The 56,217-nt window shown below is 35.8% G+C and overlaps 5 protein-coding genes across 5 annotated transcripts; 2 read left to right on the forward strand and 3 right to left on the reverse strand.

Annotated features, from left to right (window-relative positions):
- Window positions 1-13,136: 13,136 nt before the first annotated feature.
- On the reverse strand, window positions 13,137-16,532 carry LOC147559275 (uncharacterized). Its single transcript, XM_086661144.1, has 3 exons — window positions 16,033-16,532; window positions 15,782-15,857; window positions 13,137-15,617 (listed from the first exon to the last, which is right to left on the reverse strand). Exons 1-3 carry the CDS (start codon window positions 16,060-16,062, stop codon window positions 13,510-13,512), a joined length of 2,214 nt encoding a protein of 737 aa, XP_086517270.1. The 5' UTR covers window positions 16,063-16,532; the 3' UTR covers window positions 13,137-13,509.
- Window positions 16,533-23,779: 7,247 nt separating this feature from the next.
- Window positions 23,780-26,816, reverse strand: LOC147559276 (putative E3 ubiquitin-protein ligase LUL2). Its single transcript, XM_086661145.1, has 3 exons — window positions 26,226-26,816; window positions 24,218-24,722; window positions 23,780-24,103 (listed from the first exon to the last, which is right to left on the reverse strand). Exons 1-3 carry the CDS (start codon window positions 26,690-26,692, stop codon window positions 23,990-23,992), a joined length of 1,086 nt encoding a protein of 361 aa, XP_086517271.1. The 5' UTR covers window positions 26,693-26,816; the 3' UTR covers window positions 23,780-23,989.
- Window positions 26,817-30,593: 3,777 nt separating this feature from the next.
- LOC147559277 (alpha/beta-Hydrolases superfamily protein) lies at window positions 30,594-38,692 on the reverse strand. Its single transcript, XM_086661146.1, has 9 exons — window positions 38,275-38,692; window positions 36,809-36,885; window positions 35,921-36,026; window positions 35,216-35,308; window positions 35,048-35,113; window positions 32,151-32,296; window positions 31,829-31,937; window positions 31,008-31,072; window positions 30,594-30,918 (listed from the first exon to the last, which is right to left on the reverse strand). The coding sequence occupies exons 1-9, from the start codon at window positions 38,443-38,445 to the stop codon at window positions 30,771-30,773; spliced, it is 981 nt and encodes a 326-aa protein (XP_086517272.1). The 5' UTR covers window positions 38,446-38,692; the 3' UTR covers window positions 30,594-30,770.
- Window positions 38,693-44,976: 6,284 nt separating this feature from the next.
- Window positions 44,977-45,459, forward strand: LOC147559278 (uncharacterized). The gene has a single exon (XM_086659157.1). The coding sequence runs from the start codon at window positions 44,977-44,979 to the stop codon at window positions 45,457-45,459; it is 483 nt and encodes a 160-aa protein (XP_086515283.1).
- A 4,126-nt stretch (window positions 45,460-49,585) lies between these two features.
- Window positions 49,586-51,136, forward strand: LOC147559279 (adenylate isopentenyltransferase 3, chloroplastic-like). The gene is made up of 2 exons (XM_086657785.1): window positions 49,586-49,694; window positions 50,033-51,136. The coding sequence occupies exon 2, from the start codon at window positions 50,092-50,094 to the stop codon at window positions 50,965-50,967; it is 876 nt and encodes a 291-aa protein (XP_086513911.1). The 5' UTR covers window positions 49,586-49,694; window positions 50,033-50,091; the 3' UTR covers window positions 50,968-51,136.
- The last annotated feature ends 5,081 nt before the right edge of the window (window positions 51,137-56,217 follow it).

The raw sequence follows: 56,217 nt of genomic DNA on the forward strand, positions 1-56,217 counted from the left end.
TGATTTGATTGGGAACTTAAAATCACTATCATTTAAAGTATCAAATCAAACGATTTTGTGTGAGTCTTCACTCTACAGCAGCTACAAACAATGGCAAACCAATTCTTTTTTTATATGATTATTTTCATCTTGGTCACCTTTTCTAATTCATTGGTCTTTTCGGTCTCTACATCTTCCTCATTTGCATGGAGTTAATTTAAAAAATGCACGAGAGAAACAATCATGGGGACTAGAGGGGTTGTCTGTAGTAAGTAATATACATTTTGGGGGCGCCTTTAGAAAACAGACACTCTTAGTAGAAAAGTTGTAAAATGCTAATGATAGAGCTCAAAACTTGTAACCATTCACAAGTGGATACCTAGTATCAAACTAGTGGAGATGACTCTTTCCATAGTTAGCTTTCAACCTTCTTTCTAATTCGATAAAAAACTGAATAACCTACAAAGAGACAAAGAAAGTGATATATATAACTTTTTTGTTCGTTTATTGATGAGTGATACACTTAAGACGCCAGTTTAATTACTTATACTTATTGTAGGCTTAGTAGTTACTTTCGTTGTACAATTGCTACTGGAGAAGTAACATTAATGATCTAAATGCTAAATCTTCAAAATAGGTAAGGAATTGTCTCATGGCAATGCCCGATTGATTGAGTGGTGTGTTGGATAATGAAGTAACATCCTCGCATGAGGTGCTCTATTTTATGAAATAAACCCCTGCATTTCAAAAAGGGGCATCTATAGGTGACCGTTTTTTAACTAATGCTCACTTTCTCTATTGGCACTCCATAGATTTGGTGAGTTCGAGAACAATTAGAGTAGACCCTACTTCGTGTCGGGTTTGAAAAGTTCGGACAGGCCTGCCCTACTTCGTGTTGGGTTTGAAAAGTTCGGACGGGCCTATGAAGTCCACAAAAAGGGCCAAGAGTGAGGGCAAGCTTGAGTAAAAAAGAGAGCCACCTTTAGAGGTTTCCCTCCAAAAAAAATGGCCAGCGCTTTGGGGAAAGCTAAATAGTTTCCGGGGTGTGAAATTTTAAAGGGAATATGCAAAATTTCGAAAAGTTTCCGGGGAAACATATTTTATGGGGAATATGGCTCAAAATAAAAAATTCTCCCCCTCACCTCCCTCCACCTCACCTCACCTCCCTCCACCTCATCTCACCTCCCTCCACCATCTTCTCTCTCTCTTCTCCGATAGGTCGCCGGCCGGAAAATTTTCCGGCCGGCGACCATGAAAAAAAAAAAAAAAAAAAATTTCTCTCACACCTCTCTCTCTCTCTCTAAACTCCGGCGAAGGGGGTTTCCCTTCGCCGGAGTTCCGGTCTGTTGAAGAACAGACCGGAACTGGTCTGTTCTTCAACAGACCGGATCTGGCCTGTTGAAGAACAGACCAGATCGGTCTGTTCTTCAACAGACCAGTTCGGTCTGTTGAAGAACAGACCGGATCTGTTGAAGAACAGACCGGAACTCCGGCGAAGGGAAACCCCCTTCGCCGGAGTTTAGAGAGAGAGAGATGTGAGAGAAATTTTTTTTTTTTTTTTTTTTTTTTTTTTTTTCATGGTCGCCGGCCGGAAAATTTATCGGAGAAGAGAGAGAAGATGAGGTGGAGAGAGAAGATGAGGTGGAGAGAGAGAAGTGAGGTGGAGAGAGAGAGAGCTGAGGTGGAGAAGCTATTTTGCTTTCCCCCTAAATAAAATTGTCAAACAAAATTGACCAATTTTTGACCAAGTATTCACACCCCGGAAACTATTTAGCTTTCCCCAAAGCGCTGGCCAAAAAAATCTACATGGGTGAGAGTGAGAGTGAGCATGGTCTCTCCTTCAAGTTTGAAACGGCTCACAAGGATGGTTGACCAAACACTTCCCATGCAACCCTAATAACTCTCCCACAAAAAGATTAGAAAGAGTGATAACTTATTAGAGAGATGAAACCGTAGCGACTATAATCAACGCGTCCTCTGGTAGATTAGATGACGTCAATCCATCCTCATTTGTCTTTCAAATCTTTGCCATGAAACTTGATTTCAAATACGTGTACGGTGTAAAACAAAGAAGCATCTTTCTCTATCTATCTAGATTAATACGTCTAAAAACTGAAGCGTGTTTAGACCTTGTTTTTATGGGTCCCACTTTCTCTCTCTAAACAACAGACCATTTATCGAAAAAGAAAAGAAAAAGATTCCGTCAGAGTAAGTTTTTGCCTTCTTTCTTTCTTAAACAGGCTAACGGACAAACAACGCCGTTAATGTGCTTCCGTCATCGTTTATTCTCTCCTTCTAATTTACTGTTTTACCGACTTAGATTTCAATGGCTTAAATAGCTCGGCTAAGTATCAGCTTGGTTTCAATAATCCAATCTATAAGAACTTCTCTCAATTTGATTTTTGTAAAATCTAAGCCCTATATATTATGAATTCATAGTGAAAGATTTGAAAGCTTGAGCATTTATATGGTTTAAACTTTTTGCCTCTAAATAATAATTTATACCACATTAGAAATCTATTTATAAGTTAATTATTATTTAGAAAATTACATGAAAATAAAAAAAATATGAGGTCTTTTAATTATGTGGATCTAAAACGGTCGTTTTTGAACTGTGGAGCCTCAAAATGAAATCGAAATATTCATACATGTTGAAACAATTTACTTTTTCCTCTGTAAAGCACGTGTTATAACGTTTATAAAAGTAAACAATAAAGATTGTACAATAATATTATTAACATCGGTTCAATGTTATACCACTAAGAAAATAAATGATAGCAGGTAATTTACATGTGTGAATTATTTCTAAAAGCAAATGATAAATTATTTAGTTAGAATAAAGTTATTAAAACGTTATTTAAAATAAAATTATTAATAACATTTTAATACTAACATTTTATTTAAATATTAGAAGAGATGAGAAGTGTCAATTGAAGAAAGGAATAAGTGGCGTGGGTAAGCACGTGAGTGCATGTAGAAGTGTAGTTACCGAGTCATGTCCTGAACCCCGACCAAACTCTGTTATTGCTCACTTTATTGTAGTAAAAGTTTCTTTCATTTTTTGGTTTTTTCTTACACTCTTCAAACACCAAAAGTCAACGGTCTATCTCGATTTCTAGGAGGATGTGTGTTGGACTGTTGGTTGGTTCACTAAATACCATAAATTTGTCTATTAAGAATTTGAGTATATAAAGGCAATTTTCTATTAAGGCTAAGGGGGCGCTTGATAGTTGATATGATTTCAATTTAGTGGGTTCCAACTGATTTTGTTGTTGGATTGTATTGTAACTAATAAAGGAGCATATTAACAAAAAAAAAAACTACTAAAGGAGCTTAAATTGGTTGTTCGGTCTGAATTTTGTTATAAATTTCGACTTAAATTCACCGACTAATCCTCTACACCATTGAAGTTGAATTTAGTGAGTTTTAAAATAAAATTTGTAACATAATTCAGTTTAATTTCACTGATTTTATAGCGTTTCTAATCGAAAATAGTTAAACTAAATTTACCTAACTGGAAGGAAGTACAGGAACACTCGTAACATTATCGAGGTGCTGTTAAGACTTCCTACACCCCCAACAACCCCCATGTGGAGCACCTAACATCATACTATGGTAGAAACTCTTGTAAATTGTGTCATTTGAATACTTTAAACTTCACATCATTTATTCACTTCTATATTATTCCTTTTTTGTTTTCTTTGACCTTGGTAATCTAGTCCTAGTTATAGGGTTATTATATAATTGTAGTGTTTAATAACTTCTTTTCCACAACAATAAGACAAAATTACCGTACAATTAGTCGTTGGAATAAATCGATGACCACGTAAATGTACTATTGATTTACAAATTCCAGGAATTGTTTGTTAATCACTAATTCACAGCTGACAGACAAATTAGTCAAATAGTCGGTCGACTTCATATGAGAAATTGAATTTATTTTAACACCAAATTCTTTTGTCGCTGCATGTGTTTTAACGATTACCCATGCAAGTAGAACCTTTTAATAGGGATAAAATTCGAAATTCTCAAGCAGAAGACGGCCCAAATTTTTAGTTGGTCTTTTTTATGAATATTATAATTGCTGGCACAATTGTGAGATGGGATCTTGTTATTCCCAAATTCAAAAGGGAGAGAAGTTCTCTACTAATTATAATGAATCAAAAATTGTTTTTGTCCAAATATCTCATTCAATCAAAACTTGAGGTTTTAAATAGTATTCCTTTTCTTGTATGTGTATGTAGTTCTTGGATCAAAATTTCATACTGAATTTGTAGCTTGGGTCAGGTCTCGGGTGAATATATTTATCGTAATACATAAATAACACGATAAAAGGCTAACACCAATATATTCAACCACACCTGACATTGTCAATAAAGATTTTATTGAAATCATAAACAAATAATATCTTTTACATATTATTAAGTTTCTGCAAATGCAGGTGTATGAGAGTCGAGAGAGAGAGGTGGGGCTTAAAACATTCATGGTACTAATGAATGACTGGGAAGAATGTCACCACTCCAGGCTCCACCCATGTGGTATTATAGGGAGGTGGCCAACCAATATAAATACATAAATATATATTAGTTTTTTTTGTTGAAAATATATTAGTTATATGATTATGACATTCTAAATATTTAGTAAAAGGAAACTTACATGGTATATGTGACATTACCTAGACATCAGAACAGTTTTCAGCTGTCTAGAAATGACAAGGGAATAAATACTTGTACAATTTTTTTTTTTTTGATGAAAGGAAATACTTGTACAATTAGGTTATGGAAATTAAACTCACTCAATTTGCCATGGTAGTTAAGAAGTAGGCCAGAAATATTAATGCTTTTGATGTTATACCCACCAATAAGATCATTTGTTTTATCTTATCACACTAGGATATTCATGCTGCATTCAAACTAACTTAATTGTCAACACTTCGTTATTTACACTAAAACTCTGGAGGTCTCGGCTTCGACTCCTACAAAAGGTGGAACGAATTTAAGTTATTAAATGTATAAATGATGTGATAAGTTAATCGGGTTTTAGACCTCTTTTATGTTTTTTTTAATACTACAATGGTTATAACAAAGACATTGATACATCGATATCCCTCTTATTTGTATTTTGTTGACATTTATTCGAACAAATAAAATTCCTGTAACAATTTCGAAGACCATACCGAAGTTAAAAAGAATTTATGAAGGTTATTGTTTTTTTTATTGATAAGCAGGTTTAAAGGTATGGAGCTCATTAGTTAGGTAAACAATAATCTGTAGGTCTATCGATCTATGTATTACTTGTTTAAAAATTCCAAAAAGACAAAAAAAAGTAGTGGTAAATTGATTTCCAACATTTCAGAAAGAATAAGATAAATGTTATTTCGTTATAACAACTATACCTTAAGAATAATATGTGAAAGATAAACATCATTTTTGTGGAACTATAGGGGTTATGAAATTAATAGACTTCTTTAGTGCATACTATAATTAATATTTTAAAATCAACATGATAGTCATAGATTTTCACGTGATACAACTGGATATGAAAGAATTCTGTTGTATCATGTAAAGGGTTTTTTAGCATATGACCCCCATTTATTTAGTTACATTAGGACTACCCCTAAAATTATTTTCATTTAGGCGTTAACCTTCAAAGTTCATTTTTCTTCAAATAACCGTTATGCGAGGGGTGTGCGAGTTACATGCTTGATCTCTGACCAAAATACCCCCATCATAATTTCACGGTTAGAAACATTTTTAGTATATGACCCCCATTTATTTAGTTATTTTAGGACTACACCACCGACCAAAATACCACTTGGAGCTTTACACCCACCTAAATGGTATTTAGCTATATTAGGCTTCACAACACAGATACTTGGGACTGGGAAAACGATCCGAGAGCCCGAGACCCGCACGGTCAAACCCGAAGCAGAAGAGAACCATGGGTGTCCGAGACCCGGCTCGGGTAAGCCCGACCCAATAATTCGGGCACTCATAGGCGGGGTACGGGTAGGATCTCCCACCAGTCACCCGACCCGAAAATCTCGTACATTAGGAATTCGATTAACCCGCCTGACACAATACTTGATCTAGGTATCAATCCAACGGTTGGGATAATATGCCTCTTTAATCTAATATCCCAGCCGTTGGATAAAATCCTAAATGCCTGTAAGATTCTAAATCTTCTGTAAGCACCCCTAATACCAACCAAAGAAGACTCTTTCAACCCCTCTTTAGTCTCTGCCTTCCTGAACCCTCTTCTCATTTATCCCAATCCCTAATGTTCTTTAGTGTCTCCCTGAGTTTCTATCTTTCAATCTTGTGCAAGTGTTCGTCATCTCTTGGTCGGTGTTCACCATCTTTGAATCTTTAGTTCGAGCATATGTTTGTTACCTTTAAGTTTTTATCGTGAAGTATATTATTTCTTCTATTTCTAAAAACACAAGTGAGATTTTGATATGGTTTTGTGTTGATTTCTCTTATCATTGTTAGATTTTGTGTCGATTTGTTTTGATATAATTTTGTGTTGATGAGTATTGGTTCAGTGAAGAATCAGATTTTCATGGATGGTGGTGGTGAGGTTTCGGTGAAAATGGAGGATCTGGACCCGACGCCCGATTGACCCGATGCCCTATGGGCGGACAGTGTGCACCACTATCTTGTGATAAGCCCAGCCCGATGCACCCGATGTTTGTTGGTGTACACTTAATTTGAGAGCCCGACCGGCCCGACCGGCCCGACCTAGCACTTCGAGTGCCCAAGACCAAACGCTTGTGCCCGATTCCCACCCTTGCAAATACTTGAGAAATAGGTGGTCGTGAAGCTCCAAGTGGTATTTTGGTCGAGGGTGTAGTCCTAATATAGCTAAATAAATGGGGGTCATATACTAAAAATATTTCTAACCGTAGAATTATGACGGGGGTATTTTGGTCCGAGATCAAGCATGTGACTCGCACGCCCTTCACATAACGGTTATTTGATGGAAAAATGGGTTTTGGTGGTTAACGCCTAAACAAAAATGTTTTTAGGGGTGTAGTCCTAATATAGCTAAATAAATGGGGTCATATGCTAAAAAAAACCTCATGTAAAAATATACTATATAATAGCTCGAGCACAGGGACGGATCCATGGGGCGCGAGGGGGTGCGGCCCCTGGATCCTCTCGAAAAATATTATTAGTAGTAGTAATGTTTTATATATATCTTCATATGTATTAAGATGACACTAAGAAGACACTAGCTCAATGGTTAGAGTGTGGGGTAGAGTGCAGCTACGACTGTGTCGTCCCGATTTCAAATCCCTCTACAAGCATAAGTATTTTTTCATATATATGTGTCTACACCTATATATATATATATATATATGTATGTATGTATGTATGTATGTATCTAATCCTGTGGATAATTGACATCAAGCAGACTTTGGTTCAGTGGTTTAGGAGTTGAGTTGTGGGTGATTGGCTGCTTGAGGTTCTCCAATTACTCCACATATCAATTGAGTGTGTAGTAATTGGATAGAGAATTTGTGAGAAAATATACTCCAGTGATATGTCGCCGCAACAGCGCAGGGTTGGGGGAGGGACCAAAATGGAGGGATGGATAGAATTTTTGAAAATTCAATTCATCTACTATAAATCCTATAAATTTTAATTCATCTACCATAATCCCTACAAACTTCAAAAATTTCTATGTCGGTATTGATATGCAACTTCAAGAATTAAATACTCGTTTCACTAAGGAGAATACTGAGTGGCTCCGTTGTATAGCATGTTTGAGTCCATCTAGAGGTTTTGTCATTTTCGACAAAAGTAAGTTAATGCGTCTTGCTGAATTTTATCCGTCAGATTTCAGTAGTCTTGAAACTATACTTAGGGATGTCAACGGGGCGGGTTTGGGACGGTTCATCCTCTTCCCAACTCCGTCCCGTTAGCAAACGGGTTTTACCATTACCGTCCCAATAATTATTCGGGGTGGATATTCAATTACCATACCCGCCCCAATTAAAAATTGCTAAACCATTACCGCCCCGCCCCGCCCCGTTTAATACATTTTGTTTAACAAAAGTTAGTTTAGTTTGAAGTAACATAACAATCGTTAACAAAATTTTATAAGATTTTGAGTATATCAATCATAAACACTACAACAACTTAAATAATATATAACATAACATAGTTAAATTGATAATATAAGACTAAATTTTTTGAAACATAATCTTAAATAAAACATATATTTAATATATTCGTACTAATCGGTTCGGGGCGGAGTTTACTATCTAATACCAAACCCGCCCCGAACCCGATTATTTTTTTTAACTTCATACCAAACCCGAACCGTTTAATAAACGGGTCGGTAAAACCCGTTCCATTAGGGGCGGGTTTGGGAAAATACCCGCCGGTTCGGACCAAATTGCCACCCCTAACTATACTATTTAGTTCTCAGCTTGATAACTACATTTACTATATGAGGCAGTTTTCCCAAATTTAGATGGGATTGAAGCTCTTGTTAGAACGTTGATAGAAACTAATAGAGATAAAACATATCATTTAGTCTGATCACTTTAGCACTAACTTTGTCGGTTGCAACTGCATCCTTTAAGAGTTTTTTCAGCTATAAAGCTAGTTAAACCACGCTTATGAAACAAGATGAGTGATCCGTGGTTGAATGATAGTTTAGTAGTCGTTATTGAAAAAGAAATTTTTAGTGAAACCGACAATGATTCGATTATGCTAACATTTCAAAATATGAACTTTCGTAAAGGTTAATTGCGTTTGTATTTGTTGATGTATTAATATAATTAATGAACATAAATATTTTGTTAATTACTGTGTTTGCAAAATATTGTTAATTACTGTGTTTGCAAAATATATATATATATATTAAGTATATAAATCCGAACCCCTAATTGAAAGATCTGTCCCTGCTCGAGCACATACTATTACATTTTGAGATGTAGTTGATCATGGAAAAGAGACGATAGCAATCCTAAAATAATGGTGCAACATGATGATTAAGCATGAGGATTCCATTCTTCATGGAGTAGTCTTGGTACTTAATTACTGCATTATCTTTTCCTTTTCACATTAGTTCTAATCATTCTTACTTGCATCTTACTTCACACCATGAATGACAATATCAAAAGCCAATCCCTATAAACTAAGTAATTAAGAGATTTAATGGTTAAGCCTTTGCAATCACTTAAGAGCTTAATTGGTCAAATCACTCATCCCATGACAACTTCTTTCCCGTTTTCTTGAAAGACATCCATTTGTACTGTTGATTCTCAACCCTAATTAGCATTCTCCCTTTCTTTTCTCTAATTAGCTTTAAACGTTAAAGAAAATGTCTTTGCCTATTCACACGCGAATATATACTTTTTTTTATGGGTAGTGCAAGTGGGTTTATAGTTGTTCTTAACAATTGTGTGCATATTCCCCTATATGTCTTGAGAATTATTGAACAATTATGTACGAATTAGAAATTAGTGCATTGAGAAGGAGTAATTATTAATAAGTTGCCTTTACTAAATACAATTCTATCTTTCACAAAATAAGAACTAATTAGTATGTTGCGAGACACATATTCTAATTAATGAAATCAAATATGAAAAATTTAACATTTAATATGCGGCTTAGAAGAACGATGCCGCATTATTGGGACATGAATATATTTGGGGAAAACAACATTCTTCTCGAACTAACCCACTACAATTGTTTTACCCTTACAAGTAACTCATTTCACCAAGGAGATACATGCTCATAAAAAGCATGAATGACTTGGAATCATATTGTCCTAAAAAAGAAAAGGTAAAGAATATCAATAATGTAATAATGCACATTCCAGAATAGGTATTGCACTTTGTTATTGGAACTGCATAGTTGTTAGCTTCCGACTTGAATTTGACTATTGTCTTTTTGTTCACATGCAATTTGACTATATACATATATACATCATATATATATATATATATGTCAAAAGTGAAAGGCTCGTGCACAAAGTGAAGGGTCCATGTCTCATCTCCATTAGGGGAATGCAGAGGCTCGCGGATTAACTTTCTCTATGATTTCAATCATTCAAGAAAAGGGAACATATGAGATGTGATATATTTTTTAGTACATGAATATATGTCCGTAAGTCGGCTCCTTTATCACTTTCTAGCTCATTTAGCTTGTCAAGAAAATTACTATTGTTATCATGTCTAATGAATTCTATAGGAATCAACAAACTTTTTATTGGTCAAGTTAATGAAGAAGTAATTAGAGTGGTCTCGGGTAGTATACTATATTGTCTTCAGTATTAACTCTATATATAGAGTTGTCTTGTAAACCGTTAGATATTAATCCAACTATTTTTAAATTTTTTATCTTCGGTATCACGAACTTTTAGTCTCTAACTAGTTGTACCAATTGTTTTATTTTTAAGTTAAAAAACAAAGGTGGTATGTGATTACACACTTGAGGACACATGAACTTCTGAATCGATATATTTCTTTCTTGTTGTATTGATTGGTTATTCCAGATACTACTATGGTTTCCCTTGAATATGAAAAAAACTACGGAGAAAATAATCAGTTAAACGTAAAGAGGTTACCGATTTTCAAGTCGAATATACCTCTTTTCTTAAAATAATTTACATCGCCTATATGGTACGAGTTGTAACGGTGTTTGTCTCTCGGGATAAAATTGATTTACCTTTCGAATAGTAGTTGGTACGTATGGTTATCGAAATTATGACGAACTCTTGTAAGTAATATGAACTTCTAAGAAGCACATATGACTTCTAATGAGCAGATATGATGATCTCTAAGCATCTCTCTTGATCAGGTGCCTTGAACGTCCACCGTTAGATCCTTAATCATATCTATTACATTTGCCGCGTTGAGCTGCTCCCTATCTATCCACTGCTAGAATATCTCAAATCTTAAAACAAAAAATGCAAATTGCAAAGTTCATCTTTATCGGATTAAGCAAGAACTTTAGGTCTAAATTCAAGAACTCGACTAGACGAATCCAACGATCGGTCTTGCTTCTGATTAGGAGTTGGGACCACATTAGATTGCCAAAACCTTGAAAAAACGGCTTCAGCTGAATTCCGATTTCAACATAAACCACTACTAAAAGCTAACTCTAATTTTTGTTACAAATATGCCTAGGCCCTAGTGTATGTTAGTGTAAATTTAATACGAGTATATTTTTTTTACCCTTGAGTAGAGATTGGCCTCACCATGCTTCCACCCTTTCATGTGTCCGCTAAGATTCCGGTTTTGTTTTATTATTGTGCACCACCATGTAGGTAACATAACTCATACCTCCTCCCTTATCAAATCAGTAGACGAAGGTAATGGGTTGGTTCCACAATAAGCAGTTACTTGGGCCGATTGAAAGGACATCACATGATTCATATGAGTAGGATTTAACTGAAAAACCATGTTTGAAATACAATCTCTCAGTTTTATCAACTTTTTGAACAAATTAAAGAACTGCACTCTTCGCATTAGTCTCTCACTGGTACGATCATATTTGTGCAAAAAATTCAGCAACTATCTAATCTTTTCGAAAAAGTTATTTTTACTTGTGTAAATAGAAAGGGCATTGTGTTGGCTCACAATGTAGCTTCAAAATCAAAACTTAAAAGGCATCCATCACCATCCAAATCCAATGGTGTAAATTTTGCTTTTTAATTTACCTTGTATTACTGCCCGCCCACCTGTAACGTTCCCCCACATGCGGGCCTCATGGTATCTTGCTATTCCTGTTATAAGATTTATCCGTGTTTAGGTAACGTCATTATTTTGTGGGATTAAAACGGTCATATTACAAAGTCTGTGGGTCCAGGTCACATGGAACTTCACCGGTCAGAAGAAGGCTTCAGTAAATAGTGTGGACCCGCCTAGACTCCTCTAAAATGAATCCTTTTAGGATTTTGTTTTTGTCTTGTGTAAATACCCTTCTCTAATTCATTTTCTTACAATTTTACCACAAAAGAGTCCATGGCTAGAAGTTATGGATCTTTCTCAAAAAAAAAAAGAAGTTATGGATCTCATATGAAACGATTTGGAAGGGAGGGGCTAAAGGCTCCGGCCAAAATGATGTAAGCTACAGATTACAAATGGGATCTCTCACATTTTGTGGTTAATCTGGGGTTACAGCAATTTAGCCGAGGGCTTTTAGCTGCACCTGATTTAGAACTAATCTAATCAAATCTTTGTTGATCCATGTTGAAACACTTGCTTGTATCAAAGCTGAAAAATCACTATCTTCGATCGAGCAGATAACTACAAAGACAATGGATGTCCATTCAAAAATTAGATATGTGATATTTGTCTCAATATATGAAATTATTCATCTCATGTAGCTAATAAATGGTTGCCAGAAGCAAAATACAGGGGGTTCTATAGAATCACCCTTTTTGTAGGCCTAAGGAGGGTGAAGAAAGGGTACTACTGTGTTGTTGCTAGGCAAAGGACAAGTTTCATCAACTCTCTTTGTCTACCTTATCAGTGAATTGATGTTTTTTGGGTCCCAAAACCAACATTCTGGGGCCCAAGAAAGACAAAAGACTCTGATACCCCATCAAAATCATATCAATTTTGATTAGACATTTACAATGTTTTGTATCATGACCGTCTGATCTTACAGTCAATTGGTTAAGGTATCTATATCAACCAAAACTGTAAATCTATTGTCCAATGTACTCCCATACTTCTCATTTTTATCTATGAAGATTGGACCCACCAAAACTTCATTACCCATTATTATGGGCCCATACTTGATACAAGTTGGCCCATGGATCACATATAGAATTACCTTACTCCAATGTTGAGGTAATTTTTTGATAAAATTGAAGGGTGATGATTCATGGAAGTATAAAAACTAATTTTGTTGTAATAGAAATCAACAAATTGTGGAAGCCCACTAAATTTGAAGGACATTCGGAAGAAACATGACTATAGTAGAAAAACAATCACATTACATGCGAAAGTTATTTTGTTATTCTTCTTCTTTACTTTTCGATTATACAGACAGAAGAATGATTGTATCAGACAAGACATTACGAAAACTAGAAGTTGTTTAAAGAAAAAGAAAAAGAACAAAAGGAATAAATGCAATATATAAAAATATGTAATAAAAAAGCATAAATACAAGTAAAAGAGGAGACACAAGTTTGAATTAAGGCCTCTTTGTTGCCTTATCATATGTTTTTTATTAGATTTCTAACTTATAAACAACATATTTAACACATCTCATAAGAAGCTACAACTCTTTCCTCTCTCTAACATTCTCTCTTTCTATCTCTTGGAATCATCTACTATATAAGAGTCATAAGAGAGCTTCCTCACCTAAATTACTTGATATATAATCTACTATATAAATACTACCCTACATAGATTAGATATAAAATAAACTCTAAAAACAAGAAAATGAAAAGTTAAAAAGGAAAAGCTAAAAACAACACATTTTTCATGTATAATTTGGAATGAGTAAAACCCATCAAAGCCCACCACCAAGCAATGAAGGACAAACACTCTTTTGACATTCACATCAGACTGCAACTACTGGTATTCTCATCACTGAAGAAATGGGTGTATGGATCATTCACAGGAGGTGGCATTGGAGGAAAGTAGTTCACCTCCGGTGGTGGTCGAGCATACATCATTGGATGGAACCGTTCTCCGTTTGGGTTCGCCATTTGAGCCATTTGGGCGTTTTCCATTTGGGCCTTCGCCATTTGAGCTGCTGCGGCTCGTTGTTGTTGTTGTTGCTGCATCATCATAGCAGCCATATACTGCTGTTGCTGCTGTTGTAATTGTTGTTGATGGTAAGGATTTCCGGCCTGGGCTTCTGGCCCTGCTCCTTGGAAGTAACCACCGGGTCCGCCACCGTTCATGGCGGATGTGGGAAAACCCTGGATACCACCCATTTGACCACCACCGCCGCCCATCCCTGTTGGAATACTACCCATCTGACCAGCAACACCACCGCCCATCCCTGTTGGTATACTGCCCATCTGGCCACCACCGCCTCCCATCGGATTATTCCCCTTCTGACCCACATTTCCACCACCACCGCCCTTTGGGTTATTCCCCTTCTGACCCACATTTCCACCACCACCACCACTAGTGACATCAATTTCATGAAACCCATCTCCTTTACCCCCTCCTTTCTTTCCACCATTAGCACCACCACTACAACTGTTAGGAGCTGCTTTGTTATTTCCCCCACCATTTTTACCATTCTTAGCATCCTGTTGATTTCCACCACCATTCTTCCCTTCTTTTTTACCACCACCCTGATTCTTGTTTCCACCACCTTGATTTTGATTTCCACCACCACCACCACCTTTCTTTCCTCCATTACCCTGTTTACCATCATTACTTCCACTATTGCCCTTTACTTGCACAGGCACCTCCATAGCACCACCACCACCACCACTTTTCTTACCATTTCCACCACCACCACCGACAATGCCACCAGGAGCACCACCAGCACCCCCAATAGGGCCACTAGCACCACCAACTTTATTATTCATCATCTGTGGTTGTTGACCCTTCATCATTTGGGGATGCTGGCCAGTCATCACCATTTGAGGATGTTGCTGGCCATTCATCACCATTTGAGGATGTTGCTGACCATTCATCATCATTTGAGGATGAGGCTGACCATTCATCATCATCATCCCATTAGGCATCATCATCCCATTAGGAGGCATTCCTCCTTTGGGCATCATCATCCCATTAGGAGGCATTCCTCCTTTTGGCATCATCATCCCATTAGGAGGCATCATCATCCCATTAGGAGGCATCCCTCCATTGGCCATCATCATCCCATTGGGAGGCATCCCTCCATTAGCCATCATCATCCCATTGGGAGGCATCCCTCCTTTAGGCATCACCATCCCATTTGGTGGCATCCCTCCTTTGGGCATCATCATACCATTGGCAGGCATCCCTCCTTTGGGTATCATCATCCCATTAGGAGGCATCCCTCCTTTAGGCATCATCATCTGAGGTCCTCCTCCTTGACCACCATTACCACCCATGACAGGCTTAACATTCATATTCTTATTAATGTGACTTTTAGGATCATCAAAATCATCATCAAACTCATCATCCTCATCGTCATCAAAATCTTCATCGTCAAAATCATCATCATCGAAATCGTCTTCATCGTCATATTCTTCATCAAATTTCACTGCTTTCTGATCCTTCCCCATCAAATTTGGGGGTAACTTCTGCCCACTCATTAGATCTTTGAACCCTTTCATCTGTGCTAGTTGTTGAACCTGTTGTTGGTTTAGCTGTTGTTGCTTTTGCTGCATCTGTTGTTGTTGCTTTTGTTGCATCTGTTGTTGTTGTTGTTGTGGTTGTGGTTGCTGCTGCTGCTTCTGGCCACCATTAGGTTGATCTTTTCCTACTTTCTGAGACTTATTATCTTTCCCACCTTTACCATTATCAATTTTCATGTTCTTCGTCTGGTTATTGAGTTGATTTTGATTTTGATTGTTGTTGTTAGAGGGCTTTTGAGATCCCCAAAGTTCTGCATGTTTCCCAGATTTGCAAAGTTTCTTAATCATAATATCTGGATCAACATTACCTGAAACAGTAACCTTCCCCTGTTCTGAATCTATACTAGTAGTATACACTCCTATAAACCCAAAAAAAAACACAATCAGTCAAACAAAAAAGAAATCTCATGATAACCCACAAAATTTTTCCAAATACCCATGTCAGATTGATTAAAAAGGAAGCAATTTTTAGTCCAAATGTGAGAAAATGAGTGAAAATGGGGAGGAAATAGTGTAAATATACCATCTATTTTCTGCAACAGTTTCTTCACCTTCTGCTTACATCCATCACAGTGAATGTTCACTTTAAGAACACAAGTCTGCAAGGAAACAAGAGAGAGAGAGTTAGAGAGAGAGAAGCATATGTGGTGTTTGTGAAACAGAGAGAAGAATTTTAAACAGATAAAGAACAATAAAAGTACAATGAACAAGATCTTATAGTTGAGAATAAGGAAAGAAATGAAAATGGGGAAATAAAATTAAAGGATGGGTTACCTGGATCTTCAAGAACTCTTCTTTACTCATGATGGTAAAAATGGTTAAAAGAGATCTAAACAAGAAGAAAACCCCAAAGAAGATGAATTGAAGAAATCCAAGAAAAGGGTTTTCTTTTTCTGTTTCTTAACCACAGCAAGAAGTAGCTATGAGAGGTTTTTTTCAGGAGAGCCAGAGAGAGAGATTGACACCCAACAACAAGGTGCAGATTTTAATGGAAGAGAGAGAAAGAGAATAGAGAGAGAGTAGATGTGGGTAAGGGAACCTGTAACTTCCCTTTCACCTCTGTTTCCTCTATTTCAGGGTTGTATTTTAGAGAGAGAAAGAAGAGAAAGAAAGCTTGCTCAAGGCATAGAAGTCATAGACAGACAGTACTAGTGGTTTTCTTCACTCTTTTCCCACTTAATTTATTGATTTCTTTCCCACTTTTTTTTTGTTTGAATATTTACCATTTTAATTCATTCTAATAGTTTTCTTGTTTTTTACTAATTAGCCAGCTTGGACTTTAAGCGGCTTGACTTACTTTTATCAGCTCAGCTTAAAGTAAAGGATGAAATGATGAATAACCCACACAGTACAAAATCATATACCAAATCTCATGACCTAAAAATCTTCTCATTTTGTTTTAAAAGTTGGTTAAATTGTTAGCAAGAAGTTGATTTTTCATAAGTGAAAGTTTTCTTTTTAAATCAATTAGCAAAAGACTTATATTTTAGTAAGTAGGAATAACATGTGTTAGTAGGACACAAATAGTTCTACAGAGAATGTTACATGAGATTTTAGTTATCCAAATACGTTACAAAAATCTTCATAAAAAAAAATACGTTGCAAAAAGACTTTGAGAACATAATTTGTACCCTCCGGACAGATATAATATTACGAAAGTCGTTAGGAATTGATACGTCGTAAATGTACACCGAATAATACGAGTATATTGATCTGATTTAGATATCCAAATACATTACAAAAAGACTCTGAGGACGTAATTTGTACCCGACAGACGCATAATGTTATGAAAGTTGTTAGCAATTGATACATCAGAAATGTACACCGGATAGTACGAATATATTGATCTAATTTTTATGAAGATGTATTTCCCGTTATCAATTAACTGACACTCCTCCACATAAACAAAATCCCTATTATCACGCTTCATGAAATTTGCTTTAATCCTAACAACCTTTTGTCATTAGACGAGTGAGACAAACGTCTCATTATCCTACTTCATCTATAATATAGATAGGTGAGGGAAGGTTTGTGAGAATCACGAGAGAATTAGGAAATCAAACACTAAAATAGATGATGGCACTTCTTAACTCAAAGGGAAAAAGCAACAGCTAGCTTTTTCTTTTGTGGAAAAAAGTTTAGAAATTGGTACTTCTTCTATTCGTAAAAAGATATAGATGTTCAAGCCATATTGATTAAGAGACAGTTTTTCTTTAGTAATTAGTACCTATACCACTATGTTAATTAAGAGGTATGAGCTCTTCTTTTTCTCCAAAATTGAGTCCTTAACTATTATTCTAATTTGAAAACATAATGGTTTTGCCACGTCCGTGTTACATATGGTGCAAACATCGTTCTCCTCCATAAAGTATTTTTTTATTTTCTTAAAATTAGTTATAATTAGGATCCACGGGTTTTAGGGTTAAAATTAAATTAAAAAAAGGATTAAGGTCCAATCTTCTCAGAAAATAAGATTTTAGTTATTTTCTCTTTTGAAAGAAACATTGTTGATACATAATCAATCTTCTCAGAAAATAGGATTTTAGTTATTTTCTCTTTTGGGAGAAACATTGTTGATACATAATGTGTTATGTATGACACATATAAAAAAAAATGAAATAAAGTATGGAACTTTAACAATAAATAACACGTTATTTACGAAACAAAACAAGAATCAATAAAGAGAAAAATACTTTAACTTTGACATTTAGACATATTTTATGTTAAGCTTGTGGCCATCCAACTCAAAACCAATTGGCAATGAGTGGAGAGGACCTATACTTTATATTCTTGGTTGCTAGTAACCCATTCTTTCATGTGGGACTATTCTCACACGCCCCCTCACGTGTGGCGTTCTTTGAGCCTAACACGTGTGTTTTTTGTCTTTACGGGTGACGTGGAGCACGCGTGGCTTTTAAGCCTATCACGTGTGGGCCTAGCTCTGATACCATGTTAAGTTTGTGGTCATCCAACTCAAAACGAATTGGCAATGAGTGGAGATGACCTATACTTTATATTCTTGGTTGCTAGTAACCCATTCTCCCATGTGGGAGTCACACTTTAACTATACTAAATGTGTTTTTGTTGTAAAAATATACGTAATTGATACTAAATAACGTGTATATTACGAAACAGATAGTAAGTTTGAAATCAATCGAAAAATTATGAGAAAAAAAAGAAAGAAAATTTTAGGGATTGATTTCTAAAAGTGAGTTTTTTCTTATATAAAATGTTATAATGAGTATTACGATTAAATAAAAATGATAGAGATCTGTTTTTTCTATAGAGATGGGGCAATTTGGATACTAAATAACGTGTATATTGCAAAATAAATAGTAAGTTTGAAATCAATCGAAAAATTCTGAGAAAAAAAAGAAAGAAAATTTTAGGGATTGGTTTTCAAAAGTGAGTTTTTTCTTATATAAAAGGTTATAATGGATATTATGATTAAATAAAAATGATAGAGATCTGTTTTTCCTATGAGATGGGTCAATTTGGACTAAATATTCATTATAATTATTATTTTGGCTTAAAATCCTATATTAATATTAGGGTGAACTAAATGTGTGTTTAGATGTGGATTTTTTGATTAAGAACCCAAAACTTATTATAATTATACGCTAATTGTTTTGCAAAAAACTTATATAATGATTGGGTGTGCAACAATCCACTAATGTACACTACTAAATATATTCACCCAATACCACTGTTTGTCGTGGTTCGAAAACAAGCAAAAGAAATTTAGAGTTTCCTCTAATTATCTCCCAACTAAGTTCAATAGCTACCCATTAATTGAATCAATTTCCAATTGGAGCATCGGGTAGTACGTGGTCCATTTACAAACCTAAATAGGTTTTGGGGCTCAATTATATACCATATCGAAATTAGGTCATGTTATCATTTTTCTCATTTCTATTCCCACACAAGAAAAAGAATTTTTTGTATCCCTTACAAAAACGAAATTTTCTTTAACGACATTTTGGTCTTTTAATCAATTAGATATAAAGAATGGATTTATTTTCTAATCTAAGTTTTAGCAGTTCTAGCTTTGTTTCTTTTTTCTACTTAACTACTATTTTCTCCAAGTTTGGTCCTTACTTTTAATAAACCAATTTATTCTGATCTTTCTTAAAAGCCCAACCAATGAAGACAATGTTGTCCTTTTATCATCTTTTTTTTTTTCAACTTTGAGAGGTCATTTTGCCTGTAAAAGATGAATGACTACTTGTGACAAAATATCCCAAAACCCTAAAAATATATTTCATTAATTAAGCTTAAACCTTTTCATAGGTATAGGGTGTAGCTAGGGCAAAAAATGTCATTTTGGGGGTGAAAGTCTAGAGTGATTAGTAACTTGATTTTACTGTTCCATATCTTTTACATAAAATTACAGCATCCAAGTAATTGAAAGGACACTGAGGGGGAGAGATTTTGTATCTTTTACAAGTTTAGACAGTTTTGTTAGTAGTAGGGATTTTAGAATGGTACATAGTGCAATTATGTACTGTCTCTTTTATTTTAATGTCACATGATCACCACATGGTCATTGGATAGTGATATTGGTGTATATGTAGATATTAAGTGGAAGTACTTGAAATTGGGTTGAAATTTTTGTTAATTAACCCAAATGTAATTCATTTTGTTGTTTTTATAACATATGATCATTTTTATGTGGATAAGGGTTAGTACCCATTAATCAATTATAACATAACTTTCCCACTAGCTAGTAATTAATGAATGAGACGTGACTAATAAGAAAACAATAAGATAAGGAGAGACTCTAATTTGACGAGGGAAGATAGAGAGGCTGCAAAGAACAGAACACGACATTCATTTCGTATACATGGTTAGGCCGTTAAAAAGACCGGTAAGATCTCGTGACCCACTGCCCAAACCAAATGAAACAGCTTAGTATGCTCGATCTAATATCATCAACAAAAAAAGGGGTGGATCCACCATAAGGCTAAGGTAGGTTAAAGTCTACCATGAATGCATCTTTGATTTTGCATGTTTTTTAAGTATATTGAAAATATTGAGGAATTGAAAAAGACTATTAAGAGTGTAAACAGTAGCTTATCGAATCGAATAAAGATGCAGTACGTGAATCTCAAAGCATTTGATATGTGATATCCAATTAATTTTGGATGATATCAAATTATTGCAACATGATAGAGTGCATTATAAACTCTAATTGTCCCGACCCTTAAATCTATCCCTTTTTCTTTCCCAGGAGCAATGACAATCATGAGATGTCACCACCCTCGGAGTAAGAATAAGAGTATACATTCTACTATTCTAGTTGTTTGTTGAAAGCCTAATGGAATAATTCTTCAAAAAACATTGAATACAGTTAGCAATCCTGAAAGCATGTCGGCGAAAATAAAAATAAAAATACAAAATGGACAAAATGAATAACTATGAATGGATTGGTGATACTATTACTTAACAAAATCTAATTTATCATTTATTATACTAAATTAAGTAGTTGATTTTATGGGAGGGTGCGGATATCTTGCTTGTGCACAGAGTATGTTTCTTAAAATTTGGGATACGTTTTATTAATGATTAAGTGATCTCTTTCACTAATTTTAAATGATTTATATGTTTTAGTTATGTTGGAGTATCATTCAGCATAGGAATTGACATTGGGCAAAAAATGAAATATATAAGCATATAGCCCTAGACTAAAGTATATTCCAACTCTACTGATAAAGTGATAGATGTGATGACAATTGTAGTCTTCCTACCACCTTTTGTTGCACTAGTTAAGATACCTTATAGAGGTCAATGGTTCGAGACACGCTCGCAATTTAAAAAAAAATAGAAATTTTCATTGGAAATTTATGGCAAGTGATAGTAACATTTTTTTTTTGAAGAAAACATATAAGATGATATTGCATGTCATTTCTTGGGATATTTGGTAAGTTCCAACTAAATTTACTCATATCCCTTGATAGAAACCTACCATTCATGAATCATGAGTGGAGTTCCTTAAATGATTCATAGAAAAAGAGATAGACTTCATATATGAATCTCTTTCTTTCTCTCTATAGATTATAGCAAGTAACTCATTGTGTCGGGTCAAAAGGTAGTGAGTTTAGAAGAAAGGAATTATGATGAAGATGGATGCATTAGCTTCTCTCTCTCTCTCTCTCTCTCTAGATTTCCAATAGATATATGTAGACCACTATAGGGGTCACTGAAAAAGTTCTGCAAGTAGGCTCACTTTGCACATGATGTTTTGAAAGAGCATAGACCAGAGAGGGGACTTCAGGGTTTATGGGTACCCATTTATCCCAAACACCCAAGAACCATCTACCCATTCCTAAACCTAAACTACTTATAAACTTGACAATCAAATCTCAATGTGATGATCCACAGGTGAATTTGTAGTGTTCATTATGTGCAAATATGCTATGCCTATAAAGTGCTAACTAACATTCTTATGGCATGAAAAAGGTCTCCCTATTGTTTAACTCAAAGATATGCAGACAATTATGATTCAATAGAGAACAACCATATTTTAAGAGCTTTTAACCTTTCTTTATGAAAAGGAGAAGTTTGGTGAACCAAAGGTATGCATTACAATCAACAAGCAAGCTCACCCATAATAAACGACAGACACCGGATAGGGCGAACCACATATAGATTCACCATGTGAATGAGACAACATAGCAACCAACCCGTTGTAGGCCAATGCCAAGAGTTGTTGAAGTGTCGTGACCAGTAATCTCTCTCTTAAGTCGTTTCAACTCAAACCTTAATGCAAATATAAAAAAACACTTTTTCTCATTTGTCCGAGTCTGAACCTGAATCGTTTTGATTAAAAGGACTTAAATTAGCCATTTAGACAAGTTCACGAGTTAGAGAAAAACAAATATTCTGAAATCTAACTTAGAGATATAATAAAGAAACACTACCTTAGCCGGCGGTGGTTGGAAATATGAAAACTTATACTTCAAGTTCATGGACCATTCATATATTCTCTTAGATCCCAAGACTGAAAAAGATAGTTTGATCTACTTTTTCAACTCAAAGTTCAAAAATAAAACCCTAAGTTTTTGTCTCCTATTCTCCTCACAAAATTCTGGACCTACCCTCACAGTAAAAGATACCATGCTGTCTTCATACTTCCAAAGCTTACTTCCACAACAAATATTCCTCTAAATTTACATAGTTTCTCACCCAAAAAGGCAAAGGCATTCTTCTTCCCCACCTTACTGCAGTTCACCTATATGGACCATTTAGCTCTGATCCATACAACTATCTCTTTTGCTTTTTTGACTGGTTCTTTCTTTTGCTATAATACCCTTTTACTAGTTAAGTATAACTATACCACAGAGAAAAAGGAGTGGAAATGGAATAGCATGGAAATCAAAATTACAAAGGAAAAATATATAGAGAAAAAGGAAAAGCAAAAGAGAATGTGTATATAAAATAAGTAGTATGCATGAAACTTATTTATTTTTATAGTTCTTTCTCTTTTTGGCAGCTATATCAGATGCATAATCAAGAATATGACAGAGAAAGTTTGCAGGCAAAGAATAATTTATATGAGAAATCATTTAATACTGTAATCACAGATATGTCGTTTGGGAGAAACTCGAAATGAAAAATTCTACTTTATATAGTCGATATTTGAGAAAATGGAATTTCAATCATAGTTGAAGGGAATATAAAATATAGTATCAGGCGTTTTAAAACTCAAAGAAGTAATAAAAGAGAGCTCAGTGATGGATGTCTATCTCCCACCTCTGGGCTTTGATAAAACCTGGTTCTTCTGTGACATAACCATACAATGCATTTTGAGTTAAACACGACAATATTTGGATATAACCCCGGCATAAGAGCGTGTGACATAACTAGGGTATCCAAGTAACATGATTACGCTTGTAAAACAAAAAAAATGTTCTCTAGCAAGTATAATACAAGCGGTAGGAGTCCACTTGTTTCCGTTTATTAGTATTCTTCTTTTGATAGGATTAAATTTTATCATGTTCATTCACCTTGATCCCTAAGTTTTCTTGAAATCACTAGCAAAATATCGTTAACTTTCTTCTTCAATATATCTACTCTAAGTTCCCTAATCAAAATAGTGAAATGGCATATATTAGTTCATGGCAAGCACGGAATCGAGTAATAAGTTAGTTGCTAGAGTTTGTAAAACTCGACTATTCGTTAACTGTGAGATGGGAATTATTTACCAACCAAATTGATGTGGTATATCGGCACAAGGTTTACTTGGGATACTAATCTTCAGAACAATTGAAATTAATATCTATTTTTAGGATTCATCTATCGACCATTGAAATGGTCGACTAATTCTTCGAAACCAAAAGCACCTAAGAGAAGTCAAGAACTATTAACAACACTTCCATGGTCTCAGAAATGAAATATATGCATCAAGAAACAGTTATAGATAATAAAACTTTAAATCCTTTTGTGTTTTGACCGTCATCCCGAGTCAACCTATAATCTAAAAGTGGACAATCATAAAGGGAAAAATGGAGATTCAAACACATAACAACTCCCTTTGTTGGTATATATATATAAGTTCACTTCGATGTTCATATTTTGCCGGATTGGACATTATATACATTTATCTAACAGGTAATACATGATTTTTATTTTCGTATAATAGTAGACTGTCGATATGTAACAAGCATGGATATAAACAAAGAAGTAAGTAAGAAATTGGCTCTTGAAACATAAGAAAACACAAAAGAAAGTCTCATGAACCACCTCCATTCACTTTAATCTCGATAAGTTTTTCAATGGGCTGGCGACATATGGGACAGTTGTTAGTTTGGAGCCTCAATTCTTTTGCGCACTCGCTACACATACACTGAAAAACGAAAATAAGAAAACAGTTCAGACACCAACTTCAACCCATGCAATAAATCATCTGCTTATAGCAAGTGTAAGTGATAATAAGCCAAGGATTACAAAAAATTCTCACCATATGTCGACAAGGAAGCACAGCCGTGTTCTTTGGTTCGGACATGCAAATAACACAATCTTGTCCGGGATCATTATCGTCGAAGCCTGCTTCTACTGAATTACCAATCCCGTAGATTTCACGCAACTCGTAACGAACTTCATCAACCCATAATATCTGTTTGATTACTTTCACCTGAAAAGCGCCTTCAATGTTCTTCTCGAGGACGGCTTCAGTAATTTGTGCACTAGATGTAGTAGGAGGCCGATCAGCTAATTCAATAATAGGCTGAGACATTTGATAAGCTTCAGCAAATATTACAAGTGGGAATATATCTTCACTTGGAGATGGGTTTGAGAGATCATCTGTCTCGAAAAAACCTAAGTCGATACCAGTTCCAGAAGGCTGACAAAATTTTTGGCGAACACCCTTCTGAAACGGGACTTCGACTCGGGTATAGGCTTCAGGAAATACTGGAGTGAACTTACAGTTTGACCCTTCCTTCGCGAAGTAAAAAATAGTGATACTGTTAAGTAAACAAAGCAAATGCATCGTGTTATACATATGAACTTATCTCATACTCCATTGAATTTTCAGAAAGTTATAAATTTATAACATAGTCAGTCATATAGTGATGATATGATCATTCAATAAAGTCTGGATAGAAAAGAAAATCTTGACTCAGCAACTCATTTGAACATAAATTATATGTCAAATGGTTCAATAATTTCATTTAGGTTGATGTGAAGGGGATTAGTAACTGGGTATTCAAAAACGAATCTGAGCAAGAATAGGTACTCTCGCTCCTCAAATACAAACACTACTCTTTTAGCAAACAAGCATCTTACAGGAGTCCATTTTGATGGTGTTTTCTGGTCTTAAAAGGATTTTTGTGCAAGTATAGATACGATTTACATACAAAAACATAAATTTTCACATGATACATACTGAAGTGATATTCAATCAAGTCTGAATAAGAAAGAAAATCTTGACATGTGTAAGACTATAATATCTTTTAATCAAATGTATATTATATGTTTGACAATTTCATTTAGGTCAGTATGAAGATATCACGGATTGGGTCAGCTAAAACAAATCTGACCAATAGCAGGTATTCTTGATTCTTGAAGACAAAAACTACTCAATTGGCAGTCGAGGGTCTTAGAAGAATCTATTTTGAAGACATAACTGAGTATAATATCGTAGCACTATATTGAAGATACTTAGGGCTTCATTCACCAATTCTTTCCTCGGGAGGAGAGGGAATAAGTGGAGCTTCACTCCACATGCCTAAACTAGTTTATTCTTCATGCTTCTAGATACAAAAAACTTACACATCAAAGTCAAATCACTTCACCCCAAAATTGATTATAGTCAATCAATACAATTTTGATGGGTATCGACTGAAATATCGTCTACCCCACACAAAATTTCATATCATCTAATACAACAGCCAAGTGAGCACCTCATGTCTCTAATCTATCTCAAGTTTCCGACTCCATTTAAGCGACATACATGAAGTAATTATCAGTAACTGTGATGTATACTCGTATTATTCGAATGTGTACGTACAGGGATAAGAGAAATGCACACAAGTTGATAGAGTACTAGGTACCTAGAAAAGTAGATTTTGAATGTCTTAGGCATCCCATAAAGAAATACTTGAGCTTTGAAGTCCAACTAAATGGCTTACTAAAATTTCATTTTCACAAAACCCAAAAGTTACAAACTTTCTAATGTTGCCGAAACAACTATGGCTTCATCCGTAAGAATAGATAGATAAAAGAACTACATGTCAAGAACAAATCAAATACTCTTTAATAGTTGCAGTTTGGGGGAAAAAGAAATGAACACAAACAACTAGATATTGTTTTTGTCCTAATCAGAAGTTCCCCAATTATCAAGTCAAATATAACAATCAAATCATTAATACCCATGATCAAATTTCACAAAAAAAAAAAGTCAAAAAGAAGTAAAAATCAATTGATCAATCAATTTTTAAGGTATGAATAGAAAGAAAAAGATATACCTGCCATCAACCAAGGCATCAAAAATGAAAGAAACTAAAGAGTAATCTGGGTCATTTTCATCAGCTTCAATCTTTATTGTCTCTTTATGAATATTAACATCATTTCTAATAGTCTTTGCTTTCTGATGATCAACAAAAGGTGGCGGTGGAGCTTGAGGAACCGCCGGAGGTCGAACTTCAGGCCGCCAATTACTAGTATAACCAGGTGAGAACTGATAGTAATATGGGTTATGAAGAGGAGGAGGAATATGAGTAGTTAAAGTAGAGTGATATTGTTGTGGGTAGGATTGGGACATATTATAGGGAGGATTCGGAGGGTAATAATAGTTTGTTGTGGGTAGGATTGTGGGTAGTGGTGGTGGAAGAGATGAAGAAGATGAAGGGTAAGAAGAAAGTAATTGAGAAGGAGGTTGATTTTGGTGGAGATTATTATTATGGTCTCTTCGTTTACTCCATGAAAGCCCCATTAGTTGAGGTCTAGAGAGAGTTGACACTTTCAGATGCAAAAAGATGTTGAGAGAGAGAGATAGAGATGATGAGAGAGATAGAGATGATGAGAGAAACGCCAATTCTTTTTTTTGTATTCTCAGTTGATTCCGGATGCGTGACGTCCCAGTTCCTTTAAAAATGACGGCCGCCTCTATGGGTAAACAAAAAATAATTTTCAATAGTTGGGTAGGGAAAATCTTATTTTTCTTCGAAGTCTTGGCGGCCGCTTCATCTCTTTATGTGCCAAAGCTTGGCGACTGAATGTTGTGAGGGGCCGAAATCGCGAGTCAAGAAGTCAAAAAGATCGGGCCGTTGACTGGAAGACCTGCAACTGTTAATGTTTTTATGGACACTGACGACGCCTTTGGGTTTAACTTGTGACAAGAGACAAACACACGTGACCATGAGATCTTTGGAGGACACTTAAATGGTGCCGACCAAAGGGGGATCCGACGGTCAAGTCAGTAAGCTTGACAAATAATAAATACGAATTGTAAGTCAGAGATTGAGTTATGGAGTTATATATGTTATCTAAGCAAGACGATCATCGGGAGAGAAGGTGATACAATCGGTGTATGCTTGCCTAATTCTCTGGTTGTCAAGAGAGATAAAATGTTTGCACCCTTTGATCGTCAAAGGAGAGAAAGATCGATCGTCTTCCTAAATAAAGTAGTCGTCACGAGAGAGAAGGATATGTTGCTCTTCTATGATGAGTGGTCATTAGGAGAGAGAAAGATACGCCACTCTCCTCTGATGAGTGACCGTCAGGAGGGGAAAGGTCACTCTTCCTTGGTAAAGTGGGCGTCCAGAGAGAAAGATAGCTCGCAAGATTTGGATGTGTTAGGTGATAATTTGATGTCTTTGTCGATGATCAGATGATCTGTAGCATCTTCTTCTCAGCCATTTTATAGTGTTGGTCGTCGACTGTCATCTGGCCGTGAGTTGTCGTCTTTAATGTGGCAACGCATGAAGCTATCACCATAAATACGGATATTGTAACCTCCTAACGGGTGTATTCGAGATATATTCGTCTTGAATGACTGTAACATCTTCTCAACGGATATATGGAGGGAGGTCTGATGAGGATGCGACGACAGACCTTTCTATATAGGGTTGGATATTTTGCGAGTGCTTGCGCACTTTACTATTACTTCGGGTAGACGGGTTGGGCCCATTTGCCATTTAGTTCATGGGCTTAGTCATCCCGTAATTTCTTCAATCGTGGATTTTTAGGGACGCTCTCGATGACGAATTTTGATCCATACAAATGCCACCGTCGAGGATTCTTATAACAAAATAATTCATACTACCATCACTTATTTCTCCTCTCCTCTCACCGCAACCACCACCTCCAACAACCATCTTCATGAAGAAAAAGTATCATCTTATTATTCTCACGGCCACCATCACTACCACTTGTCACCATCATCTTCATCTATTTATCTCTCGCCTCTCTCTGTGTTAGGTGATAATTTGATGTCTTTGTCGATGATCAGATGATCTGTATCATCTTCTTCTCAGTCATTTTGTAGTGTTGGTCGTCGACTGTCATCTGACCGTGAGCTGTCGTCTTTAATGTGGTAACGCATGAACTGTCACCATAAATACGGATATTGTAACCTCCTAACGGGTGTATTCGAGATATATTCGTCTTGAATGACCGTAACGTCTCCTCAACGGATATATGGAGGGAGGTCAGATGCGGATGCGACGACAGACCTTTCTATCTAGGGTTGGATATTTCGCGAGTGCTTGCGCACTTTACTAATGCTTCGGATGTGTTAGGTGATAGATTTGGATGTGTTAGGTGATAATTTGATGTCTTTGTTGATGATAAAATGATCTGTATCATCTTCTTCTCAGTCATTTTATAGTGTTGGTCGTCGATTGTCACTTGACCGTGAGCTGTCGTCTTTAATGTGGCAACGCATGAAGCTATCACCATAACTACAGATATTGTAACCTCCTAACGGGTGTATTCAAGATATATTCGTCTTGAATGACTGTAACGTCTCCTCAACGGATATATGGAGGGAGGTCTGATGAGGATGCGACGGGCCCATTTGCCATTTAGTTCATGGGCGCGGTCATCCCGTAATTCCTTCAATCGTGGATTTTTAGGGACGCTCTCGATGACGAATTTTGATCCATACAATGCCACGGTTAAGGATTCTTATAACAAAATAATTCACTCACTTATTTCTCCTCTCACCTCCAACAACCACCTTCACACGGAAAAAAGATAATGCTACTCAGACTCCCAAAGTACAGACAAAGTCAAGAATGTAAGCATTTTGAGGGTGTGGGTTTTATTCACCTTTACCGAAATAAAAGTCATTTACAAATCTTTAACCAAATAGTGCCTACTTTCTTGACTTTGTCTGTACTTTGGGAGTCTGAGTAGCATTATCCTACAGAAAAAGTCTCCTCTTATTATTCTCACGACCACCATCACCACCACTTGTCACCATCATCTTCATATATTTATCTCTTGTCTCTCTGTTACGTTGGGCGAAAGAGGAGATAAATGGTGGTCTTAGGTGGTGGCGAGTGGGGAGATGTTATTTTAAAAAAGTGATAGTAGGGCCTTAGAGTAATAAAAGAGTAAAAGATAAACAATTTCTATTTATCCTGCAAAATGTTTTTGCTTCCTGCATCTGCCGCCTACAAAATTTAACTAAGAAAGTTTTTTGGAAGTTCCAAAAGAGCTAAGACACTATACAAGCAGAACCAATTTGATTATACCATTTTATAGAAGCCTGAAGATGATGTTGATTATTTGTGGGCATCCAAAGAATTTGGATAGTTTCCTGTGAGAGTGGGTGACACTCCAAGCCTCCATATTGTATCTGTTTTAGACACCTAGGTACAATCTACACATAGGTGGTTTGTTCTTGGCGAAGACTTCAATCCAAAAGGCTTTGACAATTACTAAGTTTGGAAGTCCACCTGTATTCCAGGCTCCGAACACTCTTGCGAGCGATGTAGGACCATTACAACTCCGAACACTCTTGCAAGCCTGAACTATAAGTGGACTGTGGACCCCTGAGCTTATAAATGTCGAGGTTTTCTAGGGTGAAGCTTTTGCCAAGAACAGACATACATGTGGGATTGGACTAATTAGGTATCTAAAGCGCAAACAATACTGATAGTTGTTAACGCTTGAACCGTCATACAGTGTAATATCGAAACACAAATGTCAGACTACTACTATCAATCAATGTCGTAATGATGCAATGAAGTATACCCGGAGTTGGACAATAATGGAAGACCATATAATTCTACTGGCAGGGTAGCCGCGTCAACTTTCTAGATCATTGACATGGTATTCACATGACTTTCATGGGGTCCCTTATTTTGTCGAATGAAACACAGTCCGAGGTAATAAGCTTAGATATTGACCCACGTAATAAGACAAATTTATTTACTTAACGACTTTATCGTATAAAAACACAACTTATATATCTTTTCATCAGCTTCAGGGTGTCAGGCTTGGGTTGTGGCTGACTGAGAAGCATCACTGTGAGCAGGTCATCTTAGCTACTGATTCCATGGTGGTTTTCTTGCTCTCTGATTTTGATAGGCTGTCACCATGGAATGCTTGGCTAGTATGGGTAGCTATAAAGGAGTTATGGGCTAGTTTCAGACAGTGCAGGATCTTATATATCTTAATGGCAAGGAAAGCACTAGTTTACCAGCCTGGGTACAACTAGTTCCTTCCCTTGTAGCTAAATATGTGAAGTATTCCCCTACGGACACGTCAGCCAGGGTCAATCAATCTACTACAGTAGCTTATATAAACCAATATCGTAGATATTCAATTATTCATTAACGCGACTAAAACGTTCATAATATGAGCCTAAGTTCCACATGAACTGATGCAAGAATAATGAAGAAATACAAACTAATAACATGTTGGAATACAATCGAACTTTGATGAAGTTCAAAAGAAATAACAACTACAAAAGAAACACGAAAAATACACACAAAAATCGGTTATAACAAGGAACACCGGAAGAAACAAATGGGAGAAGCAGAAAAGGAACCTATTTATGGTTAGTGCCATGGATCGTCCCAACCTTTAGGTCCCTCTGTTTTAACAAAGTCGACAATGGTCTGTACTGCTTCCTCAACCCTGTTAGAGAGAGAATGGTTTCCATATTCAATCTCAACTTTCTCTGCTCCTCCCATTGCTTTGCATAATCTGCACAAAAATAACTTCAAATATTATTATCGAATTCATGAGACCAATAAATACTGTGATAAGCATACTTGTAGATCATATGTGCTTACCGTTCGACCAAGGCTTTCTTATCAACATATTCTGGCACATACTCATCAGCCATTGAAAAAATAATCTGCAATAAGCACTCAACTCAGCTTGACAGCTGCTACTAACAACCATGAGAATCTCAAGAATTACATAATATTGATACTTTCTTTGTTTGTAACATTTTGGTCGTGTCAGGTACTTAGATACTGAATCGGATGCTCAGATATATACTGTTTCAAGTTACTTATATACTTCAATGGGTATAGTGTGAGAGATTTTAATGTAAGTCGTACGCATAGACGAGCATATGGTGTTAGGAACATAAAATATGGATACTCTTGCGTATTATTTGGTGATGTGTAGGGTACTACGACTATCTCCAACGGATTAAAGATGTGGTTTTCTACGTAAATCTTGTGTAATTGATCAAAATTGTGTTAAGCTATAAAACATCACTCTAGATTAATTAATTCCTGTGTAATTTAACCATGTTTTATCCTGGAGTAGAAGTTGTAAATAAAGATAAATGGCCTAATAACTAACAGAAGGATATAAGGTCGTGACTTCTATTGGGATTTATATAGTTGTACCCGTTTAATTGGTAATGGTGTCCGGTACCGATACCCTCACTGGTATTCATGCTACATAGTAAAACACTAATTAAGATTATGTATAGTGAAGAACCTAAGATATAAGACAAGACAATATGTGTACATTCATATATACTTAGTGGATCTCTCAACTCACCAGATACGACGTCTTGTACCGATGTCAGATAGCAGAGTCCATGTTATATAGCTAAAGAATAGCAAAAGTATAAAGATATCGAAGATTGAACTACCTGACAGGGTGTGTTTGACATATGCCCGAGTCTATTTCTCAATTGGTCATCAGTAAGATCAGAACTGAACATGTCATCGTCGCCCATGTATGCAGAAAGAGAATGATACCTATAAAGCATTTCAGTAGGCAAATTCAGATTCCACCCTAAAGATAAATCAATTCTTCATACTAATCTGATTTAAAAACATTATATGCAGAAGCTGTCTCGGTTGAATTACATGTACCCGGAGGACAAGATATGTTTCACAAGAGCACGAGATAATCATTAGTAACTAAACAAATATTAGTCCTTTTTGCTGCAGAAAAAAAAAGGAACCAACCTGTAGGCAGTTATTGGGGCGTCTGGATTTGCTTTTCTAGGCATTATTTCCGTTCCTCGGCCTTCATTTATCATGGTCGATGCCAAGTCAATCATTTCAGCCGTTTCAGGAAGAGTTGCTCTATATTCTCGATCACTAACTGGAGCCTGAATAATTCTAGTTAGTAGTAATCAAAGCTGATAAAATAAGAAAAAATGCTAAGAAATGGGAGCATTCACGGCTGAAAAGTCAAAACCAATTAACACTTGCCATAATTGAAAAACGATGCAGATAACATTAAGCATGATAACATGAGTTGTAAGTATTCTTATTTTGTAACTAAAGAAATTCATGCACATTAATTAAATTATGCATCCCACTTTCATTCTCCCAAATTCATGACACAAATATTTACTCCTAGTATAGAAAAAGAATGAAGTGACAAAGGAAGAAAATAATATCACTGGGTACCCCTTTTCATCTTAATGATTCCAATCATCCATCTTTTCTATTTCTCTGAACTTGGTTTTCGTTCAAAATCATAAGCCTTGACATAAGCTGAATAAACATCAAGTATCTGATTAGAGAAGCCTGCTTTGCTCAGTCGAGTACAAAATCTATTGTTTGTGTTTACATCAGAAGTAGCAATGGAGCACTAGGTCAAAGAGTATGGCTTTGATTTACCATATGTGTGGGAATAGTCCAACATGGAGAAAGGGAAGTGATGTAGGACAGGAAAGGGTAAGGGGAATTGAAAAAGAAAATAATTGTATTATAAGATAGATAACCACTAGTATCACACTAGTAAACGCTAGGAACAACTCCTAGAGCCCTTAGACATCAAACCTAGGGGTATATTTGCATCACACAAGAATAGATAGCTTGAATAGCTGTTGAAAAAACTCTGTTTGTCGTCTTACAGCAGGAATACAACCCTTGTATGGAATAAAACTAACCCTTGACATTTCATACTACCATTACTTCTAGACTTTCAAACTTCTAAACTACTAGGACACTAAACGACATTATAAAGAACATTAAAGAAAGTGGAACCAACTTAAAATTAGGCCAACATTAATCAAGGTCTCAAGTGGACCCTCCATCTAGGACAGCCAAATCAGTAATTGGTCCTTAGAATCTTTCCTTTGACGTTTCTCATTCGCCTTTAACGGTTGCATCCATCTCTATCACGACGTCTCATGACTAAGTAGATAATATCTAAATTCTAAGCCTCTCCATTCATGGTTGCTGGTTTTGAGTTGGACACCCACAAACTTACTATGGTAGAGCTAGTGTCCACGCAATTTGTCCGATGCTTGCACATCCTCCACTTAACTCAACAAAAAGATACATGTTAGGCTCAAAGAATGTCATATGTCAAGGGACGTATGTGAAGATGGTCGTACATGGACAAAAGGAAGTCTATAGCAATAAATAATATCTATGCCTCTAGGGTCTCTTCACTTATAGCAAATTAGTTTTAGTTGGATACCCACAAACCAATGTTACCTAGTACGCGGATCGTTCCTGTACGTGGTACGTGTACTACGTGGTACCAGTACGCGATCGCTACCATGTGAGGATCGGGTACACTAAGGGTATACCTCTTCGGTACATTTTGGATTATTTTCCTAAATAATACAAAGTTCCAGTGATGCATGTATAATAGGTACACCTACCCTCAAACTTAAAATTTAACTAGTGGAATAAAAAAATCTTATAGTTAACTACCTTACTAGAGGAGTTTATAGGTTTTTACATATGAAATTGGGTTAATTAAGACTAAAGAATCCGGTACCCCAAATTTGGGGCAGCGTATCGCGAAACTACCCAAAAAGGGTTTGTGGAATCGGGTTCGCGATAAGCAAGGGGAGTTAGAGTATCTGGTAACGTTGCGATAGAGATGAATGGAAGCAACTCTTTAAGGCATATGGGGACGTCAAAAGAAAGATTGCAAGGCCCAAATTCTGAATTGGCATGTCTTACACGAATGGCCCACTTAGAACCTTGAATAATGAAGGCCAGATCCACATGTCTTTGTGGAAATTCTACTAGTTCCCAAGTATTAATTAGGATGGTCAAGTGTCTTTAATGTCTTTAATGTCTTTTAGTGTCTCTTTAATGTCTTTTAGTGTCCTAGCAGTTTAGAAGTTCAAAAGTCTAGAAGTAAAGTTGGTATGGATGTCTAGGGTTGGTTTTATGCCTATATAAGGGTTGTGTTCCTGCTGTTTGAAGACAGACAAAGAGTTTTCCAGCAGCTATTCAAGCTATATGTATTTGTGTGATGCAAATATCCCAAAGTTGTGATGCCTAAGGGCTATAGGAGTGATTCCTAGCTTTTTACTAGTGTGATACTAGTGCGCTCTATCTTATAATACTATTATTTTCGACTTTAGTTCTCTTTTCCCTTTCTTGTCCTACATCACGTTGCTACAAACATAATAAAATATTAACATCCATTTACTAAACAGACGATTAAGAAAATGCGAGGATGGCTTTGTCGCAAATTCGCCTGAGAAAAATCAGGCAATGGGTAGAGAGTAGCTGCAGAACCTCATTGAATTGCAGTTTACTTCTCCACAGACCTAAGCATCGTAGAGGATACTGGGAGACGTTTCATGCTACATCTATCCTCTAAATCCAATTTGTAGTTCACAAGTTAAATTACCTCATTCCTGTTAAACTCCTGAGTCCTGACAGTTAAAGCCTCGAGGAAACTCAGGGTTTAGCCAGATCCTATGCTCATCATGAGCTTCTCTCATAGTGAAATCTTATACTTCAGAAAAGGAATTCAGAGCTAACATACATAGAACGCCGGTCACTGGTTTTTGGTCTCCTACGCTACAGTTTTTGGGGCATTCGGCAAAGATGTCTAAAATGCTGTTCTTAGACATAATCAAATGCGCTTCGTAAAGTACCTGTAAAATGGCAGCACGGACCGCTCTGGAGCATGCAGCATTTGTGCGCATGTAATGGACAATATCCTAATTTGTTTCCACGTAACTGTTAGAACTAACTTCTCAAAATGCATAAACAAAAACTAAAGTTGATTAATTTTTTTTCAGCAAAGGGCAACCAGTCCTAACCTGACAGCCAGTACTGTGCCCAACCAGCACCACACCTTCAGATTCTTCCTTATTGATTAGATAACTAATCAGCTGATCAAGCTCCATGGCATCCTTAAAAATAAATAGTCAATAATATATTGAAATTAGAGCAGGATGAATTCAATTTAAGAAATATTACATGAAAACTGATCTAGATCTCACTCTAAGGAAAGAGCAGATTTCTGAAAAACTCAACATAGACCATTATTTCTATGGAGGTGCAGATTGATACAACATTATAACCCAATGATGGATGATGTGCTTTAAACAACAATTCAAGGCCTCGACCTCCTTATATGAAATGCTTTGTTGGTAGGTAACCCAGATTTAGCAATCATAAAATTGCAATATAATAAACAAACAAAGATAACCATGTAAAAAATTCTAAATCATAGAATCAGGGGTTTCAGTTCCAAAATGATAGACCAAATAAAGATCTGCCCAATTTGCATCAATATATATCAATCTCCAAAGGTCTGTGGAACATGGATATTTATGAAATCTAAAGTCTGGTATAACTGAATGATGTACAGCCGTACAAAACAAGCTAACCCGACTTTTACTAAAAAACCAAGATCCAACATTAGTAACACTCTTAATGCATATAATATAGAACTCATAGAAGGAAACAACAACAGAACAACTGAAATCCAGAATAATTAGTTGAAGCAAAAAAAGCTCTACTTGTTTCAAGCTGGAGGTGCCGTATCCAGTATAGGAAGATGAGAGCAACGGCTGGACCAGGGACCAATTCTCCTTCTGCAAAGCATGTGATAGAGGTTCTACATATCTGCAAATAAAAAACTAGATAAGCAAACCTCCATCCCAGGACAAAAAAAGATAGTTCTGTCAAGTCTCCAGTAATTTATTTCTAGGCTTGCCTATACTTATATCCATTCTTTAAAACATATATTGAACTGAAGTAGCAACAAAACTATGCATCACTAAATAATCATAAAACCACAACTGCACGAAAAATATTAGGGGTAGAAAATATGTCAACTTCTCAGAAGAATTTCGAATAATTGGCGTTAACCAATCAATAATTCACTTCAATACATGACAAATACAAACTGCAGCTAATAGCCCATTGTAGATGCTTGGACCTGGAAATGAATGCAAGCACCAAAAGCTACCAAAAATAATTGACATAATTTTGGACCTCAGGTGTGTTGGGTTAGTTGATCTCTAGATTTTCTACTATTAAAACTTAGAACAGTTATAGTAGTAGTTCACCCATTTGAGTCATAATGTCGGCAGTGCTGAATGCTTGCAGTTACTAAACTCAATCTGTTTTCATGGAATTCTTTTTTTTTTTTACTAGCCTGTTACTTGTACCAATATTAAGTGCGTTATTGTCACTAAATGGATATGTCTAAATGCATGGATAAGAAGGCTAACTGAACACTTGAATGGCTCACGAGGCATGTGGAAACTGCCAACTCATTTTCTCATCAAGAATCTAAAAAGACAAAGAGCTAGAAAGGAAACTCATGAGAATGGAATGACACAAGACACACCCTCTTATTGGGAAAAAAGAAGGTGGTAAGAGTTTCCATGTTATAAACATACTTAGTTGCTAGAAAACCATCAGTCAGTCCACCAATAAATATGACCTGCTGTTTGAAATCACCCGTCTTGAACGCGACCTGCAGAATCATAAATGAATATCTATTAGAAAGATGTATTCCTAAGAATAGTTGCAAGTAACGTAAAATATCAGGATTAGATTGACCACATATTAGACAATTTATGATTCCTAAATGAAGATTTCTTCTTTTATTTGAACATATAAAGCACTGTCAATCTACTAATGTTGCACAATTCTTTTGTAATTTCAGTCTACCACTTTACCCACCCAACTTTGTTTCTAAAAGCAGCACCTAAATAGTAGTATTATTGTTGTATTTCCTAGACAACGTTCTTGGTCAATGACTCCTCTCTATGAAGTTCAAAGTCCAAGTCCCCAATACGTTTAAATAAAGCAATTCGAACATGAATTTTAGAGCATTATTCTTTTCTATGTCTTGAGGCAAACTTATGTTAATAATAACTCAAACACAAGTACAACCATTTCCAAACACTACCACCAAATATATTTCATGAACTAATTATGCCTCCTTAAAGTGATCATCTAGATTGCCCTTCCTAATAAGAAAAAGGGGCAAACCTTCTTAAACATCTAGATTTTAAGCAACCCCACAAAGATTCAGTTGACAGTTGACGAGTTGAAAATAGTGCATCAATATATCTCCTTTTCTCTACAGTAAATTTCCTGTGAGAATAGTCCCACATGGGAGAAGGGCTATCTCGCAACCAAGCATATAATGTCTAGGTCACTCATTGTCAAATGGTTTTGAGTTGGACGACCACAAACTTAATATGGTATCAGAGCTAGGGTCACACATAATAGGCTTAAAAGTCACACGTGCTCCACGTCAGCCGAAAAAAGAACACGTGTGAGGCTAACCACGCCACACGTGAGGGGGCGTGTGAGAATAGTCCCACATGGGAGAAGGGATATCTAGCAACCATGCATATAATGTCTAGGTCCTCTTTACTCATTGCCAATAGGTTTTGAGTTGGATGACCACAAACACAATATGGTATCCTCTATTTTTTACTAAAGAGCAATAGTTATTCTCGCATCTAGAAAAATCATTACCCAATTCATGCTCGAATCGTTTATATTCAAGCTTACTTTTTTCAAATGAAGCAACTTTAAATTCTTCAAATCAAACTCCGATTATATAAATGAACACACAAACCAAGTTTTCTAGCTAGTTCTCAATTTCAGTTGAAAAAAGAGAGAACCAATTAGCTTAGTTACCCTTATCCGCTAAGGATTCCCCAATTCTCCATTTTTCACCAAAATACTACTATAAATTTTCCCCTCTCTAAATATAGATACATCATAATTAACCATTTCGAATTCGGTTTTAGCTGATTTCTATCAACCTAATCGAACTATTCATTTATCAAATCAAACTCAAATAAACAAAAGAACTAAATATTCTAATAGAAAAAAAAAATCCAACCTGCGCAGAATTAGGACCGTACTTAAAAAGTACTCCAGAGAACTGATTCTTCCGATTTACTAAACCACTCTCATCGGTTCCAATAACATTGTTAGTCATACTAGGGTTTTCAGGCTTACCAGAACGGCTTCGAACTATACCCGAAAACCAAGAGGGAGACGACGACATCATTATAGATGATGATTTGATAATTCACCCATAATCACTTGGATTGCTAGTCTTAGATCTTCATTTCAAAGTTTTGAAGATTTTTTTTAGATAAGAAGATAGTCAATTTGGAAAGTGAATAATCGAAGAGATCGAACAGCTAATCTTCCTCTCTCTCTCTCTCTCTCTCTGAAAGTCTCAGACTATTATAGAAAAATGCGAAGAATATAAGGTGGGTTAATACTCGTTATATTGGGAATATTTGTGTAACGTTTTCTTTACTAAAAAACCCATTTTTATTCACTATCGTTACGAAGGGGTGTGGAAACGGCCCAAACCCGCTTGGGACCGCCCAAGTGAGTCTGAGGTGGACTGGGAGTACCTGCTGTTGGCTTGCGGAGCTAAATATTGGTCAGCCGCGACCAATCATGAAGCCTGCAGATCGATTTCGGCAGCACGTCTCAGATTTATGAATGTGCACGAGCGACTTTGACAAAATCAACAATGAAGTGGACCAAAATAGGGGTGATGTAACGACATGAAGGCCCAGTACCCTTGGGTCCGCCCAACTCTGACGCAAACTGCGGATGCCCGATATCTGTCACGGACAAACCAGGCCCGTCCGCTAAGTAACTAATAGGTGAAAAGTGGTCAATGGCTTTTGACCAAGTAACCAGCCCATTTTACTCGGGTGCTCACGATCTGATGGGATTGACCGACACAATTCAGTACCGCACCCGATAGATGAGACCCCTTACTTTAGGGTATGATCTAGTGGTACGCATGATGGCCATGTCAAAGTATTTTCCTGGTGTTGGATTATAAAACTTACGTTTCGAACGTCTCTTCCAGAGGTTCTTTGACTACTCATATACGTCATAAGCGCAAATACTGCCTTTCTTAGTCACCTTTTTCGTCTCTCCCTCTATTTTTTTGTTCTATCTCTCTCTCTTGTCTTCTAGAGAATTCTACTTTGCATTAACCTCTCTCTTTTGTTCCCGTCTCTCTATTTAGAGGCTTATTTCATCTGTGATTTTTTTTAGTATCATTCTCAACTTATAAAACGGTAACTTCATCTTCTATGCAGACGGACAAGAAGGTCATTGACGAAGATTTCTTCGTCATTTGATCATCAACTTGTCGAGTTCCTTTGTAACAATGAACCATCTCTGGTCATGATACATATAATGACTGAACTCTGCGACTTTTCGGATGTTGTACGGTTTGTAATTTTGTATCACCATAGTATTTCGTAGTTAGTGTCTTTGGTAACCTTTCAAATTGAATTTTACTAGTTCAGTATTTCAAAATTAAATATTTAGTCACTATGTTATTATTAAGTCAATGGTCAACGTGGACTCAATTCAATATCCAGAGGCCCGTCCAATCAGCCTGTCACAAACGGGTAATGGTCAAAGGAAAATATAATTTCAATGGGTCGGCCTGAGTACTAAAATGGACTCAAAATTTTGGTTCCGGATGGAAACTAACTATGGAAGTTAAATTCAGCGGATAACCCGATTGATTCTCACTCTTAACTCGAAAGAGCTCTACCACATACACCTGAAACGGGATGTCACCACGAGTCTCCTGGGCACTTGAACAATGCCATAACGTAAAGGTCAACATAAGGGTGGATTCTAGTCAGCTTGCAACCTGAACCCTGAAATGGGGGATCTGCTGAAGTATGTTTAGTACCCTGAACTCTGCTCCGGTAGAAAGAAACATCTGGTACGAGTAAGGCCAGATGCCGTCGAATATCCACATCTCCTATCACCAGATACGATCCTATTTACTATGATTAGAAAGATTATATTAATGGCCCTGCTACGTAGCCTCCATTAAGATGGTGATTCACCATCATCATCTAAGGTTACGTAAACAACACTGATTCATCACGAAAAGGGATCTGATCTTTATCTTTTGACTACTATTGACTTTCAACTTGCAAAACTTAACTGACTTGAACGTTAGAGTGTCTTAGATCTTCATTCTTAATTTCTGAAAAATGTAAATAAGTAAATCGTCAATTAGGAAAGTGAATAATTAAATAGATCAAGCAACTAACATTTGCTCTCTCTTGGATCTGAATTGCTCGAGAATGGTTAGTGTAATCGCATCATGCAGTAAAAAGTGCAATCGAGCAAAAAAAAGTAATTGTGAAGCAATTATCTTCATTGTCACAAGAGTGTAATCGAGTGAAAAAGATTCTCAACAAAATAAAAATGAGTAAAAAAGCCGCATTCCCTTACCTATTAACCATTAAGTCAGGAAAAAAACAAATAAGAAAACCAAAAACCTATTGAAAGTAAGGCGATCGGTGGAAGAACACATGTAACTGTCACTGAATACCACTACAAATTGTAAAACTGATTCATCTAGACTGCAAGAGTCATAGGATAAGATTGTAATCGCCAAGGACCCTGTCATTATTTTAGATTGATGTATAATTAACTAGACTGCAAGCTCATGTGAATCTAATATGCAATAAATTTTGGGAGTGCCTCTTGAATCAGGGGTGTCTATAGTCATTTCAATTTGTTTGAGTGCTTATAGAGCACTTGGATTAGGCCTTTTGGATGCTTATTTATTGGGCCTCCCAGGTGGATGAGTTCGGTTTAGCAATTTGGACGTGCTTACATTATAACTCTTAACAAAATATAAAAAGGTCCAAAGAGTCCCAATTGAAGTGGATAATGTTCACAAGGGAAATTTTATATACACTCACCGTTTTTACCCGCCACACTCACATTAGGGTTGACTCTGTCAACTTGATTTGACCGAACCAAATTTCACTCACACTCACCAAGTCAATATTGGTCAAGCTCAGCAAAAAAACCTAAAATCTTCACTAACTTCCAAAATCTAGGAGTTCCTCCATTAATTCTTTCATTCACCACATCTATACTCCACCACTTTAAGCTTTGTTGTCGGTAGAAACACCCAAAAAATCAAGCAATTATCTTCTTATAAGGTCATATTCAAATTATTGAAGGTTTTTGTTGGCGTTTCAATGGTGAAAACAATGGAAAAGGGAGAAAATTCACATCCTTATTTGATCCAAATAAAATTATAAAGACTAAAGAATCACCCACTAAAAAGGTATGTAAACATCCATGAATCTTCGTTTTAAGTTTTTCTTAAGTGAAATTGGTGTTATTCTTGAAGAGCAAAAAACAATGAAGGTAACCTATCGGAGGTATCAGACCAAAATGTTACACTACAAGTCGACACGAAGCCACCGACATGTAATGTATCTACTCCGTTTGACAATGTCGATGTGTTGTGTAATTTGTCGGTTGAATCTTACCGATATGCATAAACCAATGTTGAAATTTTGTAACATTGAGTAACTACTTACTTTTTTATTTGTTTTACTGAATAATGTAGGATGATCAATAAAATGTTTTATTTATCTTCTTACTGATAGAAAATTTATCAAAGATCTACGAATGTTGCTTTCTGTTATCTGTCGGTAGGATGGTATCGACAAGTTATGTTACATATCAGTTCTATCTCTCCGAACGTTTGAGTTAGGCGTCGATTTCATGTAACCGAAGGGAAGCAAAACAAGTTGGTCAAGGGTTTTGACCAAAATGTGAGTGTAAGTAATAAGTGGGTGTATTTGGGTAAAAGTAGGTATACGGTTTGAGTGTAGAACTGTAGATAACGGTGAGGGTATAGGGTAAAAACGGCGAGTGTATATAACATTTCCTATGTTCACAATCTTCCTTTGGCAGTGCTACACCCTACAATTACTCAGAGTTTGACTCCAATGCAACATATACTTTCATCTCAAAATGTTCAGGATTGTATCTGAAATAGAATTGCAAGGGTCTCTCTCTCTAGAAAACTTGTAACCGTTTTTAGAGTAAATCTTCCGAAGATCGTTGCTTCTTCGGCGAAGGGTCCTCCATTCGCCGGATTTTTTTTTTGTTTTTGTTCTAATAAATAGTTATTTTCTTTGTTGGTCTTTAGGGCCTGTTTTGTTGATCTATATGATCTATTTTTGTTGCTTTCGTGTTTCTTCCGATTCAAGTGTTTGGTCATGGACAACTATTTGAAGCTTCTTCAACAACTCACACCTCTCTTCATTTACAGAGGTGTGCTGAATCTCCCATATCCATATACATTTACAGAGGTCGCATATATTCAATTCCTTGCAAATCTAGAAACCTCAGGAGAAGTGGATTTAGTCACACGTAAAGTCCCATGGATCATAAAGGAGGATACAATCTTGGTCGAAAGATGTGAAGCAGACAAATCTCCGACTGAACATGATTTTGATTCGGTATGGTTGTTTGTTCTTGTTCAAACTCAACATGCTCAAACTCATCATGTTCAAACTCTAAGTTTCTGGCTTCATGGAGGAAGATGTTGGACTGAAAATGGGAGAAGGATCCCGACCGACGACCGATGGAAGTTCTCCAATCACTCTAGTTCGTGGTGGGGAAACGGTTACAAACTTTGACCCACTCAAAGTTAGTTACTCAACCAAGAGAACCGTATGGTGGTAATGGGTCATGTACTGATGATAGTGGGGGAACCACTAAAGTCACATAGAAACTAAAATGCCTCCTTTTTCATAGGTAGTGGGCATAGCCGCATAGGGTTACTTCTTTGTACTTTGTTATTCTTTTAACTTCTTATTGTAATCCATATTGGCTTTGCCTAATCAATGAAGTTATCAGATTCCAAAAAAAAAATGTTAAATTTGTTAAAAGTCTCTCTACAAGGGCAGGCCCACCTCTATATATCATGTTAACTTCTTCATACAAGGTCAGGCCCACCTCTATATATCATTTGACTCAACTTGACCTTTAACATAATATGAAATATTGGAAGGTGAAAATAGCTTACAACACCATTTTAGAATTAAATTTTCGTAGGCAACGCGGCTAGTGTAATGTAAAGAATGAGCAAATAGTAATGTAAAGAATGAGCAAATATTTGACTTTGAGTATCTCTCAATGCAATATTTACCACTCATTTTTAAATCAATGAGTTTTTTATACTTAAAATATTTGATCAAAGTTTCTCGCTAAAAAGATGTACATCATCACCTAACTAGAATTCTACAAAAAAAATGAACCTTTCTTTTTTCCATAAAAGTTCATATTCATCTCCATATCATTTGACTCATCACTCAGCCAATCGACTTTAAACAATATCATACCCCAACGTGAAAAAGTTTACACCGTCACACCTTTTTGCAAAGGATTTCCATACGTTGTGCACAATGTGAATTTGTAAGGCTCCACATGGAATTTTATATGATTAAAAAGAGTGGGGAATATTTTACCTTTTTTTTTTTTTTGTTGAAAGGGAATATTTTACCTAGAAAAGATTTAAACATCATACTCAATAACTCTTATTTCAACAAAATAAAAAATACTCAATAACTCTTAATGAACATAGTTTTGGGTATTTATCCTTGTTAAAAACTAACTCACAAGTCATCCACAACTAATTTTTTTGTAAGTCAGCTAATCTACATATAATCATCATCTAAACTGTCACTGTCAGGTGCAAATTTAGGCAGTTTTAAAAAATTTACATTTCAATGAGTTGATTTATCTCTCAAAATTACTTAAACAGATGTTGTTACATACATCGTACGTTTCTCTCACACCAAATGCATGTTATGCCAAATATCATAAGTTTTTAGATTCTCATAAAAAAAAAAAGTTTTTAGAATTTTAATTTATTTTATGAAAATAATTTTATCTACATTATTTCCATTATGTCAATAATTAAACCTCTCTAGAATTTTAACAAAAAAAAATTGGTTAAACATTGCAATTTCTTTTATACATATTTTTTTGTACCTTAAGTCAAATTTCGAAAATGTCAACAAAACATGAGGTCTTAAAATCCGGTTCAAGGAGACCAAATAATGTTTTCATTTCTTGGACCAAATTCACAAAAAAATGGCCAACTCTTCATTTCTCACCAAAATAAATATAAATTTTCGAGCTGTTTCTTGGAAATCCTAATTTTAATCTAAACAAAAGCGATGGGAATAGTAAGATTGGAAATAAAATAATTTGCTTATTAAAGTTCTTTGTTCTTTTATATTTTAGTATCATTTTTTAGTTTATATTTGTCTAATCTCTCATTAATCATGACAGTGATTTATCATCTAATCACCCTAATAAAGAGGAGACACTGATTAGTGACAAAATGCTAACTATGAGTCTATGAGTATGTATAAATACAAAAAAAAACTATTAATTTTACTTCTTGAAAAGAAATAAATTTATCTAAATAATTAGTGTAATCATTGTTGATTGTACTTTAAACTAACATACAATATAATTGTCCAGTTATGTTATTAAGTCTGACTTCAGTATCTGAACTCAAGTGACAAGCAATATATTTCATCAAAAAAAAAAGTGACAAGCAATATAAAAATAAATTGATTTTTTAACACATTCTTCACATATTCCCACTCTAAAAATATTGTGTATGCTAGATTGTTAGATGACAAACTGGCAACATTAAACCAAGGTCCCTAACTCGCCCAAGTCTAAAACATTTTAATATTTGATTCACATGGTATGGTTTCACTTTAATATTATTTCTGGCAACATTACTAATCTTCTTGATTGGATTATTTCTTGGAAAGTTATTGATGAGCAGATTAGTGGACTTTTTGCTATTATTCTTTGGCAGATATGGAAAGCGAGGTGTGATAAATGCTTCTCGTCGACTAAGGTTTTACCTATGATGATTATTGATCAGATTCACAACACACCAAAACTTCTTAAGGCTCATTTAATTTCTCAACCTCATGATAGGAATTCCCTTTGGTCTCCTCCGATAGCGCCTTTCATCAAGATTAATGTAGATGCCTCGTTCTTGGACGGTAAAGAATTTGCGGGCATTGGTTATGTTGTGTATGATGATCAAGCCAACTTTCTAGCGGCGTCGGCATGTAACTTCAGAGGCCAAAACGCAGAAGAATGTGAATGCTGGGCAATTGTCAAAGCGCTTCAATGGTCGACTTTCAAAGAATATTACATATCTTCATATTGAAAGTGATAATAGTAATATCGTTCAGATGTTCAATGGGGAACATGCAGACATTGGTTGGCAAACAATCAAACTCATCGACAGAATTCGTCAGCTCGAAGGAAACTTCGTCCGAATTATTTACTCTCACATCAACAGGGAAGGAAATACTAGAGCGGATCAGTTAGCTAAATGGAGTCGTCTGAATTGGGGAACCTGGTTTTGGCTAGCTTGATCAGATCTACCAGTCTCCTTACTGTCTTCTTTTGTTTAGTCCTAGTGTCTTTTGTTTTCTTCTCAACAAAAAAAAAAAAAAAATGTAAGGGAGGGGATCAGATGGCCATGCTTTTTAAATTTTAAGAATTAATTTTATTTGGCTCCGATGATATTCCTAAAAAGATTAAATTGGTCCTTCGACACCAAATGGAAATGGTAAACACTTATGGGGCTATATAGTCGAGTTGGTACAAAGTTATGGCCGAAATGGAATTAATCTTTAAAAATAACTTAATAACTATTGACACCCTTAATATGAGATGCATTGAGTCATTGGTGTTTATATTCTTTTTTATGCAACATTAACACTATGTTTCGTGCCTGAATCTCGACCGCATGATACGACGAACGAAATTTAGAGAGAAAAATGTCAAGAAAAAGCTAATTTGCCTAAATATCGTCCGCCACATCACCTGATTGAGGTTCCTTTTGTTGGTCTGGATTCAGGACAGAGACATATTGAGCATAAAGTTAATTTTGGTTTTCTATATTACTCTTCAAGTCTAATATGTCAAAAGCATAATTAATTATTTTCTCATATTTAGGTGTCGTTTGGCAACACTAAAATAAGTTATTTTTTTGCTTATTTAAGTAGAAAAGTCAAAAAGCTAGTTTGGTACGCAAAAATTACCGACTTCATTTAAGTTAAAATTTGACTTTTTTTCGAAGTTAAAATTTTTAGCTTTTGACTTCAAAGTAAAGTAACTTTTCTTTGAGACATGCATGATTTTACTTGACGAAATTTTTTTTGACTATCTCCGCTCCACTACCACAACTAAACTTCTACCATACCATTCTACCCCCACCACCACCACAACAAGCATTGCACCGCCCCCACCACCCTACCTCAACTACCACCACCACCACACCTTAACCACCACCACCACCATACACCACCACACCTCGACAATAACCACTTCGTAGCTCCACCACTACCACCGTCACCGTACCTTCACCACCACCACCACCTTACCTTCACCGCTACCACCACCACCACCACCACCACCGTACCTTCACCGCCACCACCAACAACATACTTTCACCACCACAATGCCTTCACCACCACCATCATACCTCCATTGTTACCACCTACATATCTTATCCACCACCTTTACCACCATCACCGTACCACCTCCACCATAACTCCGTCACTATCACTCACATACCTTATCCACAACCACCACCGTATTTCCACCATCACCACCACCGTACTTCCACCACCGCCATACTTCCACTACCATGGCCACCATCATACCTCCACCACCACCGCTGTCACCATCATACCTCTCTACCACCACCACCATCAAACCTCAACCACCAGCACACCCCATAACCATACCTTCATGGCACCACCACTACCACCAATATCACCACTAGTTCGCATACAAGAGTAATCGTGAAAATCGTAAATAAATTCAATTAAAATCAAGTATCTCTATGAAAAAGAAAAATAAAATTATCAAAAGTAAATTAGTTACCAAACTAACTTTTTTACTTTTTTTACTTATAAGTAACATTTTTGCCAAATATACTTTTGAAACTTTTTTGCTTTTTTAAAGCAAAAGAACTTCTACTACAAGCAAAAGTACTTCTACTTTTGGTTGCCAAACGACACCTTACATTCCTTATCTCAAAAGTTCTACTTTTTTATATGACTTACTAGACAAATTCCATTGATGCACGTCAGAAAACTAAATTGGGAGAACTATGGAAAAGAAGAGAAGAGAAAAAGCTTAGTTGTCTTTTAAGAATCCACTAATGAAAGTATATCATATCAGTTGATGTGATTCCAAAGAGGATTCTATGAAAGACTTATTCTTCTTTTATTTGTTAACTATAGTTGGTTCTTTAAATTGGGAAGTTGGTCAAAACTCTCTATAAACTTTTTGTTTTGATGAATAAAGATCGCCTAATTATTTTTAGTCTTCAACTTCTTAAGTATTCGTAATTTGTAACGACTTTGCAAAAAGTTTGCAGCAGCTTGCAAGAGGTTTGCAACAGCTTGCAAGAAGTTTGCAATAGCTAGCAATAACTTTGTAATAGATCGCAACAGCTTTACAACAAGTTTGCAGCAACTTGCAAGTAGTTTTCAATAGCTTGCGAAAAAGTTGCAAAAGATATTGAATTTTTAACTAAACAAAATAAAAGTTTTAGATTTTTAATCAAACAAAGTACAAACTTTAGATTTTTAACTAAACAAAATATAATTTGTCTTTTTGACTTAAGAAAATTTAAAATTTTCTGATTCAAATTTACATAAAAAATTAAGCTTAAATTTGTTTAAGAAATATGGAGTTTCGTTGATGCTTATCCTAAAAATGAGCATTGCCTACTTCCCAATAGGACATATTGAGTTTAACAAAATAAAAAAAAAGAAAAGAAAAGAGGACATATTGGGTGATTTAAGAAAGCATTGAACAAAAGAAGGGTCTTATTAGAGATTAGTTTTTTTATTTTTTATGAAAAGCTCTCAGATTTGCTCAATAGTGATTGTTAGGGTTCTTGTATAGTAGAATTCGATTTTCATTGATTTTCATGGATTTCATATTCATTGTCAAAATATCCATTGATATTTTGATTTTCAGAGACATTTCATGACATTTAAGAAATATTATCATGGCAATTCATGAGACAATATCTAAGGACTAAACTTAACCGATTACTTCTTTTTTTCCTTTTAAAATTAAAGTATGTCGAAAAAACAAGAACCCCGATGAAGTTCAATTTGGCTTGAAATATTGTTCATGTGTCACCATCTTGAAGCAATTTTTATTTACGATTTTTCAAGGTTATATGTGGAAGGGACACCTTAATTTAAGTAACTAGATAATTATCCAAAAATAATCAAAACTCAAGTTAGGTAGTGTTTGTTTTTTTTTCAGTAAGTCAAATTTAAAATCTGAATTAAGAAAAATTATTCGAGTCAAACTTCAGAATGTTTTTGTTTGATTTGTGAAGTCTAACTAGCCTAAATGACTTATTCAAACGATTCAACGTCTATTTGAGTTCAACGTAAAATAAATTTAATTTGTGCCTTCAAGGTTTGAAATAGGCCAGCGCTTTGGGGAAAGCAAAATAGTTTCCGGGGTGTGAAGACTTGGTCAAAAATTGGTCAATTTTGTTTGACAATTTTATTTAGGGGGAAAGCAAAATAGCTTCTCCACCTCAGCTCTCTCTCTCCACCTCACTTCTCTCTCTCTGCCACCTCATGTATTCGCCACCTCATCGTCTTCACCGGTGAAGGTCGCCGGCCGGCCAATTTCCGGCCGGCGACCTTCAACCATAAATTTTTTTTTCCTTCTCCTCTCTCTTTAGATCTGATCTAGAGAGAGGAGACCTCCATTGGAGGTCCGAACAGACCCATTGAAGGTCTGTTCGGACCTCCAATGGAGGTCTGCGAACAGATCTTCAAAAGGTCTGTTGGAGGTCCGAACAGACCCATTGAAGGTCCGAACAGACCCATTGAAGGTCTGCTCGGACCTCCAATGGAGGTCTCCTCTCTCTCTAGATCAGATCTAGAGAGAGAGGAGAAGGAAAAAAAAAATTATGTTTGAAGGTCGCCGGCCGGAAATTGGCCGGCCGGCGACCTTCACCGGTGAAGACGATGAGGTGGCGAATACATGAGGTGTTAGAAAATATTCCCCATAAGATTAGTTTCCCCGGAAAATTTTCAAAATTCTACATATTCCCTTTAAAATTTCACACCCCGGAAACTATTTAGCATTCCCCAAAGCGCTGGCCTTGAAATAACCCTACATATATCCCCCATATATAAATACTACACCACTCCCCTCCATCTCCCATGCAATCCAATCCAAACTTTAGAGAGAAAGATTTTTTTGTTTATCTATTTATGTACCTCCCAATCATTCAATTCACTCCATATACTTCTACTCCCATGGTTCCATCTTTCTCTCTTCCATTAAAAAGCCAACACATTTTGTAAGGAAGATATAAAAATACTTCTTCACATTACAAATTTGGTAATCAGCTTTTCCTTCACTTATAGAGCTGTTTTATTTTTTCCTCAACCCTCTCTCTTTCTTTCTCTATCCATTCTTCAATTCCCCGATTGTCGAAATTCAATTTTTTTTTGAGAAAAGAACAAAAAGTCTAAATAGGGATTCTTGTAATTCTCATTCATATTTTGATTTAGTATATTTAAGTCTATCTATACTTTTCTTCTCTAGCTTTCTATTGTGTTTGTATCCAAATTTGGTGGTATTTCTTTCTTTTTAATAGGTGAAAATTCATACCATGAGAATTTCATTTCCTATTTGCAAACAAACTTACCCTTTACTGGGGTTTCGGGCGAGCCCAGCCCCGATCACCACAGGTTCCTTCAGCGGGTGGCGGAGGAAAGAGAAAGTGGTGGTGGTTATGGGTGCTACCGGAACCGGAAAATCAAGACTTTCTATTGATTTAGCCAACCGGTTCCCGGCGGAGATCATAAATTCAGATAAAATGCAAGTTTACTATGGACTTGACATCCTCACAAATAAGGTCACTGAGGAAGAAAAGTGTGGCATACCACATCATTTATTAGGAATTGTAGAACCGGAATTGGATTTCACCTGTTCTGATTTCTGTCATCTAGCATCTCTATCTGTTGGTTCAATTGTGGCCCGGAACCGTCTCCCAATTATAGTTGGTGGTTCAAATTCATACATTGAAGGGTTAATTGATAACAAAGAATTCGGAATTGGTTCCAATTATGAAATTTGTTTTCTTTGGGTGGATGTTTCTGTTCCGGTTCTTCATTCATTTGTATCATTTAGGGTTGACCAAATGATTAAAGCAGGATTAATAGATGAAGTTCGAGAAATATTTGATCCTGAGGCTGATTATAATCAAGGAATTAGACGTGCTATTGGAGTTCCAGAGTTGGACCGGTTCCTGAGAGCTGAAGCTATTAGTTCCAATTTTCTAAGTAGAACCAAATTACTTGAAGAAGCTGTAAATGACATTAAAAGTAATACTTGCAAATTAGCTTGCAAGCAATTAGGAAAAATCCAACGGCTAAAATCACTTCCTGGATGGAATATTCACCGAATTGACGCCACAGATGTGTTTCTAAAACAGGGAAGAGAATCTGATGAAGCGTGGGAGCGTCTTGTTGCAGGTCCTAGTTCGATGATCGTTAGACGATTTCTGTACGATGAAGAACATCTAACGGCCTATACCAGCTCCAACTTTGTTTCGTCGGTAAATCCACCGACAATAATGGGGACAACTGTGGCAGCTGCTACGCTTTAGATTATTCAACAAGCAAAACAGTAGAAAATATGTAGTAGCTAAATAACGTTTTATAATAGTTGGTATACAATAGCATTTCTACTGTATCGTTATAGTGGTAAATGGTACCTAGCCGGAAACTGCTAAAACGAAATAGGAATAATGTCCAATTGAGTCGTTATGCACCTAAGAGCAAATCCAATGACAGCCTGTCTTAGGTCGAAAAAACTACTTTTTCACCCAAAATTTTCAGCCTCAGCTCAGCCTTAAAAATTCAGCTCCAATCCCAGCCTCTCTTGAGGCTGAAAATTTGTGCGTATGGGAAACACGTGTGTGGACTTTAGGTGTGCGTAAAACGTGTATAGTTTTGTGTATGTACTAAATACATTATTGAACTATTTTCGAAATAATTTTTTTTCTAAAGTTGAAAAATCATTCAAAGACTGACACGTGGGATTTATTTTAACTTTTAGATGTGTGAGTTTTAGTTAGAGTTAAAAAAACTAATTAAATTTTGAAAAGATAAAATAAAGTTAATTACATTAAAAAGAAAAAAAATTAATTGGAGAAAATCCGAACGGTTAGGATTCAAGCCCAACATGACCGTTGGGATTCCGTTGTTGGGAAGCCTTCAGTCGACTCTAGTGTTAGAGTCGACTGAAGGGGTCGGTTGGGGTTCAACCCCAACCGACTATGCTTGGATTGCCCGGTTGAGGCCCAAAATTCTATTTTTTGGCCTCAGCCGGGCTGGAGTTGGATTTGCTCAGTTACGAAACTGAGTTGGAAGCATTTTAGAAGTCCGTACATCCACTTTCATTGCATACGCATTCCATACATGAATTTACTCTTGTGAGTCCACCTTTTCAAGAGCCTAAGAGCATCTCCAATGGAAAATTCTAAAAAAAAATCAACTAGTCCCATGTGTCAAATCTTAGTTGAGATTTCATTCTTACGAGGCAATAGAGTTCCTCCAATTTTTGTATGTCTCCACTGCAAATCTCTAAAGTTGTTTTTTTCACTTATGTTGCAAGACAGGGTCGTGCAGTGGGGGGTGCGGGCCGTGCGCCCGCACAGGGCCCCCCACCACATGGGGCCTACTTTGGGAAGTTCTTTGTTACCTTATATTAAAAACGAAGATGAACATTTAAACCTAAAAACACAACAACTCACTTGGTTAGGCAGTTAGCCTGGGAATTTTGTAAGCGAGGTCTTGGGTTCAAATTCAACCGGGGTCGTTTATACATCTAATTTTATATTTTTTCCTACTAATAATCAAAATCATAATTATAGACATCCCATGGTAAAGGTGAATAGCTTATTTTTTTTCCCAATGTCTTGCTAAATACTAACATTTAATAAGTTCATAAGAATATTGTATTTTTTTTTTTAATGACAATAAATTGCTTTATTCATCGACTTTTTTTTGGCGGGAGCGTAGTAAAATCCTAGGCGTTAAGATTTTATCCTAGAAATTAGTTTACAAACACAATTCTTTACGAAGGTTTGATTGATGATTTCGCTTCAAAAAATGTAAGAAAAAAAATTTCAAGTGAAAATTGTCACTTCAAATGTTTAAAAAATACATTTACATTCGACTAATAAGTAATTTATTATCTTGTTATTATTTTGAATTTATTTCTTGTATTGTATAAAAAAATACGTTTGTTTATACGGGGGGGGGGGGGGGCAACTAAAGTTTGGCACGGAGCCCCTAAATTCTCAGACACGGCCCTGTTGCAAGATAATTTTTGTAAAAAATCTTTTAGTTGTTTAAAGATATATAAGACTTGATTTCTATTGTCTAAATTTTAAAAATAATGAGCTGGATAAGTAATGATATTTCAAGATGACACTTTAGAAATAGAGTGTCCTCTTGAGATATCTCTGTTTAACTACCATCACATCATCTTACAGATCCAAATTGAGTTTTGTATTGGAGAAAGGTTTTAAAAAAAGAACTCTAAAAATCTTATGTGACACTTAAAGCTTCTAAGATTGAGTGTTGCAGGGGAGATGTTGTAACTTAGCAAAGCGTTTGAAACATGACCAACTTGCCCATTTGACTAGGGACATTTAACCAACTCTAATTTGATTCTCTTTTTCTTGTCAAAAAAAAAATGGGCTCACAAAAGCAGACCCAATGTTGACAGGTCATCCTGCCATTAATCAGGTTATTTCTCTCCCTACATGGTTGGACCAGTGAAAAGAAAACACGTTAGCACTCAGCTATGTAATTACTACGTAATGGAAAATAATGAAACAATATAGTGATATAGTCCATCAATCGTAATGGAAAAATATAACTTAACCGTCTATCTTATATAGTTTAGAAGAAAAATAACGATTTACACAAAAAATTTTCGTGGTCAAATGAGTGCCATTTTCTTCTAAATGGTCACTTTGCATAAACTTTAAAATGTCCGTACGAGTGTGACAGATGATCAACAATGTTGAATTTATGCGGTAAGACTTTTCGATAACAATATTCTTGACAAGTACAATAAAGATGGGAATTTAGAGGAAAATGAACTTCTTGGTGGGTTCCAACTTGAAACAATCCTTTTCTTAGGGCGCATTTGATTCTGATTATAACTATGACAATCATTAGCATCACTTTAAGACTAGAGAGACCCCATGAAATAACAACTCCTTTCTTTCTCTCTTTCAACTTTAGGGCCAAATCATTTGTACCTGCATACACGGATCACGGATGGTACTAGAGTTTCAAAATCAAGAGAATACAATGTTTTCCCTTACCTCAATATTTTACATCTATCTTTACATTTTTTGTTACACTATTTTAATTGATATCATACTAAAATTATTAGATTTATAAACATCAAATTAAAATTAATCGGTCATAAGTAGAGAATTCCTTAAATCTTATGTAGTTAATCGTGGAATTTTTGTACTGAAAGTTGTTAGAGATGAAAAATTTTAGTCCTAGGAAAGTGTTATTATCGATTCATTATGTAGTTTTATTTGATAAACCAACTTATTATTATTAGATGAAGCCTATCAGTTATTATACAAAATTTTATTCGAATCTCCCGCTCCCAGACATTTTGAGATACGTGACATTTTTAAATTGAAAGCATTGTGAAAATACATCTATTTAATTGAAAAATAAAGTTATGAATATTAAATTTATTAATAATTTAATATGAGAGATGATGTTATGCCCGACCACTTTTCCGGCTGAATTTCGGCGACGTCACCTGGCCGGGATTCAGCTGAAAAAGTGCCCAGGCATAACATCATTTTTGATAAACTGCATTATCAATGTGAATCACCTGGTAAAAAAGATAACGATTCTCTTTGACATGTGAAAAAAGTGATCACTTTCTCTTTCACTAGGGCTTTAGATGTTCTAATAAGAATCATTTTAAAGCACATCAAGACAAACTTAAATAGGTTTATTTGGGTAAGTAATAATTTTATTTTACTATTTCAGTTGAGGGATCTTGATTAACTTTTAGTTATTATAACTTTTTATGTTCTAATCTTTTCAAATTGGTAAAAAAGTAGTGTTCTGCAAGCTTAGAGCATCTCCAATGCAACACTCAATCTTAGAAATTCTGAGTGCCACTTAGGATTTTTAGAGTTTTTTCTTAAAAACCATCTCCAATGCAACACTCTATTTGGATCTCTAAGATGACGTGTCGAGGGTGGAATAAAGATATCTCAAGAGGACACTCTATTTCTAGAGTGTCCTCTTGAGATATCTCTAATTGTCCACCTCATCAATATTTGATTTTCAACCAATAGAAATCGAGTCTTCTATATTTTCTAAAATAACTAATTATTTATTTACAAAAATAACTATGACACATAAGTAAATAAGATAAGTTTCGAGTTTTGCATTGGAGACACAAAAAATTTGAGGATCTCTATTGACGCCACTTAGGAGTGAGAATCTCAATTGGAACTTGACACATAGGATGAATAGAGATTTTTTTGAGTTTTGCATTGGATATGCTCTTAAAGCATCTTCAATGCAAAACTCAATCTTAGAAACTCGGAGTGCCACATAGGATTTTCTGAGTTTTTCTTAAAAAATTATCTCCAATACAAAACTCAACTACGATCTCAAAGATGATGTGTCGAGAGCGGAATAGAGATATCTCAAGAGGACACTCTATTTTCAGAGTGTCCTCTTGAGATATCTCTAATTGTCCAACTCATCAATATTTAAATTTCAACCAATAGAAATCAAGTCTTCGTATATTTCCAAAATAACTAATTACTTTTTTACAAAAATGACCATGACACGTAAGTAAAATAAAAGAGTTTAGAGTGTTGCATTGGAGACATACAAGAATTGAGGATCTCTATTTTCGACACCTATGAGTGAGAATCTCAATTGGAACTCGACAAATAAGACGAATAGAGACTTTTTTGAGTTTTGCATTGGAGATGCCCTTATATATTGTAAAATAGGGGGTTGTTTCATATTAATGGACATTTCCTTTTAAGTGTTAGATATTATAAACACTGTGCTTTTAATAAACAACCACACTCCTGAAGTAGTTCTCGCAAGCCCAAGGGACATGTTTTTAAGAGTAGCTACACCCTATTAAGGGCTGTGTTATCTTGAAAAGAAAAGATGATTCAAAATATTTTATCTTGCACAATAGTACTTTTCTGAAAATATGGTTTATTTTATAAGTAAAAAATTAATATGCTTTGTTTTATTTATTTTATGCATTCATCTATGGTTTTGAAGGTGGGGGCCGCCACGGTTGCAGAGGCGGAGCCATTAGTGGGCTCCGTCGGGTTACAGCTCGGGTGAGATTAGGCTAATAAAAGTAACTGGTATTTATATTCACTTGAAGATCTTTAGTTGAGTTGTAAAAGCTATGAAATATTAGCTTCAAACCGCGGTGGTCATGATTTCGAGCCCGACCACACCATTTTTTGAGATTATTTCTAGTTTTCAGCCTGCCTCTTAGCTAATTTTTGACTCCACCTCTCCACGGTTGGTTGTTGTTGTGATGTTGGTGTCGATGTGGAGGCGTTGCTGCGCCATGTCATGGGTAGGTTGATTATAATTAATTACAAATAATGAAATGTAAAACTCTGAGTGACTTTATTTGAAGTCATATTCTTCACGAATCACGACTACCACATCTTCTACTTCTTCATCTCATTCAATCCTGGCTCACATTAATCTTCGTGCACTTCTCCATAGTGAATCAATATGTCTCAAACAAATTGTCATCCACCAATTACCTATTTTGGAAATTTCAATTCAGTCTCTATTTTTGATCC

This window comes from Eschscholzia californica, unplaced genomic scaffold (assembly GCF_041429995.1).
Source record: "Eschscholzia californica isolate CP2 unplaced genomic scaffold, dmEscCali1.0.p SCAF_2, whole genome shotgun sequence".
NCBI lineage: Eukaryota > Viridiplantae > Streptophyta > Magnoliopsida > Ranunculales > Papaveraceae > Eschscholzia > Eschscholzia californica.

Bases quoted from the DNA above. Each gene is read 5' to 3' on its own strand.
- LOC147559277 (XM_086661146.1), bottom strand. From the start codon at position 38,445: ATGATGTCGTCGTCTCCCTCTTGGTTTTCGGGTATAGTTCGAAGCCGT. The intron at 36,886-38,274 runs GTTGGATTTTTT...ATGATTCTGCAG, and splicing joins ACGGTCCTAATTCTGCGCAG to GTCGCGTTCAAGACGGGTGA. The intron at 32,297-35,047 runs GTACTTTACGAA...AGAATTATTCAG, and splicing joins TCCGTGCTGCCATTTTACAG to GCTCCAGTTAGTGATCGAGA.
- LOC147559275 (XM_086661144.1), bottom strand. From the start codon at position 16,062: ATGAGTAAAGAAGAGTTCTTGAAGATCCAG. The intron at 15,858-16,032 runs GTAACCCATCCT...GTTTCCTTGCAG, and splicing joins AAGAGTTCTTGAAGATCCAG to ACTTGTGTTCTTAAAGTGAA. The intron at 15,618-15,781 runs GTATATTTACAC...TTGGGTTTATAG, and splicing joins ACTGTTGCAGAAAATAGATG to GAGTGTATACTACTAGTATA.
- LOC147559279 (XM_086657785.1), top strand. From the start codon at position 50,092: ATGGGTGCTACCGGAACCGGAAAATCAAGACTTTCTATTGATTTAGCC.
- LOC147559278 (XM_086659157.1), top strand. From the start codon at position 44,977: ATGGTATGGTTTCACTTTAATATTATTTCTGGCAACATTACTAATCTT.
- LOC147559276 (XM_086661145.1), bottom strand. From the start codon at position 26,692: ATGGGGCTTTCATGGAGTAAACGAAGAGACCATAATAATAATCTCCAC. The intron at 24,723-26,225 runs GTATATCTTTTT...TTTACTTAACAG, and splicing joins GATGCCTTGGTTGATGGCAG to TATCACTATTTTTTACTTCG. The intron at 24,104-24,217 runs GTGAGAATTTTT...TTCGTTTTTCAG, and splicing joins TGCTTCCTTGTCGACATATG to TGTATGTGTAGCGAGTGCGC.